Genomic DNA, 63,093 nt, shown 5'->3' with positions numbered 1-63,093 from the left:
ATTGTTCATGTGATTTGGTGTTTATGCAATGTACAGCAATAATTAGCTTTTTTTTTATGTTACTGTACTTTATGGAATATTTTCACAAGATTTTAGTTTCGTGTTGATCTTTGATTTACTGCAGAATTACAATAGTTATTTTTTAATGTAACTATTTTAAAACATCTAAAGTGTTTAAATAACAACAGGTAGGCTACAGATGATTCAGTTCATCATTTATGTGAAACGACTGGAGGAGTAATGTAGGTGAGAGAAAATACAAAGATATGAACAGATATGTAACAAAAAAAACAGCTGAATATTATAGTTCAGTCACAAAAAAACATCTTAACCCAAAGTACACTTACTAGCTTTTTCTAGAGCTTTCAACTGAATGCTACTGTATAGAATACATGACAATTTAACAAACATGATCTCTTGAGGCTCCAGAAAAAGCTAGTAAAAAAGCTAGTGAGTGGACCTTGAGTTAACAAAACTTCAGCACACAGTTACACCGACATCACCATCCCTTATTTCCTCTCCTCCCTACCTCCTCTCTCCCTCCCTGGTTGTCACTGTTTCCCTCGCTGCTCCCCTTTAAGTGGCTGTGATTGACAGGTGGGCTATATCCATGCAATATCACCCAGCGCACGTTCCTATTCCCTCCTGGAGCCTTCATCCGCCGGTCAAATTAACCTTCCGTGCCAACGGGAGGGGGCCCTGCGTGGGCCAATCAGCAGGTGATTAGGCCGGGGGTGGGAGGGGTGAGGGGGTCACCGCGATGGGGCCATCGCCAGCCTGATTGGTTTCAATCAGTGGCCAGCCGCAAGGACAGCTGGGAGCTGAGCCGCAGTGAGCGCTAATCAACGCGTCCCACAGTGAGGCATGAACAGTCACTACACACACACACACACACACACATACACACACACACACACACACACCTTCACACAAACAGATTGATGTCGGTGTACACCTACACACTGACAACACGGACATCACTGTGTGTACACATTCACACAGAGACAAGAAACACACAAATACACACAGCAAGACATGGGAAGCAGAAATGAACAGTCAAGACCACAACAGATAAACAGAAAACCCCATAATGGAAAACCAGAGAAAAAAAGAGAGAGAGAAAAAGAGAGAGGGAGGGAGAGAGACATACTCAGAGCAACTGCAGAATCTCATAGTAAATTGAATGACTAATTGCATTGGATTCGTTAATTTGACCACTGGCAGATCTGATAGGGGCCTGTGACATTGGTTAGCGATGCTCTGTCCTACAAACCACAACAACACATCTCCTGTGATGTCTCAAAATGTGGAACAATCCAGATTCTCTCCGCTATGTCTGATGTCATGCTAATTCTTGTTCAAATCTTGGTAAAGCACAGCATAGAGCAACCAGTGATCAGATGAGATGAGAGAAGTCACAAAGAGTATATTATTGCTCTTCTACAGTGGGTTGAAAGCGGAGGAGACACACTGATCTGCTCTGGTTTATATTTATGACAGTCAGTGTTACTGACTTCTTTGGTAGTGGGTGGGATCATTGAGAGGAATGTCTCTAGGGCGACCAGAGCAATAGGAGGAGGATGGTGTATGTGTTTTTTTTCCTTCAATGGACACATCTGGGACCAAACCCAACAATGAGACACACTTGAAGTCATTTTTCCTAAGGTTCTGTGTCCAGAAATATGAGTGCCACCAGCTTCCAACAAGGAGCACTAAAATAAAATATTCTTCCTTTATAATCAAATGTTGAAAAAAATCTAAGTGGGTGCAGAAAAGCAAGTACTTCCTTCATTATTCAGTATGACAAAACAAGGAAGAAAAAAAAAGTTTTATTTGGTTGTCTATCTCTGTGAGTCATCATTGTTTTCATTTTTACAGAGTGATAAGATAGCAAACAGACTCTTCTTTGGAACAGGTACTTCCTTCATTAGTCAGAATAGCAAAACAAGGAAGAAAATGATCTTTTAATTGGTTTTCCAGCACTGTGAGTCATCATCAGTTTAATTTTTACAGTGATACAAAGCCAAATAACAGACTCCAATTTTGAACACTAATGACAGGTAAGTCAGTCAACACTTTTTATTCACATTTTCCACCTTCATGAAGTATTACAGTCTGAAATGTGAGATCTCAGAGAGCCTGCAGTATATTAATCATTACATAGTTTACTTGAAGATGTAGAGAAGATTGTTAGACTTTAAGAGAAGTTTCTTTTCAAGATAATATTTGCCTTTCTCTGACTAAGGTTTGTGTGATATGATTTCAGTCCCTAGACACACATACGTCTAAATATATACATCACCATAAGAAACAGATAATTATATCCAAATCCATGATAATGCAAACTTGTACCAGAATGATTACAAAGTAAAGTACTGATTCTTGCCACAACGACCTTTGACATCGACTGTATATTTGATTGAGGTATTTTTGCAATAATATTTTGCTATGGTGTTTTGTCCTTAAATACCTCAAATGACATTAAGAGCTAACATGATTAGTCAATTAATCCATTAGTCACCATTAATCAGAAACAATTTTGAAAAGCAGTCATTTGTTCCAGTCATTTTTACGCAACAAGAGTTGATCAACAAAGTTTTGATCAGATGGTGCTTGATGAAGTCAGGAAATCACCAAAGTTATTACAATTCATCCTATGAGGAACATGAATGTCTGTTTAAAATTTCATGGCAATCCACCCAATAGTTGTTGAGACATTTCACTCCACAAACCCCAAAGTGAACGTCATGGTGGCGCTAGAGGAAAATGGCACTAGGATTAATCCTCTGGGGACCACGAATGTCTGTTTAAAATTTCATGGCAATGCATCCCATACTTGTTGAGATATTTCAGTCTGGACCAAAGCAGTGAACCGACCAACCAACACACTGACATCTCTGGAGCCGAGCTGCTAGCATTCTTAAAATTCCAAACGTTCTCTGGTTCATGGTCCTCAAATATGAGGATGTACTGCTTTTCTTGATTTGATAGTAAACTGAAAATCCAGGCATATGGACCATTGGTCAAGTTAGATTAAGCATGCAATTTGAATAAAGTCACATTAAACTCTGGTAAGATTCTAATACCTTATTTTTTTTACAATCTACTGACATTTTTAGGCACAATGATGAACCAATTAATCTATTAAATGATTAGCAGATTAATCACTAATAAAAATTATTGTTGCCCTAATAATATTTGAACCAATACATTTTATGCTTAAGATGTAAATATTGTAATGATTTTTTACTATTGTGAATCACTGTGGTATTGTGTTTGCAAGCTTAAATATTTCCTTAACTGCCTCTTATTGGAACTGTGGTCATTCTGCAACTTAGAGAACTGTGAATTTGAGACTGGACTACTAGAGACTGATGACAGACCAGAGCCCATGGATGAGTTCAGTGGATCTGATGACAGTGGATTTGACATTGGTAATTCCACATCTACAGCAGGGTTTTGGATCCCCTCAGAGCTAAATGAAGATGAGACCAAATTCCCACTACTACTATTTAGGTTATCACCCAAGGAATAGTTCCTGATTTCCTGGCGGAACGCACTCTCTGTGTTTGCTTCCTGTTTAAACAGAATAATGTAACACTTTGTGAGGAACTGACAAAACAGGATGCCATAGGCTGAGAGGAGGATGACGACCATCTCTACTGCTGGATGGTACTTACCTTCTACATTGACATACACCGGGCCAAAGATGATCCAGCTGATGAAATAAATCAGCATACTAAAGGTGATGAACCTTGCATCATTGTAACTATGAGGTAAATTTCTGCCCTTGAAAGCAACACCAAGACAGATGAAAGCTAATACGCCAATATAGCCTAACATGGCACCAAATGCAGGAAAGAATGTTTCATTGCAGAAGTGCAGACGCATCTTTTTGTCTTTCATTGGCTCCAATTGGGGCTTTGGTGGCTTGAGTGCAAGCCACACGGCACAGATGATTACTTGACCTGACAGGCACACTGCAATGATGATGTAGGGTTGGTAGAGCTTCTTCAGGATTCTCTTAGTGTTGGGGTCAAACTCAAAGGCCAAGATGATCTTAAAGGACTTGACCATGATGCAGGAGACACACAGGGTGAAGCTCAAGCCAAAGAGTACCTGTCGAGCTTGGCATTGCCAGTGGTTGGGTTTACCACCAAATAATATTACACTCACAAATGTGCTCAAGAGAGAGAGGAGGAGGAGGATGCAGATTGGGCCCACAGATGCACGCACAACAGGGGTATTCCAACGTGCAAGGAAGATGATCCCAACAATAAGGGTAAGCAGTGCCCCTAGAGCAGTAACTGTCAGCAGCACGATATGATACTCATCATTCCATTTCAGGAAAACAGGTTTCTTGGGGGTACAATTGTGACTTCCTTCAGCGGAGTAGTGAGTAACATTATTACACTCATGACATTGTGTGGAATCTGCAAACAGATGAAGAATGCTCATTATAATCTTCAAGTCGGATATACCTTTATCCCTCATAGTTGGCAAAGTCATATATTTGTTTGGCAGAGTTACCATTGTTTTGTTTTTTCTTGTATAATACAGGTCATCAATGTTATTGGAGTGTACTTAAGTCAGATACACACCGGTTGTGTTCGAAAAGGAGTCCTCAGGACAGGGATTGCATTCATAGCAGCAAACTGGCTGGTGATCAGATGACTTCTTCACGTAGCCTACTTTACAGGTGTCTGAGCACCTGGAAGTCACATTTCTCTGAGAAGAGAAAGAATCCTTATTATACACTTTCTTGATAGAGTTCATAAATATGCTACAGTCTTTGAGAAATAGAAGGACTATGATAGGTAATGCTTTGATGAAATGCTCATCTTTTGAAAACACAACTAAGGGTCAACAGCCATGCTAGTGGCTCTGTGAGGCTGTATTGTAATTAGGCAAAGTCAACCTAGTGGTGGCGCTAGAGTAAAAGTCAGGGGATTGCTAAATAATTAGGATTCATCCTCCAGGGACTATTAACGTCTACAGAATTTCAACCAATCTATCCAACAGTTGCTGAGGCATTTTAGTTTGGATTTAAGTGGTGGACTGACTGACCAGCACATGCATAGATTCACAAAACTAGCATGGCTAAACATTAACTGAGTGAATGTAAAGAAAAGGATACATAGAATAGAAATTAGAGTGATAAATACATGATAAAAGAGTCAATTAAGTCATTAAAGGAAGGTAAATCCTTACTGTGACATTCTGGAAATCTTGACGTGTTTTTGGTGAGATGAAAGTGAACGTCTTGTTTTCTATATCGTAAGTAGCCACAATGTAGCGCACATCCACAGAGGTTGATTGGTTCCTCCACAGGATGACTTCATATCCTGAGTTGAGGTCACCCCTTTCGTTGAATGCATAGTTTTGCCCGTCCATGTGGAACGTTGCTCTCTTTAAGGCTTCTCGTAACTGGAAGAGAAAAATGTTGAAAACGGAGTGAATTTGTGATCATGCTGAAAAAGAAATTCATTTTCACAACTTTCATTTTAAGTCATATTACTTCACATTTAGTCATATATGTGTGTGTGCTCATGTGTGTGCATTCACCTCCAAGGGTTTTAATCGCTTCGTCTTACAGTCCCTGTTGACGCATAAGTCTGCAACAGCCTGAGCAATAGCTCTAACTGCCAACTCAACACTGAACACAGCATGCGGATATATCATCTGCTTTAGTGCCTCAATGGCTCCCAGCTCTACATGTGAGGAACTAGCTTTTTGTCCTTGCTGTTGATTCTTAAGAAAGTCATACAAGAATGGGTTGTTCTTGTTGTGGTCAGGGTTCACATCAAGATTACTGAGATACTGCTCAAAATTGTTTGTTTTTCCAGATTTAAGTGTAGTCCCAAAGATTATTCCTACATCACTTAAAGTCCAGTTTCCCAGTACATTAGGTGATTCTGACCAATTATCACTGGCCACCCAAACTTTCTCCCTGCCTCGAGGATCCTTGAGAAGATTGTCAAAAAGATACATCATGTGGTCAGTTTTGGCAAAGGACACAATGACCTTGACTTTTTCATTTTTAGTAATGTCTTCAATTGTGGCATTGATGCTGTCCTCGAGTTCGCTGTCACTCAGAACCTCTGGGAGGACAGAGATGAAGGCAAAGCAGATGTCTTTGTCTTTTGCATAGTGCTGGAGTCGGTCCCGTGCATAGCGGCCAGCGTCACTATCAGTTATGACGACACCAACCCAAGTCCATTGGTTTTTTTCGACAATCTCCATGATGACGCGTGCTTGGTGATCGTCCTCTGGTACTGTCCTCATAAAGCTTGGAAAACGGATCTTATCACTCAGGATACCAGCGGTTGAACCATAACTTATCTGTGGAAATGTTACAAAACATATAAGAAATTGCCACATGACACATTTTTTTCTGCATTCATATACGTACTTGATATCTTAAAGGAATAGTTTGATATGTTGGGAAATAAGCTTAGTCACTTTCCTGCTGAGAATTAGATGAGAAGATTGATACCACTCTCAGCCAGTTAAGTTGCCTTCAGATGATAAAATATTTGTTCTATGCTCACCATGAGGAAGGGCGCAGAGCATAGTGCAGTTTTTCTTCTATCACTCTCTACCTCCCCTGCTTAAATGTGTTGCGTCTGGCTACGTCACATACAGCTGTTATCTCATTGGTTGGGCTTTGAAAGGTCAATGGCAACCAAGGTCAAAGCTGTAATAATTTGAACTTTGAGTGCAGCGTTCAGTGACAATTTTGAACACCAAGGGCAGAGCTTCCGCCTAGTTGGGCACCAATGCTCACCCCATAAAAAAACAATGGCACATCCAGCACAGAGCAGCTTCACTGCTCATCATGTGTGGGCACCTTTAGCTTTGCTTAGTTTAAAGACTAGAAGCAGCCCAGATAGCAAAATTGCTGTGGCCCAGATCCAACACACACTCGACACTTTCAGCACTTTGATCCGGCCCACATACCATGTGGAATGATGGCATTTGTGGGGTCCACTCCTGTTTCCCAGATCTGGGCCACAAGCAAGCTGTATGTCAACAAAGAACAAACCAGATAAACCAGAGCTGGCCCACATCCAGAATACACATACCTGAGAGGACCACATCTTTACCAAAAAAGGCCCACATTTGATTTGGGATATTTGGGCCATATTTGTTATTTTATATGTGTGCCATTTCAGGTTCACATCCATTTTGTGTTGGCCAGAAGAAGGCCAGCAATGCCGCATCATTGCCTGAAGTGGCCCACTTCCATATGCTATCTGGGAGGGGTAAACAGCTAGCCTGGCTCTGTCCAAAGGTCCCAATTCTTCCAACACCTCTAAAACTCACTAATTAACATGCTATATTTTGTTTGTTTAACCCAAACAAAAACTTAAGTGTAAAAACAATACATTTTGACTTTAATTTCTTGACTGGGCGAAGTCATTTCCTGGAGTCACTGCTGGTTGTCTGGCAAACTCATGATGACAAAAGACTCCAGGAAGTTACAGCATGTAGCACCCCTTAAAATTACAATGTGTTGTTTTTATACTTTTTTTTTGGATAGTCAGGCTAGCTGTTTCCCCCTGTTTTGAGTCTTTGTGCTAAGCTAACTAACTGTAACTATGTGCTAGCAGCAGCTTCATATTTAGCTGATAGATAAGCGAGTGGTATCAATCTCAGTCTGAGCAAAAAAGTGAATAAGCGTGTTTCCAAAATGTTGAACTATCGCACTGTTGACTTTCTGGTGAGATTTTTTTTGCAGTTCATTTTTGTTATGAGGTTTATGAATGCAGAAATCTTTCATTCAGAATTTAGCAGCTCATCAAGACATGGTCAAGACAGCTCAGTCTTACCTGAGGTATATACTCCAGGTTGAGTTGCCTAGTAACTGATATGGATATCTCTGAGTAGTATTCACCGACAACAGCCAACACAGGTGGGGAGGACCTGTCTGGACCATCCACTTTATGGGATTTAATGGATAGTAATAAATAATTTCAGAGGGCAGCCCTTGCATTCAATATTCATATTATTTTTTGACATTTTTTCTTCTCTTTTTGTAGTCATGAAATCGTTTTCATAATTAATGTGCTATGTATCACAGTAATCCCAAAAAGTCTTTAAAGTACAGTTATTGATGGATGTTTATCACGACAGATTCTTGAATTAATGCGTTACATTTCTAGTCCTGAGACTACTCACGGTTTCTCTTCATGAAGTATGGGATTTGGTTCAAGGCAGTGGTAACGTCCCCACAAGAGTCCAGTATTAATAATCCAAGGGTGAGGTTCCCCAACTCATGCCTCTTATTTACCTCCTCCACTGCGTGCACCATTATCAGAGACTGGACCAGTCGAGCATTACTGAACCTGTGGGATCCAATCACACATATTTTTAACACTTGCACCCAAATTTAACACACACATTCATACGTTTACTGCTCAATGTGCTTCAAATAAAAACACACATCAGGGTAAAACCTACCTGTCACAGGTCCATGTCTCCCTGCCATCTTCTCCAGGGGTCATTTCCACGCTTTCATGTATTGGGAACAATCCACCAATCATAATGTCACCTGGAACTGTGACATTTTTGGAACCTGTGGTACTAAAAATCTGGCCCAGAAAAACTAAGGCAAAGAAGTAGAAACTAAAGAAATGTTTTGTCTTCTTCATTTGTTCTTTTAGTTAGCAAAAATCTGCTTCAAAGTATGTCTGATTTCCAGATCTCCACTAAAATCTCAGTTGTGAATGCCCGTGGATTTGTCTCACCAGTGTATTTGTAGAAGTCAGAGCTGTCTGTGAATTTCTTGAACTGGAAATACAACTCATCCTGTTCCTCATCTTTTTATAAGGTATCATATGTAAGACATGAGGAATGTAGAAAATGTTGTCTGCAAGTCTTGTCACCATTACGTAAATAGAACTTATGCACTGATGACCATGTTGTGCAACAATGCCTGATGGTATCAGTGTCACCCAATTAAAGCTTCCTAGGAAGACAAAGGTTTTTCCCCAAGTGGTTGAAAATACATATTTGAAGAAGAGCTAAAGGAAGTAAAGACATCCACACCCATTCTCAAATCTTCTTTGGAGTTATCAAACCAGGAAATCTATTACCTTGTTTTTGTTCGCTCATTTCTTATGAATTTCTTGCCCTAGATCGAAATTTAGAGGGTGTGCTATTTTAAAATAACAGAGCAAAACTTATAAGAAAAACTGCTATATAATACATTGATTATAGATCCAGACTGACATCAAAGAAATGCAAAATTAAGAGCCTTCCATATTTAAAAAAAAATCCATAAAAACAGTAATAGGAAGTACCACTCAAGTATTGTACTTGCATACAACAAGAAGGAAATACTGCACTTTTTACTCCTAAAGTTACTAACTAAAGTAGTTAAAATTAGCTCTACCCCAATCCAATGCTGCAATTTTAAATTCTGCTGACACGTTAATGATACAAAGAAAAAAGAGGGGGACCCGCTGAATGCAGAAAAAGTGAGAAATGCCTCTCTCTGTGTTTTTCATGACATTAAATGCCTTTATTTGTGCACATATTTCGCATATCACATGTTTTCACTTGTCTGTATAAAAAGGCAGGTTTAGGGAACCTATTTCCAGTTTTTTTTTGTGAATACACATTAATGATACAGTAATAACAATTAAACCAATAATTTGATAGCCTATTATATAGCTTTAACAATATAATACTCTAATAGGTGTCTCTCTGTCTTCTACTTGGCTATATCTTGCTGATAATACTTTGTACTTGAATCCAGGACTTTTACATGTATGAGTATTATTTTAATAGGTCATAAATCCCATAATTGTTTACTCAATGTTTCTTTGTGCTTAAAGACAAGAAATCGCATTATTATTTATTGTTGAACTTAACACTTGAGGCAATAAGCATGAGACTACATGACTTCTAGAGTTGGGAGGCTCCTCCTGCGTTTCTCAGAAGCTGAAACAGCCGCCCATTCTGCTGCAGCGTCTGCGCATGCTCGGAACAGGAAGCGAAAGGGACCGGAGAGTGTTCATCATATTTTTGAGTATTTACAGTAAAAAAGAAGTTTCCTTTTCGACAGGATAAAAAGCAGACATACAGGTAGGACCGTCTACACACCGTCTATACACCACATACCAACTTAAGCAACTTGGAAACGCGATTTATGTAAAGTTTCAGACAAGAATATCAAGTTTTCTTGGCGGATGTTGACATAGCTGCACTTAAACTGTTGCTTATCTTATTATCATTAGCAAACTTTTACACTGCGAGTTTTGCGTACGTGTTGGTTCAACTTCCATAACCAGTTTGCCACGTATTGTTTAACTTTACGCTGAATCCAATAAAACACTAAATCAGCCGCTTGTCACTGTTTACAATTTTGTCATGAAGTGTCGACTGTGAACTGTCAAAACAGTGAACAGCTGTTGAGGTTCCACTTTGTATGTCGGAGACAAATGGCTGCAGTTAAACTACCAGCAGATACGTACCTGGCTACTCATTTTTATTTCTCATTAACTTTAATGTCTCGGTCAACTGACAAATGTGGTTATATCATAAACTTTATGCGTCCGCGTGACTCAAAGAGCGTGCTCCATCTATTTCAGGAAAGGTGGGGCGCGAGGGTCTTGTTAATGAGCTGTGACGTCTGAGATTTGACATGGACTCCAGTGCTGAAACCAGTGACAGTTGTTTTATCTTTGCCTCCGTCACAGTTCAGCATGACTTAAATCCACTAATTCTGTGTTCAATCTTAGAAAAATGAGAAAGGCGTAATTATGATGCAGCTGTCTGTCTGAGACATGATCAGTATAGGCTTTGACTGCAACTAGAGCTGCAATGATTAGTCGATGGAAAGGAGATTTGATAATCGATCAATTGTTTCAGTCATTTTTCAAGCAAAAGTGAATACAAATTCTGGTTCCAGCTTCTCAAATATCAGGTTTGGCTACTTTTCTTTGTCATACATGATAGAAAATGAAATATCTTTGGTTTCGGACTGTTGGTCAGGCAGAACAAGCAATGTCAAGCCGTCATGTGAGAAATTGTGACACTATTTACAGACATTTTACAGACTAAACCAGTAATAGAAAAAGTAATTGATACAATAGATTAACGGTCAATGAAAATAATTGTTAGTTGCACTCCAATAAATGAGTACCTAAAAGCTCTAAAATCTTGCAGGTTTTCATCCCCAACAAAACACAACACCCAAATGTTGAATGTGGTTATGAGTGAAATCACACCAAGCTGTCCTTGGCTGGATCAAAAGTCTGCATACATGCTGCCCTCCAGGGCACACGGTTAGAGACCCCTGATGTAGGAATTACCTTGTATTTCCAATTTGATTGATCAAGTCATTTGTCAAGCAAAAGGGTCAAATATGCAATGGTGCCAGCTTCTCAAATATCAGGATTTGCTGCTGTCTTTGTCTTATACAGTATGATCTTCTCTAATTTATATAAGGGTGCAACAACTAATCGATTAATCAAATAGTAGAACGGCAGAAAATTAATCTGCACCTATTTTGATGATTGATTAATTAATAAAAAGTATTTTTTTTAAGCAAAACCTCCAATCGTTCTTTGGTTCTAGCTTCCTCAATGTGAGGAACTTCTGCTTTTCTGTGTTTCTTATCATTATAAAGTACATATCTTAATGTTGGTCTGACAAAACAAGACATCGGAAGATGTCACCTCGGACGCTGTGAAACTGCACACAGCATTTCAGGCATTCAGGCATTTTATAGACAAAATGATTAATCAGGAAAATGACAGATCCATCAATAATTAAAATAATTGTTATGTGCAGCCCTAATCTTATATTATTTTTAATAGTTTAGTATTTTGGATGGTTGGTTGGACAAATTGAGCAATTTGAAGACAGCATCTTGGACTTTTAATCTGTGATCCACATTTTTCAATCATTTCAGCCATTTTATCAACTTAATAATTAATCAGTTAATCGGAAAAATAATCAACAGATTAATCGATAATGAAAATAATCATTAGTTGCAGCTCTACGATTTTTCAGAGCTGAGCTGTCAAACAAACTTGATGGACAGGGACTCTTAACAAATTCAGCTACCAAGTAAACTAGAAGATGATCTTATTGTAGTTGAATTGTTGTAGCAATAGGAGTCATGCTTGGAATAAGTTCCTGGTGTCAATGTCTGCAGACCAACTGCTGGATCCTCTCCAGCGATGCCTTCCGTGTTGTGGGAGCAGTGGTCCCTGCTGGTCACAAATGGTAGCTCTCTGTCTAGCAGCCTGGACAACAGCAGCTGCTTCAGCTCCACACAGAGCACCGTCCTGAAGGGAGTAAGCTTCGGAGGAGTGCCAGTTGTGCTACTGATCAACTTCTCCGTCTTTCTGGTATGTGTCATGTTGGTCTGCCTGTGATGTGATTCTGAGTAAAGTAAAGTTAAACTCTTGTGACCCTATTTATCTGTGTTTCTTGTCACAGGTGTTGCTGATCCTGTTCTCTATTATCAGGAGGAAGTTCTGGGACTATGGGCGTCTAGCGCTGGTCGCAGACAAAGAAGGGTCAGTTCTTGATCTGACACACTTACATTTTTTTTGGCTCTTAACACTTTCTCAGCGATGGTGGTATTACCTTAGTCTTGTGAAGGGAAGTAGACAAACTGACCAGAATAAATAAACCTAATGTAGTAGTTAATTGATTGATTATTCCTTGTTTTCTCAATTAATTGATGAATCATTTTGATTGAGTCTTTGACACTGACCTTTGTGTATCAGGTTCACTGAGTCAACACACCGTCGCTATGGACACATGTCATCTATCAAGTCTAGCGTGGATGACCTTGAGTATGAAATGGTATGTAAAAGAAAATCTTTGTCTTTTGGTTTTGGTGCTGAAACTGAAGTATCAGTAAACAAAGCAAAAAAGAAGCAGCACTGCACATTATACTGCATATATGAAATTACAACAATTGTTTTTAAATGTGCTCTATATTTAAAGTCCCCCTCAGGTCAAAAATGTTTATTTCATCTTGTTGCTTCAGTTGGATGTTTGAGTGTCACTGTGCAGGATGATGTACAGTACCGGTCAAAAGTTTTCCTATAAGCATGAGTTGTGACATCACAACTAGTTTGGAGCCGATCCTGGTCCAGTATTCAACTTACACAAGTGTGATGTGGAAGTGCACATACACTGACTTTGCAATGACGTAGGAGACATCTTGTGTCCAGCAGTTAAATTTGTAAAATGAACACTATTTGCATATTCATAGATTGTTTTGTTTAAAGAGGGAGAAGAAGTAGGTTTCACTTCAAGGATTTTGACAAGATAATTTAACTTTTTTTGTGAAAAAAAATCATAGACAAAAATTATTATGCAAATTAGAGTGTTTCATATACATCTTAAAATATGTCCAGAGGGGATCTTTAAATAAATTGACTTGACAACAACAAAGTGGCCTTATCAACACTGCTGCTTTAACATATCAATAAAAAACAGTCCAATTAATTATCGCGAACACTTAGTTGGGCTCTAAAATCACTTTTGTTTCACTGATTTGACAAACTATTGTACTAATGTGCCTAGTTTAAAGATGATTTTGGGAGACAAGCCATGGACCATCAAGAACTTACCAAAATATTTGTATGTCAGAGTACTCAAAATATGTCTTTTTGTGCAGGGTTTCTGTTCTTGGCTGCCGTACATCATCAGAATGGAGTAAGTGACTCAAGTGTAGTTTGTTTATGTCTGTTGTGGTTTTGTTATGGTGAAATATTTCTCAACTTGTGTCTCAACCAACTGTCTTTTGTCATTTTTGGTTTCTTCTAATCAGTGTGTGTGTGTGTGTGTGTGTGTGTGTGTGTGTGTGTGTGTGTGTTTCAGTGAGGAAAAAATAAAAACCAAATGTGGCATGGACGCCGTTCACTACCTGTCCTTCCAGCGTCATCTTATCATCCTGTTGTTGGTCATCACCATCACCTCCCTCTCAATCATACTGCCTGTCAACCTAACGGGAGACCTGCTGGGTGGGTTTTGCATTATTCTACAAGAAACTCTGCTTTACAGTGATTATAGTCCAGCATTGCACACATGTACAATGATAATGATGACCAGTTAATGGCTAAAATTACAGTTGAAAATCAGGAGCAGGACAGCACTCCAATTTGTTGATTTTTGCACTGACATTCTGGGAAGGGCTGCCCAGCTTCATATTGAGGATTCAGCACCAGTATGTATATAGTGGGGTTGAGCGTGTTGATTCATTGTGTAAAATTACAGTTACCCTACACATTTTCAAGGCTGTTTGACGTACAGATTATAGGTCAGGTGTGCATTTTATGACAGCTTCAAACATGAATCAAGCAATCAAAAACCGAGGAGCTGCACTGTCCACTTCATAATCAGTGACTTGTCTACAAAGTGTGTATTTTTTTTTTCATGGGTGATTTTGAGCGATTGGTCATTTAAACTGTTTCTGTTCATGTTCTTATCTCTACTTATTTTCTTTCAAAAAAAATGCTGCTTATTTCCATCAGACAATGATCCACTGAGTTTCGGAAGGACAACAGTTGGGAATCTTCAAAAGGGGTAACTACTGTTATATATATATGCTTAGACGTATAAACAAGAGTTTGTATTGCAGAGGACTATTGTGGTTTGACAAGACAAAATCCTTTCTGATGTCTATCATTTTTGCTTCTAGGAACAACCTGCTGTGGCTGCACACAGTGTTTGCAGTTGTTTACCTAACCCTGACAGTTGTTCTGCTGCGACGTCACACATCACAAATGAAAGGCATGCGTAGAGAGACAGTGAGTCAGTTACTATATAAGACTAGACCACTAGATAAATAGATTTATAAATAGATAGATACTTGATTTATCTCAAAGGGAAATTAAAAAGTTTGATTAGATTTTATGAAAGTTATGAGCGTCCATACTTGGTCTGAATGCCAGTTACCTTTCTTCCTGTCTTCAATGGCAGCATTAATTTAAACACATTACTATCTCTATTTTCCCCCACTGGATTGCACCTGTCTATTAAGAGCTAAACACATAACGAAAAATCAGATTACAGTGCTTGACAACATTAACTAGATGCTAAGTGGCTGTTATGCTGGAACCTGACTTTAATCTATCATTCTGGTTTTCTGTTTGTAGGCCAGAACCACTTTGTTTGTGTGTTCAGTCCCTAAAACGGCAACAGAGGAGGCTGTAAAGACCCATTTTACGTGAGTAGGCTGAATTGTTTTCAGATTTTGTGAAGCTGAATTTTGGTCTTCAAGCATTGTACTTGCATGCTACCAGTAATATTTCCATTCCTCAATGTCAAAACTGTTTTTTAAACAGAGAAGCATACCCTTCCTGCCAAGTGTGTGCCGTCACCCTCAGCTATGACGTGGCCAAGCTCATGCACCTTGATAAGGAAAGGTAAGAAATCAGATGTAACTGTAAATAAATATCATGTGATGGTTGCCCTCTGTGGCAGTGAGTACATACCAGCACGTACAAGAGGGCATCGGTCTCAAAGTCATATCTGCAGCTTATGTCCTACGGAGCCACCAGTTGAGCACAGTTCATATATGTTGATATTTGGTGTTTAATGTGAGCTATACAATATACAAATTCAGTTTCCGTTAAAGCTCCACTAAGTAGCTCCATGTCTGCTAGGCAGCTTGTTGTGAAGGGATTTTACCCACAAAAAAATAGAACTGCATTGTTTTATCACAGTTTAATCACTTTGTAAAATACTTGGAACTGCTTTTGTATGAGATTGTGCTCTACAAATACATTTAAACTTTAAAATGAAGCAGCATGGCAAAACACAAGTGTTTGCACTGAATTAATTTAAGCTAAGTTTAAGCATCTTGTGTGTTTTTTCACCCCAGGATGCGAGCTGGTAAAAACCTGCGCTACTATGAGCGTGTCTTTGAGAAAACGGGGCAACGTGAAATGATTAACCTCCAACTGTGTGGTCACCTCTGTTGTTGCGCCAACTGTGAGAAGGTGAGATGGAGCAGATGATTTGACAGGTTCATGCAAGGTGTCTGTATGTCTGTAGTTTTCATCTTTAATGTTGAAATCTATGTCAAGAAAAGTAAAAACATGTAGTATTTTTATACCAGTGTTTTAAATGTTTTTTTTATCAGTCCTGGATTATGGTGACATTTTATACATGCATGCTTCAGCTGCAACTCTGAAGCCCTTAGATGCTGTCTATCACTCTGCACTAAGATTTATTACTGTCGATAATGATGATACTCATCATTGTGAGCTGTATGCTAAGGTTGGGTGGCCCTTCCTCTCTGTAAGGTGTGATAGACACTGGGTTTTATTTATTTATAAAGCCCTTACTGGTTTTTACATCACGTCATTGCCCTTATTGAATACACTCAAATGATTGGATCAAATTTCAGGTGCCAGCTGTGTTTACAGAGCTTGGAAAAACCAGTTTTTCTTCCTGTGCACCTACAACCTGGAATAATATGCAGAACAATCTAAAGCTTATCTCATTTTTATCATTCATTCATTTGTTTTATAATTTTAACTGTTTTTATTTGCTCTTAGGTTTCATTATTTTACTAATTTGGCTTTTTTTAAATGGTAACTTTTTATTGCGGTTTTTATCACATGTACCTTATCTGTGTCTCTTGTTGCCTTGGATCTTTTATTTATTTTTTTTACTCGGCTGTATTGTAAATGAGGTTCTACCTTAATGTATTTCCAAGTTGAAATAAAGGTTAGTTAATTCAAGATTGCTTCAAATGAAGTATTCAATCTGTGTGTGTATGTGTGTTTCCGCAGGTTGATGCCATAGAGCACTACAGCACCAAAGAAAAAGACCTGCTGGAAGAGGTGAGGAAGCAGGTAGACTTGGTGCCACAGCGCCCCCTGGGGATTGCCTTCGTCACCTTGCAGACAGAGGCTATGGCTAAGTAGTGAGTACTAATTTGAAGACATATGATAATACAATATAGTCCAATATCAATGCAACCAGTACCTTATGACAGTTTTAGCTGTGCCTTATTGATGTTTTTTTTAATGGGGAAATGTGCTCATACTATCAACAAGAAGTTATTGTTTTGCATTCAGTACGTGCCAGTGTTCCCTGCCATGAGAAGTTGTGTGGGAGGTGTCTGGCAGCCTAGAAGCAGCATTATGTATGCTGACTATGCTTGTCTCAGTGAACAGTGATCTCTTGAGTTTATAGTCATTACATTACTTTTTACAGGAAGCTGAAATTTGGGCAGCTGTTATTGTAGAAGCTGGTTAATGTGCATCACTGACAGCATTTTTTTTTTTTTTTTTTTTTTTTTTACTCCTGTCAGCATTTTGAAAGACTTCAATGCAATCCAGTGTGGCGGCAGAAGCTGCTGCTGTGGGAGGGAGCCCCAGCCTTCATCCAACAGTGGAAGTCTGAAGGTGAAGAAGTGGACGGTCAGCTTTGCACCACATCCCAAAAATGTGTACTGGTAAGGATATTCATCATTGAGGAATCATATGTGTTCCATGCAGATCATATAACTGGGTATTTATAATACTGGTGCCAAAAGGACTGGGTAATAATTCAATATCATCATTAACTGACTATTAGTGGAATCACATGATGTTTTTGTTTTTACTAAATGCTTTCGTCCAAATGAATGATTCTAATTAAATTGTTATTGAACTAATTGAGTTATTGAAGTTTTTTGTGTCTGATGTAATACATAACAGTTGACACATTTCATTGCATTGAATGCCAGTTTGATGATTTTATGTGATGTTGTATACATTTTTGATAATGTGATATAGATTTAAACCATGAAAGTATTCTTTGTTATATTGTGCCACTGATTTCAAAGATATGACTCAAAGTATCGACGAGGTATCTCAACAGACCATACTTCAATACATATAGCACAATTGTCCTTGAAAAAGACAACACATTCCATATAATGTATATAATGTTTAAACTTAAAAAATACAAAATTGTTGTTTAGATTTACTTAATTGAGTGTAACTTTTTGTGTGTAACTGCCCTGTTGCTTCTTTTTCTTCTATTTTCCCCATCCTACAGGGACAATCTCTCAGTGCAGGGTTTTCCCTGGTTCATGCGCTATGTGATGCTCAACTTCCTTCTTTTCTTCCTGCTCACCTTCCTCACGACTCCCACCATCATTATCAGCACCATTGACAAGTTCAACGTCACGAAGCCCATCTACTATCTCAATGTAAGACTTACACATGCAGACGTGTCACAGTTTTATTTTCAGTGCTACACATCTACTGATTGTATGTATTTTTCACCCTAGAGCCCTATCATCAGTCAGTTCTTCCCCACTCTCCTGCTGTGGGTCTTCTCTGCATTGCTGCCCACCATAGTCTACTATTCTACACTAGGAGAGGCACACTGGACCAGGTATGAGACACACACACACACATACACATTATGTATTGGTGGTGCAGTGATTGGTTTCTGTTAGCAGAGGAAAATGTTTGTGATCCAGTGCCATCTGTGTCTCAGGTCTAGCGAGCAGCTGAGCATGATGCGTAAGCTTTACTTCTTCCTGCTCTTCATGGTACTCATCCTCCCCTCACTAGGACTCACCAGGTAATTTGTGTAACCATCTGTTTTATTTTTCTGCAGTTTACCCAGTATTAAGATTCATTGTTTATTTGCAGTAATAATTAAGCTGTAAATGCACACACATTAAAAAAATGAGGAGGCATAAGATTACAATCATTTCACCTTTGATTCAGTGACAAACTACCCTGCTACCATCACCTCAGCCAAGTGTCGATGTTCCAAAAACAAATCCTTTGAGTCCCTAATAGTATGCACTGTATACACAGTAAAATATTAAATTAAAAAGTAAATGTCAGTTAGCTGTTTCCTCTCAGGATGATTCAGAAGGAACCATGCCTAACTTTTAGCAATTTTTTTTTTTTGTTTGTTTGTTTCTCCTCATTAGTCTTGCAGTGTTTTTCCGCTGGCTATTTGATAAAGAGTTCCTCTCAGATGGGAAACTCAGGTTTGAGTAAGTAACCCTTCCCTTTTGCTTCTCGCTTTTCTTTAATTCTATTTGCTTCTCATCAAAAATGTACAAATTAATTTTAATTGAGGCTTTCAGACTAATGTTTTAGTCATACAGTTAGTCAGTTAGCAGTCAGTCAGTTCTGGTCGTAAGTTATTTGCAACAGTTTCTCTAAAGTTATGACTGAAAATATGTGAGAAACACAAGATAAGAAAAGGAGAATGTTCTCTTATGCAGCCTGTTAGTTTTGTATCAAATTGGACTGGATTCTATTGTCCTCAAATTTCCACATTGGTTTCACTTTATTGTCCATTTCTTTTATCTTTTTGTTTTCCTTTCCCTCCTTACACCAGGTGTGTGTTCTTACCTGACCAAGGTGCATTTTTTGTCAATTATGTGATTGCGGCGGGCCTGGTGGGTTCTGGGATGGAGTTGTTGCGGTTGCCAGGTTTGCTGCTCTACACCGTTCGTATGGCACTTGCTCGATCTGCTGCTGAAAGAAAATATGTTAAACAGGTTTGTGCATTATAGGAGTGCTGCACCTGGGCACCATGGCCTAATCTTTGTTCATTGGCCAGGAGACCTACTCAGTCATAAAGGGTTTATTTAGCAATGTTTTAGTGGAAATAAATGATGTGGACATATTCACTTTTAAATGTATTTTGTGATTTTGATACAGTTTTTCTGATTTTATGGGTCTTTTCTCAACATTATTATATAATAAGTGTATTCCACTTTTATAATGTCCTCTCTCACGAAGGTAGGTGTGGAAAGTCTTTGGTTAGGTGTTCCATGATATGCGGAATATGTAAACAATCGTAAATGAGTGTGTAAACAGAAGTGTTCTGGCCAAAGAATGATCAATGTTTATTAGACTATACAGATTTATAATGTATTGTACTTCCAGTAAACACAAGTCCATGAAAAGTTCGAGAAAAATAAAATATTTTGTTTTTTAACTTTTTAATTCTCAGCCTCACCTGACTTTTTTTTAAACTTTTATTTACAGAACCAGGCCTATGAGTTTGAATATGGAGCCATGTATGGCTGGACCTTATGTGTGTTTACTGTCATTATGGCATACAGCATCATTTGTCCTATTATTGTGCCTTTTGGTGAGTAATTAGCAGGGCTTTACACAAGCATTAACACACTCACACACTATACTGTGTTTGTCTGAAATTAATTTCTATACCACAGCATAGTCCCAAATGTCACTTCCATGGTGGTGATTGCTGCGTTGTGTGTGTCTGACTCCGTCAGGTCTCTTATACATGTTGCTGAAGCACCTGGTGGACAAACACAACCTGTACTTTGCCTACCTGCCTGCCCGCCTAGACCGTCAAGTTCATCTGGGAGCTGTCAATCAAGCTCTGGCTGCGCCCATCATCTGCCTGATATGGCTTTATTTCTTTTCTGTCCTCAGAACAGGTTAGATACATGCATACGCTAAACCTGGAAAAAGTTATTATCCATGAATTGACCTGAGATTCACTAATTAGTAGTCCTTAACCACAGCAAGTGAAAAAAAACTATGTGTCTGGGTGCATATGTGGTGTTTCAGGTTTCTGGACTGCCACTTCACTGTTCACCCTGGTGGTCCTGAACATCACTGTCTTCATCTGTGTCAGCTACACCTGCTTTGGCCATTTTAAGTACCTCAGTCCACACAACTATGAGGTGAGCGTTTGCTTGTGTGTGCAAATACAGGTACCCATCTTTGTCATCGTGCACACTGAACATTCATATTTCCCATGTGTTTTTGCAGTCGAAAGAAGATGATGAGGATACAACTGAGGGATGTGATGAAAACACCACGGTACTGTACTTGTACTTGTTCCATAACAAATTACATATTTATATTGATTATGTTTATCAGGCCAGTTCTTAATACTTCTGATCTTAATTTATTAGATCAGATATATTTAGAACTGGCCTCATAAATTGACTTAACTCATCTTAACTATGCTGAAGTCTTGATTGATCATGATGCCAAGTTTATATCTGATGCATCCTAATTTGCCTCATAAGTTTTCAGGAGCTTTATCCATCCCTAATCCTGAATTTTCTTTTTTTTTATCAAAGTCATACTTTGGTCGTTACATGCAGTATTGCATCCAACACATCAGCAAGGATAAAATAATGCATAAAAATGAATACTGAGAATCACTTTTATAGCACTTTTGTTTGTTGTGAGTACTCATCTCTCTCCTCTGTGATATTTACAGGTCTACCTTCCCAGGGTGCTTAATCCCAAATCACCTGCCAGCACCACACAGGCATCTAAACTCCAGCAGTCTTATGGCTCTACGGAGGAGAGCCCAGGCTACAGCTCCAGCCCAGTGGAGGGCAGCATGTCAGATAGCTGAATCAGTGTATTTCAACACTGAGTCAAAGTTTCAAGTCAGGATGCCCTCGACTCCTGATTGTAAATCTGCTTATTTAACAAATGATTTCAGCATTGAAGTCAGAGTCTGAATTCAGCTCTACTCTACTGCTTAGTCAGACACGGCCTGTCCCGATGAGAGGAAATCTCCAGATGGGATGAGAGAAGAAAGTGCAATAGATTCCAAAGCATACGTCCCCTCTACTTTTTGAGAGATAGGAGTTTAAAGTACCATGTGAGACACTGGGTCAAAGATGAATTGCACTCTACAGGAAACAAGGCAAATAGGAATTTTAATTTAAATTTGGATCAGTATTTGCACTGGACCAGAGTAGCACATCTTCTCTCTCAGTCTTGTGTATTATAAAGCACAGTTACTGTACATGCTGTATTTTTCTGTGTTTAGCCTTTTTGATAAGGACCAATCTACCAAAGAATGCCTTGCCATTTCAAAGAAGCCATAATGTTTGTAAAACAAATACTGGATTTAATTTCTTGCACATAGTGAAGCTAATTATGCAAATATGAAGAACAAAATAATCTGATGCCACTGATGTGGACAAGAAGAGCTTTTTATTTGTTAATACTTATGTAGATTTTGTCTAGTTCAGACGTCTCTCATGTGCCTTTATTGATTCCAAAAGACAACACCTGCCAAGGGAATAGCTCACTGCTCAATATTAATATTGCAGTTTTTGTATTAAGAGAGGACTGTCATGTGTACTAACAAGAGTTTACTGTTAATACTTTTGTAATTAGACAAAAGAACCAACATTTCTATCAGTATTGCAGGAATTTTGCAACTCAAAGGTTTTGTTAATATTTTGTTTGACTCATGTATTATAATGGTTAGAACCATCATTTTCATTATTATTACAGGTAAAACAATAGTATTCAACCATCACTGTAGATATTCTTTAATAAGGTCAAAGTTTATTTGTATTTACAATACTTTTAATTTCTGTTTTTGCAGCTTTTTAAAATGTGCATTTTTAATAAGGAACTGAATCCTTAAAGCAAACTTGAAACTGCTCAGTGGTTAGTAAATGGAGAGTTTATTCTCCAAAGTTAAATTGATAGAATTGTCAGTTCCAGATGTCGACGAAAAACTCAGCCTTGATATTGTAAATGGTTGTACAAATTTCAATATTAAACAGTCTGTCATGCAGTTTTAAATTACAAAAAATGGTAACAACTTTACAGTTGTGAGCGTGGTTTGTCATCGGGGGGCACTGTTGAGCCGTGGTGGGGTAGCTTAACCTCTGAAATATTCATAAAGCAGTGAAAAAAGGATAAATGCACAGTGTTTCATTGAGGATTTCTAACATATTCTGACATTGGTATGAGCCAGTTTACTGACAATTCCAGTAGCTCCACCTCCTCACCTGATCTTTCACTATTGTCTCCCTTTCAGTTCTCGTTCCCTTTGCGTCCACTTTTCCCTGCCCTTTTCCCCTTTCTCACCACGGTACCTGCCTCAGCTGAGAACGACCTCTGTTGTCATTTAAGGGTTTTTAGTGGGCTGCAGTTGTTAAATATGGGTAATGAAGTGCTAAGCTAACAACATATCTAGGTAATTAGCAGTGATGAAAAGAAGGGGAGGCTATTGGCAAGGATCAGTGTGCTCTAATGGAACCTCACAATACTTCTTGAAATGTATAACATAAATAAGGAACTGAAGTGTCTCCAAAACAACAATAATTATAGAATCTATAGATACAGATCCATATGCACATATTAACCTACTGGTCTTACACCACCTACATACATAAAAATGAACATGTAGTAAAGAAAACCCAGCTTCACCTTTCATCACACATTAGCTACCACAAATAACTGAATATTCAGCAGTGACTGTATGCAAAGTTTAAAGACTGTTACAAAGAGACTTTGAAAAACGCTTTTTCAAACATTTTTTCAGAGTGATATAAATTTGGATCCGAGTGCACAAGGGTTATTGACTGTGTTTCGCCCCTAATGTTGGACAAAGATTAAGTATTACAAAACAAACTTTCACTTGTTTACTCTTTCTCAAGTATTATTACATTGTGTGTGTGTGTGATTAAGCAATAAAGATACTGTTCTCAGTAAATGATCCCCAGTATGCTGAAACTGATAATATAACCAAAACTATAGCCTGTTTTCTAATGAAAATCTAATAATCACACAAACGTACGCTGCATGACTTCTATACAAAAAAAGGCCTGGAGACAGATTTGAACAGACTCAACAAAGTCACATGAGAAAGCTGTGCAAGGTCAGGATGTGGGGGCACTAATAACTTGCAGATATTCTCATGTGGCTCCAAGGATGAGCTCAGAAAGAGATGTTTGGTATCAGACACCTGATATATCGTCCATGACTTGTGTGTATGTGATGTGTCTTTAATGCGTGCTCACTGCTTGGGAGAACTTCTGCTGGCTCACTGGAGCAGGAGTAATGTGGACGGCAGTATGGCTGTAGGAGCCTGGGAAGCTGATCTGTCCAGCGGCGGCCAGAACTACAGTGTACAGCTTTCCAAAACCACACACCAAACTTTGACCCAATGTTAAACACACCACTAATTCACTGGCTCAGTTTCGGGCCACATGGTTCTGGGCCTCTAGTAATGAGTGTGTGAAAGTCTGAGCTCAAGTTTGGTCCAGTTACATGCAAACTGGGTGTGGTTTATAGCAACAACAATGTTCAAACTGCTCGCTCAGATGTTCACATGGATTCATATTATTCGTGTTTAGCTTTGCACCAAGGTGCTGTGCCTCACATTTGACCACCTAACTCTTCCAATTCACTTGTGAGAGACATATGAAAAAAATAATGGTTAAAGGGGACATATCATGCACATTTCTTACAGTTCTATATTTATATTCTGGGGCTTTACTGGAGTATTTTTGCATAATTTACAGTTTAAAAACTCATCCTCATGAACCCACTCTGTTCTGATTGGCCATCTTCCAGGAGCTGCCTATCGGCAGGCTTGTGGCGGTTCCGGAGGTTACATAAACAGTAGTAGTTCACTTCTCTACTACTACTACTCAAATGTCAACTTCTCAAACACATCCGTACATGTTAGAGCCCAAATCCGATCTGAAATATGCGAGTGGACAACGTAAACAACCCATGGAACAATCTTAGCAACAAAGGCTACCAATAGCAGGCCGTTTGTGGGCGTGTGCGAACAATCTGACATCATCACAAGGAGGAAGTAGAGGTAACTTTGCAGACAGAGTGTGCAGGCTGAAACGTCTGACTTTCAGGGAGGATTTTTACACGTTCACCACAAGTTTCCGAACTTGTTTAACATGGACATCTGACATAATAACAGTATAAAGATAACAGAAAATCACAAAAAGCATGTTATGTCCCCTTTAAAATAGAAGCATCAGAGGTCCTGACTCTTTGTCCCTAGTGCGGGTCAAGTATCCATTATTAGACCCTCACTGCATGTAAATGCTCATGTCTTTCAAATGCTATGCCCCCAGTTTGTTACACAGACTCTCTGTTGAAAATTTACATAGAAAACTCTCAGAAAGCCACAGAAGACATTATACAACTGTTTCCAAGGGCTGAGTAAGATACTATAAACTACCGCTTTCATTCTCCTTACAGTATAAAGTATGATTTTCCATTCTTAGTTTCCGCCTCAATTATTTATCTTGTCTAGAGCCTGACCAATAATGGGTCTGCAATGATATATTCATTTTCCCGCATAAATACATAACTTTAAAACATTTTTGATAAGGGTCCTTTAAATTCATTTGGAAACTATATTTTATGGGTCTATAATTTAATAATAAGTTTCAAACCATTTCCAAGACGTATCCTGGAAATAAACTGTGCAATTTGGTACAAATTATAGGGAAAGAAAAGCTTCATTTAATCCCAAGAGAATATTCGTTCAATGTTCATTTATTATTGAACACTTTATTCTCCATATATGTCGAATTTGAAGAATATGAAGAATGCATTTCAATTTTGCACATTCAGCTGATCTACTGTGCACTGACTACAGATCATTTTAATGAATTCATTTGAAAAGCACCAACTGGCTTTAGTTTTCAATAATTAGTCCCAAATGACATCATTCTGTCCGGGAAATATCTTGGACATTGATAATATCCGGAAATTCCAGATCCACAAAATGAGGCATTACCATTTGTTTTGTTTTATCGTGACCAGGATATGCAGTAACCAGGACATTTTACAAGTTCAGAAATAAACTTGTCGGTGCTCTGTGGTGGACAAACTACAATGGAGGTACTGTTTCTGAATTATCGAAAACACATCTTTGGTGGAAAAGTAATGAAACGCAGAAACAGAAATGGAGAAAGTGATACTAAACACATTTAGAAAATACAAAGAGAAGAAGGATTAAGGAGTAAAAGTACAAAGTTTGAAATTTGAGGAAAACAGACTAAATCTATTGATTACAATAATTACTGGTTTAAGCAGTTGGTTGGCACCCCAGGTTAAATGAAACAGCACTGATTTAGCCTGTATGGTATTACTTGTTTAAACAGCACACCCTTCTCCAGATCAAAATATTCACTCAATGTTAATCCAAAACCTCTGTGACTGTGTTTGTGTGTAGGTGTGCAACCCACTGAACCCAGTGCCCTCAATGCATTCTTGGTATTGTTGTTGTCTGTGCTTTTGTATACCACAGACGTGTATTCATTTAATTCTGCACTCCCAGGCCAATGAACTTAAGAAAGAGCCGCTGTGTTTGTGTGAGTGTGTGTGTGTCAAATAGGAATTAAACCCATTTAGAGTTCTGAGGTTTTGGGGTCAGGCTTCCTTCATGTCACCACCAAGATCGATGGATGTGACCTCTGACTGCTCCAATTTGTATATAAACATGGCACTGGCCAATCAGGGCATCGCGTGGGATTGTGCCAACCAATGAGAGCCTCTGGCAGCATCGTGCTCTGTGGCACTCCCATCTTTTGTCCGTCAGGATTAGTGCCGTGGCAACGCTGGTCGCCCGGGAGGTGAGTTTCCCAGAGCAGTGGGACCAGGACAGAAACAGACCGCTGATGGTAACATTCCAAGTCTCACTTCCTTCTCGAGCCAATTGGGAAACAGAACTGGAGCAGGGCGTGTGTATGTGTGTGTGTCACTCTGTTATAACTACTGCTTCCAGACCCAAAACTTCCACCTAGACTGCCAACTCTAATGAGGTGCCATCCTGAGCAACAAGCTCAAAGTGTGTTTGTCTGTGTGTGTGAGTGAGTGGGCCGTCCTTGTGTGTTCTCCTCTTTATGGGGTACGCTGTAGAAAAGTCACCCCACTTTCCCTCCCTTTTCTGTTGGTGGACTACATTAGCCAGGAGAGTGGAGATTTGTAACTTTAAGTTATAACCCTTAGGATTTTCATGAAATCAAACCCCATTTCTGATACTGTTAATGGTCAGCAATTTGTCTGCCACTGCCATCCAATGTATTTTTATTCTGTATTTATCACCACTCTATATTGTAGTTTTCACTGTTAGCGACAGAGTCCGCTTATTCCCGCGCAGGATTCAAATTGCCTTCACACGTACAATGGATCCACAGGAACCGATGCATGCATGTAATCCAAATGTCCTACTCCTGCTGCTTTACATCACATTGGCTGAACGCAGCAGTAGCAGGAAATGTTCAGTTTGTATCAGCATCTGTGATGCAGCTGTGGCAGTGTGAACAGTACTTTATAGAGACGTAACTACAGAATGTAAATACATTCAATGGCTGTATGTAAAGATTCTCAGTCATCCAGTCATGGTAAATCCAGAAGGGCTGAAGCAAGTGGACTTGTTTTAGATTTAATCTAAATTCTTCTATCTGAAACAAGTCCAGTTGTCCCTGCCTTAGCCCTTCCGGATATACTGTACATTGAATGGCTATTGCAGAATATGAGATACCAACCATAAATAGTATCGAATATGTGAAAAAACATGAAAATTAACATCTTTAAATGCTATTGACATGAGGGTAAGAATGAAGACAAGGGTGATAAAACAGTCAGAGACCTAAATAGGATCACCGAGTACAAGATCAGCCCAGCACTATAAGACCTGTCAAAAATCATTTGTTGGACAGAAGCCAATCATGTTTTTCCAAGTGTAACTTAAGCCAACTTCACACTGCTTATACTGGCTGAGACCGCTGGATCTGAGCCAGGATAAACCTAACAACCGATGCTCGTTTAGTGTTTTAAACTTGATTTGGCTCATATGCTGCTAAGAAGAGCCAGACTGATTCCAGCACTACTCATTCTGTTTGTTTACAGACTGCTGCATGCAATGAGTTCAGGATATGTCACCATTATGAAAAAATCCACTGGCAGCAACAAAATTCATTCAGAGTTGAGTTGGCAACGGAGAAAGGTCTTTGCGACTACACCTTTCATGAATTAGACACCATTAAAGCATCTTAATCAAATGCAGGTTCGTGGAGGAAGAAGAGGAGTTTACCTTGGTTTGGATCAGGTGGAAGATGAACATATGGTTAAATGTCACTTGACAGTTGGATGATCACGATGGTGATGGGTGAGGTAGAGGGTTGCCAAGTGCTCATTCTGAAAAACACAAGCAGTAAAGGTATTTATAGATCAGATTGGAAAACAGCTGATTGATCAATTTGTGGATAAGTGGAACTTTTGACAGTACAGAAAAGAGGAAATTAGGTCAATACTAGAAATGTATTGAAATTAATTTAGATTTGAGCAAAAGGATTGACTCACCAGTAGAAGATTGAAGTTTCCCAAATGAAGTTTAGCAAAAGCTTCACATCTTAGTATAATAAAGCTTAGAATCTCCAAAGTCACTAAAAGGTGATTAAATCACATCATGTCACAAGCGGTTCAGAGGCGTTCAACTATCTAAAAAGAAAGTTTCTGCTACATGACTCTTGAAAAGCAAACGTATTCCACTTCTATGCTTTTCTGATAAAGCAACGGACTGCACAAATACTCAACACAATGACAAAATCACACAGCGCACAATGACATCTCTCCTCCACTTCCTCTCCTCCCTGATAGTTTATGTTTAAGCTATTTCAGATGTGGCCAAATCACCTCTATAGGTTCAGCCCTTAAACATACACACACACATACACTGGCTGCTCCCTCATTTTCCGGCCTTAAATCCTATTCATGAAATTGCAGTAAGCCCAAAGGAAGAACGACTGCCATGTGCTGCGAGTTCATGTCATGAGCCATTAAATTACCTTAAATTATGGCCATGGAAGGACTTAAATCGACCTCTATCTCATCTTTAATTACACAGGTATTTGTTTGTTACTCACTCAGGTGAACACTCCCTCATGCTGTTTCTATTCCCTGACACACAAACACACACAATGATTGTGTGTACATAGGAAGTGGACCCAAGATGACTTTATAGCAGAGTTCACTCCTATAGCAGAGAAACTTTTCCATGCATATATCTCTTCAAGACTGGACTACTGCGGTGCGCTCTTCACAGGGACCCCTGGCAGGAGCATCCAGGAGCTCCAGTACATTTAGAAAAGCACTGCCAGGATCCTGAAGAGAGCGCAAAAACACGAACGTATAACATCAATTCTGTTTTCATTGCACTGGCTCTCTGCCTCCTTCAGGGTTGACTACAAGGTCCCTGCTACGCACATATAAATCCATCAACGAACATGTGCCTCCTAATCTACATGATCACACCACAATCCCCACCTGCACCCTTAGATCTGCCAACAGCGTGCTCCTCCGGGCTCCCAGTGCTAACCATACCGTACTAACCATGGGGGGGGGGGGATTGAGCCTTCTGCTCTGCTGCACCATGCTTGTGGAACAGCCTTCCTAACCATCTGAGGGCAGCACAGACCCTAGACTCTTTTAAAAAAGACCTAAAAACCTCTCTATTCAGGAGGGCTTTTTCATCTTAACTCTTATTATTATTATTTTCTTTATGTTATGTGTTCTATGCTATTAAAGATCCCCTCCAGACATGTTTTAAGATGTACATAAAGTATTCTACTTTTGTAATTTGTCTGATATAGTTTTTCCACAAAGTTCAATTATGTTGTTAAAATCTTTAAAATGACATCTACTCCTTCTCCCTCGTTAAAAAGTTTATGAATATGCAAATATTTCTCATTTCAGAAGTTTAACTGGTGGACACAAGATATCTCCTACTTCACTGTAAAGTTCATTCTCAGTTTATGTATACTGAAGGCTTCAAGTCTCTGCATCACACTTGTGTAAGGTGAATATTACCATTATAATACCAGGATTGACTTTTAAACTATTTGTAATGTCACAAATCATGCTTGTGGGCCCGCCCCTTAAAATTGGATTTCCAATGAAGGCAGAGAAACTTAACATTTTCAGCAGATGAAAGTGAAAACAGCCTTCTCAAAATCTGCACATACATCATTCTGCACAGTGAAACTCAAACATTCAACTGTAGAAGCATAAACAACCCATTTTTGAGAGGAGGGGGACTTTAATACTGTTAAGTTTCACTATGAATGAAAAGTGGGGCACAAATTACATGTATTATTCCCATGTGCCATGCGGTCATGGTAATGATATCTAATCATGCATCCTGTCAGCTGTCTATGGGAATTAACCAAATCTGCCTTCCAGTAAGTATGAGTGTTAATACAAGAATTCAGTGAGTTTATTTATTTTTCTCTCCTATCAGCACATGAAACTAATTACACATTAGGCCTAATAGAGCCTATGCCCGTTTACTACACCACGGATGTATTATAGAAACACAGACACGCACACGCTTGAGAAGCTGTCGTCTGACGCCAGACCTGAGTCGTGCGTGCTCCAATCAAATAGTTTATATAAACGCCACACGCAAACACACCCAAAATGAGATGTTACCAATTTAGTTTTGCGTTTCACTGGGATATCTTGTTGCAGTACAGCACACTCCATAAATTCTCCCCCAAAAAAGAGAAAAAAAAAAAAAAAATTTAAAAGCTCGAGCGTTGCTATGACAACCAGCACAACAAGGTTTGTTGTCATTGGTAACCAAACTAGCGTCCGGAGCGACCCAAATGTGTGTTAGCTGTTACGTTAGCAAGCAAACTGTATAAAAACACCTGGTAACGTTAACAGAAATATTCATATCTACACTATAACGACGATAATTACACAAACGATGGACTCAAATTCGTTATATTATTCTTTGGACCTCGTTGCGGGTAACGGATGTACTTTAAACGTTGAGCAAAGAACCGCCCTGCAAACTTCTTTGGTGATCCTGAAGAAAAACTACAAGTTCCAGCGAGTCTTGTTTTGGGGCAAAATTTTCGGATTAAAGGAGGATTATTTTATCGCCCAAGGGAGGGGAGAAGATGAGATGAAGGATAAAAAGAATCTGTACAGGTAAGGTAGCCTCACCTGTAATTTCATTTAATTGTTCCGAGTGTATGACTCTCTTTGACTGTGTGAAATCTGTCTGCTTGTTTGTTATCTCCAGCTTCAACTGCATGGACTGGTTCCTCCTCCCTCCTGCCACACAGTCTATGATCGAGGAAGTGTCCAGAGCCGCAAAGGGTCGCTTCATAGGTGACCCCTCATATGTGTATGAGCATCTTGAGATCCAGAGGCAAGGAGAGGGGGATGAGGCTGTAGAGGAGGAGGTATTGGTAAGTATGATGAGCAACAGACAGTGTTAAATTATCCTTAGCTAGATTATTATAAATCTGTCCACTGTCATGCAAAGAAAAATATTTCAGCACAGCATTTATGTGCTAGAGCAGTAATGACAGCCAAAAAGTACAGATGTTGGACCAAAATTAAATATACAGTTGTTAGAAAAAGAAGAAACTGCTGAGGAGAGTGTCCCACCTTTTCCAACAGGTAAAGCTCTATTTTTGCTATGAAACAAACAAGTTACTGTTGTATTCATGAAGAATAACCGCAAAAGAGAATTGCAGATTAGATAAGATTAAAACTGGGTTCTTACGTTGTTAATTTTTCCTGACTGATATGAACGCCATCTGTACATTAATGAAATTCCAGCATAGTGATGGACTGTTCTTGGTTTCAGATCAAAGTGAACGAGGAAAAGAGGCTGTCAGCGACAGTTCATCAGATCGATGAGGAAGTGTCTGTGGTACCACGCAGCGCCTTCATCAGAAATCCACATGGTCTTGTCCAGATCAACCGCAGCTTTGGCGGTAAATATATATTACTCTGCCACATGTTATGTGTCTCATTGTGTTAACATTCGCTGCTGCATGTAACTGACCCTCAAGTGTTTCATTAATAATGGTTACAATGTGGTATTATTTTAATAAAAATAGACATATGCATGCCTATGTATATTTTTTACATCAATCCACTGTACAACTGCATCATCACTGCTGCTGTTCAAGTTTGAATTCCACGTCAATGTGAATTGTTCCTCAGGTCTCTCTCACTCAGACGCAGGAAAGCTCGACAATTTCTTTCACTTCACTGAATCAAAGAATCTGAAGAAGAAATCCATCCTGGAGATGGCTGATTTGAACCCAGCCATTGACTTCCTGGATGTACTGAGTGATGACATTCCTAAAGGTGAAACAACAGAATTCAGTAACATGTCACCATACAACCAAATATCACATCTTACAGGTTTTGTCTCAAGTATTCTATAATCGTTGAGCTCTACGAGGTTTCATAAGGAGTCAGACCAGTAGAGAAAAGGTTATGATAACACACAGCTATATTGAGCATTATCAAATGTCAATGAGGCCTTCACCACTTTGTCAATGGTGCAAAATGAGCTTCTATTCTTAAGTGTTTTCCAACTGTCATGCTACATTATAATCAAATGAGCTGTGATCCTGCGCAAAAAAATTTCAGTGATTTGACTAACAGAAAGTCAAAAGGAATTTCTTCTGAGCAATTTAATCATTTAAACAGTAAAATGGTCAGTTAAGCAGCCAGCTAAACTGATAAAAATAAATTCCTAATTTTTGTAGTGTAAACCAACCCTCCAGATGGAATAGGTTTTCTGGGAATATATTATTTTCTCATCCAGCTTTGTGTGCAGGCGTCTCATAGTCCAACGACGCACCCACATACGGAGTTTGGCCTTTAGGTCTTTATTGGGAAATTACAGAAAACTGTGCTATTATTTACTCTATCATTTCTTTAGGGAACTGATTACAACAGAACTACCAGGACCAGCTCTATCAGAGGGCAAACTAACACCAAATGATTTACGGGATTGCTCAGTTTCGTAGGAAATCAAGCTGAAACAGCTGAAGTAAACATATCAGTGATTTTGCAAGTTAAAGCCAGTTTACAACAAATCACATGGAACTTACATGATTGCCAACTATTTCCCAGAGTACACCACTGTTGTAGGTGGTTGTTAAAAAAAATCCCTACAGTGTGTATTTTACTTTTTAATTTTTTTTATTGAAAGAATGATATGACTAATCTTTCAGGTTTGTGTGTTCAAATGCTGTTGGGAAGCTCCGACATCCAAGCTGCTGCACAGTATTGCATAAGTGGAAAAGGACGCTGAAAACAATAATGTGAATTTAGTTTGTGTTCCATTTGTGAGGTTGGCTGCTTAGCTGGATGTACTCAAGGCCACAGTGAATGTAGATAAAGCAAAATGCTGGATCTACAAGTGTATGTGCGAAAGAAAGAGAAAGTATTAGCGTCCGTGACCTTCCATGCAACAAACGTCTAATTTAAAAGGGCTTACACGTGCATACTGTTTGTTTGTGTGTGTTTTTCTGAGTTGATACGGATGTCATCACTGCAGCAGACATCACATAGCTGTCTCAATGCCACACTCACCGCAGCCCTTTCAACAGCAGGACCGCTTGCTTTTGCTGAAAGGAGAAAGAGTTAACATTTTTCCACAAGAAGACAGGTGTTTTCCTCTGAGACTCCAAGTTGGGCTCCCCCTCGTTTCCACAATAATCCTGGAAACAGTTGCAGCTCGAGAATTACGGCTTTAGATTTCCCCTCCTGCAGTTATAACCTGGACATTATGTATTACATTATACATACTGTGCCTAAATTCAGAGTTGTTTTTACTTCAATCATACTTTGCCGATAACTTCAAAGGTGTGAAAGTGGTGACACAACGATCTAATCTATTGAAATTGCCTCCCTTTTGTGTAAAGGAATCAATCAAATGGCTTTTATGTCTTCATAGTAGCAGATCCAGTTCTTGTTCTTGATTCTCTGGGTCTTGGGTTTATAGTCACACCCAAACATATTAAGAAACAGGTTTAGACTGACTGTAGATATAAAAGCACAAAGGGTTGATTTATTGGAGTGTCCCTTGGCTGCCTCTAGCATGAGAATAGTATAATCTTATTGGAATGATTTCCAAAGATTACTGTTGTCTCTGTTTCAATTCAGTGCAGTCAGTGAACATGATGTGGCAGCATCCTGCAATAAACATCCTAGTTCTCAGCAGGCAGCTGTTTATAAAAAGGTCACAATAATACAGACACAGTAAAAACCGGTCTATGAATTACAAGTCGGCTTTTAACTTTGATACACAGAGCTGAGAATTTCATGTAATTGTTTATAAAAACAATCTTTAGTCTTGTGTGTTTTTTCTCTATAGGGTCATGGAGTCTTCAGTTAGAATGTGCCAGCAAAGTGTGTGTGATTCGCAGCCTGCTGTGGCTCGGCCTGACCTTCTACCACGTGCCAATGACGCCACAGCATGGATACATCTACATTGGTGATGGGACCAAGAATTTGGACCTTCCCTTCATGCTATAAAGACATCTTATTTCAAGCAACTAATTTCTCATTTTTCTCTATTGTTCTCATCAACAACATATTGCAGAATTAATTTGTCTCATCCTAAAACAAATAAAAGCGGTACAGTCATACAATACGCAACTGCAAGCTTTTTGTTCCATTTAGCTCTCATGCACAAAAGCTAATCCTATACAGTAAACACATGTCAGGAGGTGGAGTAAACAGATGGATTTTATTTGCACATCTGTGTTGCTTTGAGTATACACAGTCAACATACCACCTACTTTGAAAACGTAACACTGACCCAGTTGTTGCCCTCTTTAAGTTGTCACTTCAAGGGCTTTTTGAAAACGAACAGAGACAGAATAGATGGTTCTGGGTGGGGCTGAGCATGATTCATTGAAACTGTGACGCAGCTTAATAAACAAAAGGTACAATAAATACAGATGGATAAAGGTTTTCCCATGGTAGTATGACAAAAGTCACTGTAAATTGCAGATGTAGTTGAAAGACTTGGTTGAATGGAAATCCACTGGAATCTGCGTCCTTGCATCACAGGCCCACCCACTTTCTTCCAGTTGCTGTACTGATTTGTCTGGATTTCTATCCTTCAGTGTTTTGTGTAAACAGGTTTGACGCCGTAACGCACATTGTCCTTGAGTACTGGGTGGCCAACAGGCATGCGCTTCTTACACCACTTCAGTCCTGTTTTATAGATGGGTTTCACCGAGTCAATGGACCAGCGGGTCAGGTATCTGTACAATAAACAGCAGATGTGGCAGATACAATTTTTAGTTTGAGTTGCAATGGAACCTTCCCCGCCTGACCACTAATAGATAATGATGAGAAACACATACACACACACAGACACATACACACATGCATACATCACCTGTTGAGTTGTGGCTTGGGCTTCTTTGAGACATGGCCCTCTGGAAGTTTGGGTTTGTGGTCAGGAAGCAGACCTTGAACACACAGGAAAACAAAAGTCACTTTTATTAAGGTTATTTAAATGTGTGAGAAACTCTGCTGTCAAAAGACAACCATCATTCAGCAAAGCTGGTCCAAAAAGGGAACAAAAGAATAATTTCTGTTGGGTTCTATTGATGCCACTTATGTTAATTATATTAGCATTTTAGGAAGTACTTCTATTTGTTTTCTCGCTGAGATGATGAGAAGATCGATACCACAAGTATTAACTTAAGCCAGGAGACAATTATCTTGACTTAGCATAAAGATTAAGAGCAGGGGAAACAGCTAGCCTGGCTCTGACCGATGTGAAAGGGTGGGGGAAGTCTCCCGACCATTCCCAACAACAAATGTAAACAAAATCAACATAAAAACAAGTTGTGGTTTTATTTGGAGTTACATGCTGGAACCATTTTTTTCTCCTGAGTGAAAGAAAAGCTGAGTGTTTCCCAAAATGCTGAACTACTCTTTTAAGCCTTCATTTAATTACCATTCTTTGTTTTTACCAATTTGACAGCTGAGTGTTTAAAATCAATGTAACTGATATCATGACAGGCAGAAAAAGCCAGCTTAAATGCTTTAATTTGCAATAAATATGTGGTTTCCAGATAAATCTCCAAGCAGACAACAAGAAACTTTTTAATGTCTTGGCCCAGCTGCCTCAACTTCTTGCTGTCTTGACAGTGCCAGATTCACTCCCTTTAAGTCTGTATATGCCCTTTAATCAACACTGAACTGCATTTGAATCATTTTCAATTTGTAATTTAATGTGTCAGAAAAGACAAAGAAGGTAAGGGAGATTTGAGTTTGGAGAGAACAGGAATACAAAGAAATGGAGCAGGCAGTAATACAGACCTGCTCTTTGAGCCATCTGCACACAGATGGCAATCTTGTGATGTTCCTCTGGACAGAGACCAGTTATTCTCCTAGGCAACATCCCTCCATCTGACCTGATGAACTGACTGAGCAGCAAGACATCCTGGAGGCGTAAAACAAAAACGAAAAAAGAATATTAGGCACTTTAAACAGCTGACACACTTAACATTATGTCTCATTTGGTCATTACAAGCGGTGAGATGCATTTACCGTGTAGTTGTATTTGTGCTGCAGGTTCCATCTGTAGATGGGGCACTTGGCTGCGGGGTTTGGAGGCTGTGGTCCTGCTGGTATGTCCAATATTTGTCCTTCAATCTGACAGGTTAAATTACTACGGTTAGTCCATAATAAGCTATGGTAGACTCCCGATAAAGGTTCAGTGTAGTGTTCTTCACTACTAATATGAAAATTTATGATTGCAGTAAGTGAAAGCGTATTTGAATCATAAGTCCTTCACCACCACTATACTACATAGCTGTTATTTGTAGAGGCGTGCCAGTTCAGGTCAAATTGCTCTCGTTGCATCTCCTCACATTTGACAAAGTATCTCCTTATGGAAACAAAGTGCTTCTATGCTCTGTGTTGCTCTTGCAACTTTAATGATGTAAATCTTAACCCGAAGCCGAGACTTTTAAAATGTAATTGATCTGTAAAGTTGCACAACATTTGGATATATGATCAACATGATTGCATTTTTCCAACCTGACAGGCCCTACTGTCAAAGTACAATTAAGATACATCGTGCAAACAGTGCAAAGCATGTTTTTGTTGCATAATGTGTTTCAAACTGGCGGGAATGTTACTGGAGTTTACATCCTCTACTTTTGTCCTTAAACATCAAAGGATAGTTGTCCCTTGAACAGTTATGTCTACTGTAATCATTCAATACCAACTGCATAGGCATCTGCAACTACCTTTTATTTATTTTATATGAACAGCATATACAACAACTGAGCCATTCATTCTTTTCTTTAGAAATTACCTTGTTACTACTGCAAAGTAATGATCTTCAGTCAAAGCTTTAGATCACTACCTGATGCACAGTTTCATAATGCTTATAAAAAATACTGCTTGTCTATTAGACAACATCAGAACAAAATATTGGGTACTTATAACTAATAAAATTGACAAAGAGTTAAATATCTAATAACCAAAACACTTGTACTTACAGTCGTTGTTTTCCCCTCTTGATTCTCCACAACTGTAAAATGGATGTTGTATAACATTAGGCCTTAATCATAAACACAAATACTGAAGTAACTATTTTTTATACTGCATTCCTAACCTTTGAAACTGCCACCACAATTTTTAAAAACATGTCCTGAGGTGGTGGTGGCAGTTAACACAATCAGTAGTAATGCTTTGACAGAAACTATCTCTTCTCCAGCTCAAGCTAAATCATAATTCACAATAAACAGGGCTTACATACATGTGGTTATGTGATGTTAGAATTGCTACCAATTTTTTTTTTAAGTGTCCCTCCACTCAAAAATGTGTTTTTCTTCTTGTTACTTCAGTTGGTTGTTTGAGCTACACTGTGCAGAATGATGTTTGTGCAGAGTTTGACACTAGAAGGCTGTTTTCACATTCATCTGCTGAAAGTGCAAAGTTTCTCTGTGATCCAGCATTCAATTTACATGCAAGTGTGATGTGGAAACTTGAAACTTTAAGCGCACATACACTGAGAAGTAAGATGTCTCCTGCTTCACTTTACATTGAAGCAGGAGACATCTTGTGTTTAGCAGATTAACTTTTGAAACAAAAAATATTTGCATATTAGATTCTGGATTTTTAATGAGGGAGAAGAAGTAGATGTCATTTTCAGGATTTTGATGAGATAACTGAACTTTTTTCATGGAAAAACCACATCAGACACAAATTGTAAAAGTATTGTGTTTTTTTTTTTTTTACATACATCTTAAACATGTCTGGAGGGGACTTTTAAGCATTATTGACTTATGAAATGTCATATGTATACATTTTGTTTGACAAGAAATAGAATTTAAAAGGCACATTGTGTACACAAGTGTATAAATACCAACATGCATATATGACAAATTTAAGGATGAGTGGGACTGATAAAGCAAAACACGACACACATTTGGACAAAAATGAATTTACAAGAGTTGAAGTTATGCAATATTTGAATTAAGAATCTCACTGTACTACACTGTACTAACTTATTGAAATTGTATTTGGTTTTTGTAATGTTTATATTGTGTATTTGTATGCATGTATGTGAAAGCATGTGTATACATTTATGTTCTTAATGTGGACCCCAGGAGGAGTAGCTGTTGCCTTGGTAACAACTAATGGCTGCAAGGGCGGAAGTTTTAAAATATTTGAAAGTTAATCGCTCTGACCTCCTTCAGAAAATACATGTTTTTGTTCAGGCAACATTTTTTGAACAAATGTAACGTTACATTGAGAAGGACTAGCTCGCCTCCATTGAAAATGTACTTCCCCGCCCCCCTTTTTCCACGTTCATGCATTTCCGATTAGGTAAGACGCTGCAGTGCTTCCTTTATTAGTAAATATTGTATACAAGTCTTAATAAGATAAAACATTTGAGCTGAGACGCCTCAATCACTGTAGTACGTTATAATAGCATGCTGAAGTTAGCCAGTTAGCTCTGCTGGGCTAATATCGCAACGTTTGAAGAGAAGTCTCACCTTGGCGGATTCCTCTGCTCTGAATGGCAAAAGCCGACAGCTGGGGGGCGTTTATCCTCTGTAGAGCACTCGCGTTATTGCCAGTAACACCTAATTTTAAGCCCGCAAAGGAGGTCCATAGAGACCTCAACACACTGCGAGTTGCCATGTTTACTCCTTGACCTTCGTCTTCGTCTCTTCCTGTCTGATAATCTCGCGAGAATGAAAACAGCGACACCCTCAGTGAAAACCTCTTATTACATCCACGGTGAAGACTCCGAGGACAAATCCTGACAGAAAGTAGGTTATACGAGTACACAAATCCATTTAAATTGCAGGCGTGTCTTTGGATGAACTTTGTGTTTTATGGATCTATCTATTATGGCTTTGAAAAACAAAAACAGCCGCATGGCAAATTCCTAGACCAAGACCAGATGAGTTTATTTATAGCTATACAATCTTCATCAAAAGCTTTCCCTCAAAGGACACATGCAGCCAGTATCTAAATCTGATTAATCTACAATCACCAACATAAAAGCGTTAAAGCACAATACCTAACAAAATTAAACACAAGGGGGAAAAACTATGTGCAAGTCCTATCTAAGGGAGAACATCTGAGAAAAAAGTGACAGTGACATGCAGATAGAGCTAGAGCTAGATTTTTTTAAGGCCAGAAGATTCAGTATAAAACAGCAATCAAGTACATGTCCATCTATTTGTCTGCAAGGAGGATGTAAACATAATGTACCAGGGGAAAATAAATCCTGTTATATATATGATAAACTCCAGCATGTACCTTTGGGTGCTAGAGGTATTTTCATTCCCCTGTTGCTTTTGCTTAGATGCTCAAAGTTCATAAAAGAGATGGGGTCACAGATGTCAGTCCTCTCTATTCATGCTGAGAGGCATCAAGCGCAGCGGTGTAGGAACATGCAGAACTTTTTTGTTGCAGAAACCAGAGGATACAGGTAGATTCTCCATGCACAGATAAAGAGACTCGGAGAAGATAAAGAAGAGTTTGATGTTTGATAGTGTTATCATAAAGAACACTATGCCATTGTCCCAATTGCTATGTTTTTGTTTGTTGTTTTTCAGGATTTATCTCATGGCTTCATCTGCTTGCATAAAGAAAGCAAAGCAGGCTATAGTGTGCTTACAGTAGCCCTTTCTTGGCTACTGAGTAAACTTGCTGAACTTAGTCTTGTGCACATTTGAGCTTTATGATAAATCCAGGCATTGAATTCATGAAACATAACCTTCTTTTGCAGGATCCCCCAAAATTGCACAACTTTATAGTGAAGATTATTGCCCCCTTGTGTGGTTTGGTAAGTTATAATTTTTTTTTTTTGGCAAACAAGTTTCCTTTTTTTTCACAGGGTAGGTCTCCGTTTCCCAGAGAAAAAAAAGTAAAAGTAGCATCTGAAAGTTACAACATTCATTTGGCCTTGAGCAATTTCTCTGTTGGTATATTTCATTGTTTTCATGGACATGTGAGTTCCTCTTCTTAGAGTAGTGAACATAAAACAACAATAGACAAATTAATGAGAGAAAGCTGGTTATGAATTGCCTTGAAAAATCAAGTATTTTTGAAAAAAAAGCATTTTTAATAGAGAATACTGCACATTGTAGACAGTGGACATCTTAGACATTTATTTTAAGATATTGGACAAATTAAGTAAGATAAGGGAGATTCTGATTTCTCAGATCTATATAATTCATAATAAAGATGAAGTGAAGTTAATATGTCACACAATAGATAATGAAGTTGCTCTCGTAACCTTGAAAATGGTCTTCAAGTTCTGCCAGAACGCTGTATCATTGACTATTACTTCTTAGACTGTCTTTTGTCTCTGTTCAACAGATGGTTCAGCATTGTGAATGCATCATGGTAAATACAAATACATCACCACAGGGGCATGTTCACCATCATGGTTCCTTGGGTTCATGGCCAAAAATGTGAACAATCTCTCAAATGCCATCTTAACTGTGGAGCCTAAAAGAGCTGCACACTGAGATGCAAATGGCCTTCTTCTGTGATCGTCTCATCCATGGAGCAGAGAGTAGATAGAGATTACCGTCACCCTACCACCACAAAGGAAGCATTGTCTCGGTGATCAGGTCCCTTCGTCAAGGACACTTAAGCAGTCACATTCCTTGAGATGAGCCCAAAAAATGGCATTTAAAGTGTCTGTCCTCCTCACAGGCTTTGATATTTAAATGAAACATGGCCCTGTACAAACAGGCGCCTCAGCTGAGGAAGAGGGGGGTGAGTAAATCAGATAGGATTTCCCTCAGATGAAAAGAGCTTGTCTGACATTTTCACAGCGAGCGCTGAGGGACGCTGAGGCAATGTTGGTTCGATGTCATGGTGGGAAGTTATTGCTGTGTGGAAAAGGTTACCGTTTTCACCCCGCTTCCCTGGACAAACTACTAAAACACAGCATGGAACCACCAGATGAGCTGAGACTGGGGCGAAGATGTAGCGGGCATGATCACATCACACAAAAACAAATCCATCCCACCCTGCTGCATTCCCCTCTTTATTGTCACACTAGTTTGTTTTGCCTTTAATGTTTTGGGGAACACTGACGGGCCCCTGGTGATAGCTTCTGCTGAAGAGCCTAAACACAAAAGGACTTGCAAGGGGGTCATAATAGCAAAACCGTGGGACCTGAATAGTTGAATTTGGGGTGGTACCTTTAATCAAAATCACTGAATTACACATCTGACTGTTGTGGCGTAGCTTTCATACTTCCTTAGATCAAGATTTCTCCCATTGAGAACGTTTTCGACAGAATATCTCATTCCCATGCAGATGGAATGTGTGGATTTGCTGCCATCCAGATTGATGGGCACAGTCTGGTATGCAATTAAGGCATAGCTGTCACTAAGAGGCTTTCCTGGGTGATTAACTTGTAAGGGCTGTTGCATCCAAGGAAGTCAACTGAACACAATTAGCCTATTTTGAGGGAATAGAGTTTGGTTAAAGGCCACTGCTTGTAAAATGAGGTGAGAGGAAAGAAGCTTCCCAAAGCAGACAACTGGAAACAGAAACGCTGGTTTCATTGACCAGGGAGCGGAGATCAAGGTCCACGGTGACGATCAATGTCAATGTGCGTTCATCGTTGCCTCTTCTTATTTGATGTTGGGTAAAGCTTCTGTGCAAGTGACAGGAATCTTTATTTATCTGAGTATCAACAAACCCCCCCCCCCCCCTTGCCTTTTGTGTCTCTCTACCCTCTTACTCACTACCCTTCCCTTACTCATTCGGGTGTACGTGCTAAACGGCACTGGCTTCTTCAACAAATTCGCTGTTCTTTGAAGAGGCTCTTATCCCTGTTTTTCCTCCCCTCGGTCCTCTATGAGTGCCGGCTTCTATCCTCTCTCTCACACATACACACATTCATTCAGCCATCTCCGTAAACACGCACACCAACACAAACACATGCTCCCCTGAATGTCTCTCATATACACACTTAATGTATGACAGGGAGGCCTCTGAATCAATTTTTCACACAGGTTGCATTTCCTGTGATACAATAGCTCCTTGGCCCCTGAGTGGTCCTCTTCAAATGTTTGAGAACATTTTTTTTACTCTCTTTGCAATTTTCTTCCCGCCAGGATGCGGTTTTTTGTTTTAGTTTGAAACGGGTGATGAGGTCCAGTCTCCTTCGGTTGAGTTGTGTTTGTCTGACCTTTTAAAGGGTCACTCCCAGTGGCTGGCAACAAGTAAGTCAATTAAAGCAGAGTGGAGAGTCTGAGGAGAATGAGGAGACAGCTGACTTGTTTTCATCGGGATCACTGCTCAGCATTAAAATCAATCCTCTGACTGAATTCTTGCCACTCCATCTGTTTTAAATGAAAGAATCCTGTTTCACCTGCAGGAGCAACAACACAAAACGCAACAGATGACTCATATAGGCTCTGAGGGATGTTTTTATGTGGCACAGGGGTAACTCATGCTGTGCTGATTTGTGCAGCGGTGCCCACATTAGTTTCCCACCATGGCTGCCCCTGCTCTTAACTTCCTCCTTGTACACGTTGCCATGACACCTGTGGCGGCATTCTCACGGCCACATGGTTTCCAGTCAACTGCAGTCCTCTTTTACTAAAAGGCTGTCTTCAGGTGGTCATGTGACTTATGAGGTGACCATGAGGTGTATTAAAGGGGCTGCCACATTTTTCTGATATTGTTCAAATTACTATCGCTTTCATCATTTTTTTTATACCTGGCTTACAATACATGTATGAATTTTACTCTTTGGGTTGATCTATTGAATTCAGACTTGAATTAATGTATTTTTTGTCCACTTGAGGGCAGCACAACAAGCTGTAAACACAACTCTGACATATCATCACATTTTAAGTTGATATGGCAAACATGTTAGTAAACTGTTCATTTACACATCTAACAGTAGTCCAAGATAAGTCAAATATTCACTCTCCTTTTAGCTCAGTTTTTGGTCTACTAACTCTTGAGACATATCTGGCTCTTTAGCTGCAAAATGCTCCACTTTGTTCGCCAGCCTGTCACCAACTTTGCCTGTTTGCTGTTTGGTGTTAGCCAGGTAGGTTTATCAGTGGTTTAACAGCTGCCTATCATGACTGAAAATGATGCTGATGAGAGTGATGAGACTAAACCAAAACACAAAAGTATGGGCTATAAAACCAAAACATTGAGTGAAAAGACCCTAAAATGCTATGTAGAGCTGAGGGGAGTTGAGTGATAATTATCTGTTGGTTCTTCACTACAGGCTACACCTTTCACATTGCAAGTATTTCATCCATTGTCAATATGAAAAATATTATTTAGAGCAGCTTTAATATAGTTCTATAATTTCTGTGGTAAAGACCTGCTCTGAAAGGCAGTTTTACCAAAACATATGATGTTTTATCTGTATGCAGATAACTGAGTTATCAACATTCTTTCATTATAAATCAAAGACAGCAAGACACTTTTATCTGAAAATTAGTTCATGTTTGGTCTTGTTCATGATTTAGCTATTATCAATAAACTTGCACTTTTTCAGGTTTAAGTTTAAAGACCTGTTGCTCTGACAACAGTTCCTGATTAATTTTAAACCAGCTTCGAAGAACAAAAAGATCCAGACTCATGTCAAATCGGCAATATTCTAATCTGGATAACTTTATCTACATATAACAAACAAGGCCCTGGTGTTATTTTTGCCTATCGATCTCCATGGAGAATCAGTTGTTGACAAGTCCATCTCACATCACTTTACTTGGTTGCTCTTGTGCATATTTCATTCCAGTCATGCTTACCTCATTGTGGCTCGATGTGTGCTTTTCTTTCCCTCTTTGAAAGGGATAAAAATTCATGTCACACTACCATAAAGTTGACTTGCTTATCAGCAAACATTCCCACGTAACATCATCTAACATTGCCACTTATTTGAGCAAATTATGAAATGAACTTTAATTAAGTTTTGATGCTGACTTAACCTGTAGATAGTAACACTTGTGAAGACAAAAGGTTATAACTCATGTTTTTATTTTTGCTGAGAAGTGAGGCAACATTCAAGTTAAACATACAACAACGTTTTCTCCCACAGAAGCAAATAAGAACACCAGATATAAGGACAGCCTGTGCCCCTCCTTTATGTGAACCACATCTGGCTGGTAAAGAAACCTGGTGTCACACAAGGTCACAACAACATTTTCTTCACTCTCATTAGTCTGTCCGCTTTTCTCTGACTGAAACAGGGTGAAATGTATTGAATGGTATAGAATGCACAGAAAGCAAGCTGGTGGAACCCAGCAGGGGGCAGCGGTGATTGTCAGGTGCAGCTTTACTCCACTAATAATGTTTGACTGCCTCCCTGTCTTCTATAGTCTGTCGCCCTGCAGCAGTGAGTCAGTCAGCAAGACGTTGAGGATTAAATAATAAAACACATTCAATTGGAAGATAACGCAGACACTTAGACATATATTTCACTCCCTATAGGCCTAGTAGGTTCATTTATTAATTTAATAGGACAGGAAAGGCACTAGTCATTTATATAATTCTTTAATAGACTGATTAATGTTTAACAGATTTAAAACAAGCATGCTTTATGGCAGGATGAAGGAATGAAACTGCAAACTACTACTTGAATAAAAACAGAAAGTAAATAACTTTTGCTGCAGAGTGATGTGAACCCCCTATTCTACCATCAAGACATGTTACGTGGGCTCCCTGATGGGGAACATTATCTTTGTCTCTTGTTCTCTTCCTTTCCCAGTTGGGGGTCATTCATGGTAACAACTTGAGACCGTCTTTTTTTCTCATTTTTACTACCTCCTTTTTTGTTGTATTTTTAACACCATGTCCAATCCATCTTGTGAATGTAAAAAGTGTACTTAGTGTGTCTGTGTGTGTGTGTCTGTATGTGTGTAAAGTCCGTCTTGCCATGGTGAGAAGAGGTAGTAGTACAGTGAACGGCAATCAGTCAAGAGTTTCTCCGGGTCTTTATGCATCAGGCTTAATTAAGAGACTTTCACTTGTACAAAGAGACATGATGCAACAAAAGAGTGGACGCTGAAAAAAAGCAAACCTGAAGTCCTTCCATCTCCCATTCACTCGTATGTATAAGGACTGGGCAGTCAAACACAAGGCAAACTCTTCAGTAAAATTCCATCGCTGGCAAACACAGAACTAGGAACAGTAATGAAGGAAGAGCTACTTTTTTCCCCCAAGAACTGCTTTGTCATCAAGTGGAAGCACACTCACATGTTTAATTCTTTCCATTCACACCAAATAATAACATTTAAAGATAAACTACATGCTTCCATGCACCTCGTTTATGCACATTGGTCCATTAACCAGCATGGTTTATGGACAAATGTTACAAGTCAACAGGTGCCATGTTTCAGCTTTCAGGAAACTTTCACTTACTGTGTGTTCAGACAGAACATGAAGTGAATTTTAGAGGCAGCGAAATTGCATCTGAAGGAAAGATATGAGAAGACACGAATTCTAAAACTTGAGCAAAAAATTCATGCAATCTACTTCATAAATGTACAGACGTTTATGAAGTAGATTGGAAGTAGATTGGGAAAAGGAGAAAGATTGGAGGGAGATGTTGAATATTCATTATGCATATAATTTCATATAGTTGAGGGAGGATAGCTTACTACAAGTCTTAAGTTTGTTTCTACATTTGAACATTTTTGCATTGTTAATCACAATTTTAGAGGAGCAGTTTTCCTTTTTTCGGTTTTACTTGGAAAGTTGTATGAAGTGCTTCTTCACTTGTTACCTTCCTCTAGAGTAGCCTAGCTAACAAGGATACCAAAAATGTTGTCAACTGATTCCTGTGGCTAAGATAGCTAACATTAGCCATCATGAGCTACCATACCAAGTGAGGCTGTAGCATCGAATCAGCTGAGTTTAGGCTATTAAATTGGATTAGGGTTACATAGTTACATAAGCTCGCTTCTCGCTTTCATGTTCAAAAAATGTCTGCTTTGATAAAACACTATACTCAGATACTTGCATTGGCAATGTAATCTGTGTATAAACAAACTCTCTATGTGTCTTATTTGAATAATACTGTGTGCAGTAAACAAATATTCTGCTCTAAATATTAGACAAAGTTTTGTTGATCATTCAGGATTACTCATCTCTGACTTTCAAACACAATACTCAAATTTTCGTAGGTGTCGTAGATGAGCTTTGGATGGAGGCGTTTGGCTTAAAAGTTTCCAAACTCTCCACCAGATGTTTCAGATTATTGAAATAAATCTGTACATAGTGTATATTTGGTCTAAGTGTTGAATAGTTCTGTGGGTTTTTCTACTGGCACTGGTTCCGCAGACCAAATCGTCCTCAACACCTCGGCGTGTTGCCACCTTGGCTCTTCTTTTGCCAGCATAATATAACATTAATCCATTTGAGACATAGCAGATTTGTCAAAGATGGATCTGCTATAGGTTTGACTTTCACAACATTTCTATACAGTATTTTATGATTGATCATCTTCCACTTCCTGGAGAAATGAAAGACAAACCAAAGACATAAACACATTTTCATTTTTCTCACCTTTATTTTTTGTGGTAGTTGGATTTATTTAATTGTACAAAAAAGGCTCAACATTAAACATCTGGCAGACTGAGTAATTAATTCCCATAAAGGAAAGGCAAGCAAGAAATACTGTCCAAGGAAAAACTTGGAGAGGAAACAAGTCAATGTTATTATTAATAAATCCCCAACAGCTCACAAGAATTGCGGTGATGATAAAAGAAATCTTCAGGATCTCACTCGCTCCGGATTTGTAAATATACACAGAGGACTTGCATCAGAGAGCTTAAAGGACGGTGTCAACTGTGTAAAATATTGTAAAACCCTAATTAGATTTGATTGGATCACACATTTTGCCCTCAACCCACACTCTTGGCTGATGGGACTCAGAAGAGCAGACTTCCTTTCCCCCTGCTGAAATACTTGTTTAAAAAACCTGTCCAACTGGCAGGAGCCCACTTACAAATGTGGGACGTTTTCTCTTTGTTGTGGTGAGCATAATGATCTCAAGCACCGGGCGTTCACAAGGGACCTTCATGGGCTGTGATGGCGGAAAAAAAGAAAAGGATTAAAGAGGACAGTGAACAGCAAGGAAACACAGAATCACAGTGAAGTACCGGGAAGAATAAAAAATACAAAGTCCTCTCAGCTGATTTAAGTCCCTTTATGCCTGATAAACACCCTGTTGTTAGAGTCTCCCCATATGCTTGTACAGGGGGGAAAATAACCACAAAAGCATCAAAGACCCTGGTCCCTCATGTCCCTTACATTTGATCAATGTGTCGTGTCCTCTTTCATGTTTTTGACCTCACAGCTGTTTTAGAGATGGGAAACCTTCTACCTGGGGTTTTTTTCAGCATGGATAACCAGGGTAACCTTTTCAAAACTTTTTTAAAAACCAGCGTAATAACAAATAGAGATGACTAAATAATATATAATTTGCACTGTAGAAATAGTCATTATTGCTCTCATCATTGTGATCATTGTGGAATGGAATCAGTGTTTCTGGTTCAGATGATGTCTGACAGGCCTCATCTAATCTTAGTCTGACTTCATGCTCTGTGTTTAAGGCTTTTCCTAAAAAATCGCTTTTCAAATGCATCTGGATCATGTCATTGCTTCACTCCCTACGCAGACAAAGAAGAGTGTTTCCATTTTTAAAAGGAGATAACTCTTTGGAGGATCTTACACCCATCTCCAGAGAGAAAGTTATTTTGACAGATTCATATATCTCAACCAAAAGCTTATTCTACAGTATAAAAACGTTTTGTCATTGATATTTTCCTGCAGGAAATAATGGTCTGCCATTGTGCGCAACTTGTTTTCATCCTCCCGCACCACATGCTAATAGTTTGTCAGGACATAATATAGAAAGTATAGTATGTTTTCCATGACACTGATTGAGGAACTGTTTTTGCATCAATGACTCCACCTGTTAGATGTTAAGGAGATCTATCTATTGTTTGTATAAGTGTTCTGTAGGATTCAATCACTACTGGAGCTCATCGACTTACTGATCCTCAGGAAATCAGCAGATATTCGATCTGAGGAAGATCTCTTTGAAAGTTCAAAAAGATCTTAGGTCTCGGCTCCATGCAGAGCCAAAAATTAAATGAAAGCTGCACAAAAGCATTGCCTCTAATGGCAATTAGTGACAGTTACTGCACACTGTTGTTATTTGTGGTTATATGAACATAAAAGCTTTGATTTCTGAAGTGCATCGTTGATATGATGGGTCTATTTTCTACAGTTTGTCAAAAATGTCAGAATAAGTCGGTTAAATGATTCAATTATGTATGTATGAATTACCTAACCTAAGCTCTGAAGGGACTTGAGCATAACCCTGCTTATTGCATATGCTCAGTCCAGGAGACTCTTTGACCAGCACAGAATAATCATCCACCTCAAATTGACAGTATGATCACTACCTGGTCCTCACATGTCCCAGTCCAAAAAGCTCCATCCCTGCAGCAGAAATGTGGCTCTGATTACTGGAGATGTATGTTGAATGAGTTGCAGGGTAAACCTTGGGAGGCACAGTAATGTGAAACAGATATACTATATCTATAACACAATAGGCCACACTTACAAGGAAGACATACCTTTGTCATCATCCAGAAAATCATGTTAAACTCTCTGCTCTGGGCGGCGAACACCGCTGTTCAAATCCAGATAGCAGACAACAGTCTCTGAGGACACAGACAGTATTACCTGCTGCCTACTGAATGAGATTCTTTTCCCTGAAGTAATATCAGCTTAGCCCGAGGCAGCAGAGCATTCACTGACAGGAGGTATAGAGTTTGCATGCCACTAGTAATAGGATAGTCCAACATCATTAAACTCATGCACTGTCAAAATATTTGCAACTCTACAACAAGTAAGTGAAAGGCTCTACAGTAACTTTGGTGGGCTTTACTGTTTTTAACTGCAAATATTTGGTCAGTTTGGGCACTTGATCCTGTGTGAAAAACAGTTTTACTTTCCAAAAGTTTTCCTATGGAATAGAAAAGCAGCTAAACTATTATATATTTATAGTGCATACTTCATCGTGCATATCAGTAATTTTTATCATACTGAGCATTTATTTCATAATTATAAATCTGAACTGATCTGGGGGGAATTAACTCCTCAAGCTTGTATTTTATATATTAATATTTTAATTAAAGACTGGATATACTGTGATTTCAAATAGATAGAGTTGATTGTGTTTTTTATTGATTTTGTTTGTACTCACTGACAAATATGACCGCTCTTTAATCTTTTTTTCATTTTTATGAAGCCCTTTGATGCAGGCATTGTCATATCGGTCCATAAATGAATAACACTTATAATGACCTGACTTGTCCTCCTACTCTGAGCAATGTTAATAAATATGCGCTCGGATGTAAAACATCTGCCACAGTCGCTCTGTTTTAGGTCACATTAAGTCCCACTCCAATATCTGACAGGCCATGTTCGATGTCTTAATGTGTTTCTGCAGAGAATTCAACAGAAAGCTGTCTATCTGGGCGCTAATTCTGTTGAACAAGACACAGACAACCTCTAACCTCACCATATACAGTATATGAAACTGGTCCCTGTACATTTCCCTGGGACGTTTGCCAGATTGCAATCACATTGACTGCCAATCAAACCAACGACCCCAGGGGTCTGCATTTTAAAAGGAGTGTTTGTGTTATCTTCACATACATTTTCTTTAGACACACTGAAACAGAACAGCTTGTTTTATCAGTCTGAAGTTTTATAATGGCCAAAATCCCTGTAATATGTTTATATAGCGTATACAATGGCCTTTTTGAAGCACAACAGCCACAGTTATCTTTTGTCCCACACAGGGGTATAATTTTCTTACCTCATTCTCGAGATATGGCTGAATCCCAGCAGTGAACTAAAGGATAATGAAAATCACAATAACCTATATCCCAATTGACTTATTAAGATGTGCACGCAAGAATGTTTATGTTGTATCCTTATTAAATAGGTTTGGGACCTAGTAAAAGTTTAGAGGGACCTTAGGGCCCATATCCAGGGACACACTTTCAAAACCAGCTTTTAATCATGGAAGTAAAATGATCTTTGTCATCCTCTACAGGTACAGTAAAGACATAAATGGCATTATTTAAGACGTGCATGCAGAGCAAGAGCCTTGCTGCTCTCCTGACAGAGAACCAGTGTTGGTCTGTGATCTTTACATCCTGGCAGGGGATTCTGGTGAATCCGCTCCAAGCAAAGTTCGCCTCTCTGGACTGGGGCCCTGCTGGAAATTAAATTACCTCTTTTTCATAGTGACAAGGTGGTCACATTTTAAAAAACCCAGAAAGAATAATATTAATTTTGAGATAGCTAAAGATAATGTTGATGAATAGACACGCGCCCCCTTTGGCTGTTGTAGTTGTGTGTTTTGTTGAACACCAGTTCGCATTACATGCTCACTGAAACGTACAGAAGGGATATTTTGTCTGTGTGGCATGGAACGGAAAATAAAATTTTCACGGATGTTGCTGTAACTTCATGCCTGTTGCACATGTAGCCATGAGTGCTTGACCTCTTTAAATTGTACCACTTTCCCCAAAACACATGTACTATGAATTAAATGTGCAGTTCAGCCTCAAGTTTTGTATCTTAATTTGCATTGTCAAAATAGATTTTTGTTTTTTTAACCTAAATTGATGTTTGTTGAGGAACCAGCACACGTTTTCAGTCACACTAGTGGCATACGTGGTTCTAGGGATGGCAATGTCGGTCTGTAAGTCTATCGGTCCAACACTTTGGTCCAGACTAAAAAATCTCAACAACTACTGGATAGATTGTCATTATATTTGGTACAGACATTCATGGTCCCCAGAGGATGAATCGTAACAACTTTGGTGATACCCTTGTGTGTTCCTCTAGCACCATAATGAGTTTGTCATTTGTGATTCAGAGTTAAATATTTTGATATTTAAGGGATGAATTGACTGTGAAAATACAGTACTTGGACGTTATTATAAATACAATAAAAAACAATACAATATAAAATACAATTATATCAAGTTTTCACTTATTCAGTCAAATACTCAAAGGATTGGCTCAAATTTTGTACAGACATTCATGATTTCCAGATTTTGGTGACACTGACTTTCTCTCTAGCGCCACAATAAGATTGACCTCACTAGCTTTTAATTAATTATCTTCACAACTGTGTTTTGCTGTGATAGTCAAGCTCCCAAGAGGATACATTCTGATTATTTTTAATCCAGCTATCATCAGGTCAAAAATTTTATTTGCCCAGTACTTTGGTTATATTAAATAACTAATCACATTTCCATCACTCTCAGCTGTACTTTGGGTTTAGTGTTAATTAACAACTGTACCACGCTAATACATTAAACTGAGATGGGGAAGATGGTAAACATTATACCTGCTAAACATCAGCATGTTAGCATTGTCACTGTGAACATGTTTGCATGCTGATGTTAACATTTAGCTCAAATCACAGCTGTTCCTAAGTAGTCTCACAGAGTTGCTAGCATGGCTCTTGTTTCTCAGCAGTTGGCACAATAAGTCAAGCCATCCAACCACTTTTATGTGAAGAAGGCTTTGGGTAGCCTGATAATCAGACTGAATTTCCATTAAGTCATCATTCAGTCTGACATGGTGTTCATGGTAGCCGTTTTCTGTTTGGGAAGTGTGAGCTCACATCTCCACGCCACCATTTTCAGTCAACAGTTGTCGCTGCCAGCAGTCAAGGGTTGTTTCACATTACAAAAATAAGCATCTAGCAGTGAGGTTGCAGATTACAACAAACTCCCCTCCCCTTCCCCTTCCAAGCGTGTAGAAGAACCTACAGTGGCCACGAAACTTGCAAAAAACGCGAAATACCCTCGCTAGAGTCAGTGTTTGGTTTGTCTGTTGTGGGCTACTGTAGAAACATGGCAGAGCAACATGGCAGGCTCCGTGAAAGAGGTCCCACTCCCTATGTAGATATAAAGGGCTCATTCTAAGATAACAGAAACTCAATGATTCTTATTTTCAGGTGATTATACACTAATTAAAACATACTTATGAATATTATATTCCATTTCTGCCAAGTCTGTTCTGCTAGATGCCACTAAATTCTACACACTACACCTTTAAGTATTTAAGTTGTAATTCTTATTCATGCTTGCCACCGGTGCGGTAGTTTTCCTGCCACCATTTCTCTGTCTCCAGCTGGCACAGAAAGATGATGTGCTCACTCTCACACTTGCCCACACACTTCTCATCGCTCGTTTTTTTTCCCCAAATTGGGAAACAGCCATCGATGAGCAACAACTGACCTATTTGAATTACTGAAAATCTGAGGTGTGGGGTCTAGAACCAGGCTAACATTTGGATAAACAGTGAAACACCTTCAATAAAAACAACAGTCAAGTCACTGGATCTTTCTCCATAAATCCAACCACTCCACTGATACCTTCTAGGATTGACCAAAAAAAACCACTGGAGACTTACTTCAATAAACTTGATTTGTCTCATTAATCCAACACACAACCAAAGTGCAATAGTGTTAAAACTGACTCATAACTTGACTCAACTTAAAAGGATTCTCTCTAACATCCATGCCATTCTATTTACCGTCCATACACAGTTCTTAGAAGACCTCTCCTGTCTGAGTGTTTAGTGTGCAGGAAGCATTACAAATTGTATGAGTGATATCCTGATTTCCTGGCCAGGAAGCATTAGCAAAGTCATTTGCTTTCATTATAGCGGAGTCATTTGGTGATGTTGAAACCACATCAAGGGAACACCCTGAAGCTTCATAGAGTTTTCAGTTTTCATGTCTAGACACTGAAGTCAGTTAAAGACCAATTAAATCACTTAATGTCTCAGATTCCCTGTCAGAGTCTAATTTTTCTGTAATTTTTGCTGTAATTTTCCTAGCTTTCCATTGAAATTACTAACTGTTACACTTGGAACTGTTGGAAATCAAACTAACACTGTGTCTGAAAGAAGGAAGACCTAAAAGAGTCATGTCTTCGGCAGAATGAGAAAAATGTTCTTTCATGTCGTTCCTTGACTGTGTCAGAAGCGGTGCTATTGAGTGTTTCAGCTGTTTGTTTGTGTTGCTCAGGGGTCCAGAGTCCACTTTGGCTGAAAACCCTTGACAATGACATATACGAAGAGGATTCTTCAAAGTCAACGCTCTCCTCTCTCTTTGTACTCTCCATGCCATTCATTCTTTTCAGAGAGGATGGATGACCCTTAACCAGAGGAGCTACTGAGGTATCCAGTTGTCTTCCTGCTCCATCTGTTAATCAACACACCACGACAAATCCAGCCACAACCGGACGGAACGTAACCCACACACTAACATCCCAACAACTCTAACAAACAAGACCAGAACAAGAGTAATGACGTTCGTTTTTATAAACAGACTAAACATGTCCTGGTACTCAATTTAGTTTAGTAGACCAAATTTTAATGAATAGTTTGATTACACTTGATTGAGTCAACAGTTCATAAATAAACTCAAATGTCTATTACGGTATTTGTAGAGTGCCCTCTGGAAGTAATAAATAATTTACTTTTAGTCTTGGGAGCAAAGGGCAGAAAACTATGAAAAGTTTTCTTAACCCATGTAGCACACAGTTTATTGTAATTTCCAACAATGTCTAGCTGCCTGCCTCTTGGCAATTCTGCTCACACTGTATTTATTTCCTGTCAGATGCTCGTCTTAATAATTCTGTCATTCCCCGTGGTCCCACCACCCAGACAGCAGAGACCCCCATCTCTCTCACCTCTGGCCCCCCGCTTCACCCCTGGAGGCAGTGACAGCCTCTTTCCCCTCCTCTCTCACCCCACTATATTCTCCTTTTCCCACTGCTCCACTCATTCTCCCTTTTCCCATCTTGTTGCTACACCTACTTCGTCCACACCCTCTTCTCTCTGTTGACTCGCACATCTGGGAAAGGTTAAGAGCAAAGAAATGCTGCAAGAACTCCATTCTCATCCTTGTTCATGAGATATAGGAGGATTTACTAATCTGTAAAATATTACCCCCCCAAAAATGTCACTCGTTCCAGAGTAGCCGCAACTCCACTGGTGATCATATTTCAGTGATCTTGTAGTGGTGTGGGGGTCAAATTGTCAAATAATCCCCACCATTAACCCTCTTAAACTAAAGTATTTGTGTTTCTCAATACTCAATGAAGTGTGACCATCAGGTTAGGAATATGGATGAAATTGTGGTTAGAACCAAGTCAAAGATACAGAAGACCATTCAGTTATAGAGGTTTCTGTGTGCTTGAAACAAGCTTGCTCATATTACGTGTTGTCTGAAAATGTCCAAAGGCAAAAGTGTTAATGCAGCTACTGTTGAAGGTGAGACAAAAAGCCAGCCATCATAGCCTCCTCCTTTCCCTTTTGGAAAGTTACAAGAGTTTATTGAAAGCAGCCCCTCCAAGTCTGACGTAGGAAAGGTGTTCAATGACGATGTTTGATGATCCAACAAGCAATTACTTTTACTGATGACTCTTAAATAGACATTTTGGGAAATACACTTATTAGATTTCTTACAGAGAATTAGATTAAAAGATTGATGCTACTCTTCTGTCTGTGTTAAATATGAAGCTACAGCAAGGACATGGTTAGCTTAGCTTAGCTTAGCACTAAGACTGGAGAGAAGCTAGACTGGGTTTGTACCAAGCTGAAAAAAATCTGAAACCACAACTTGCTTTTGCCTTTTGTATGGATTAAACAAACAAAATATAACAACAATTATTGAGAGTTACTGGTGCTAGTAGGCAGACTTTTGTTAACATTTGGATAGCGCTTGGCTAGCTGTTTCCAGTCTTTGTGCTAAGCTAAGCTAACCAGTTGCTGGCTGTAGCTTTATATTTAACAGACAGATAAGAGAGTAGTATTGATCTTCTCATCTGACTTCCATCAGGAAAAAAATTTCCTAACATGTCAAATTATTCCTTTCAGACAGGCATCTTAAGGTGGAATATACAGTGAATCCCTGAAAACTTGAAGTCATTGATTTTAGTTGTAAAGAAGGTTTTTTTGTTATAGGAATGAGGAATGTAAGGTATTTGAAAACAAGGTAATCAGCACATCGGTTTTCAGGGTGAGTGAGCTGTGAAGAAAAGAGGTAGGAGAGGATGAGAGGTGAGGTGTGAGGCTATACTACCATGCAGCACACAAGGGTGGGATAAGAACTCTCAGGTGAGGTTTATGACGGGAAAGTTAAGGTTAACGAAGAGGCGTGGCGAGGACCTCCAGGTGAGTCTTACCGGGTTGAAAGTGGAAGACCACCTTAGACGAAATCAAGATGTGTTACTTAGCAGTCTGTCCCGAGGCTGCTGAGCACATCTGGTCAGTCTTGTTAAAAGGAACCTGTTAAATCCATTATCATCGCAGAGTAGCTTAAATTACAGCCATAGAACAAGAAAAAACAGCTGCGAGAGCGATAACCTGTGAGAAAACTCCCACTAACGCACATTGACACAGGCCAGCAGGTTTACAGGGTGAGAGATTAACTACCAGTTGTAAAATACAATCAGAGAGGGTGTGTTGCTCTGTCAGCCAGAGTGTAATGTAATCCTAATGTCACAAGGCATGAGGGGGAAAACGGGCATTGTCCTTCTGAAGGCACCTTTCAACGAAGGGGAACTTTCTCTGTGAGAATCTGGTAATGACAGCAAAATCAGCAGAATATGCTCATTTCCATCCAACAGAATGTTTGAGAATATATCCTGGATGTAAGACTGCTTACAGGAAACTTAGTGAGAAGAAAATCTCTGAGCTTGCATTGAGTAAAAGTTCCCTCCTTGGGGACATGCTTTCCAGGAGAAATCATGGGGCCTGACTAGAGGCCAACGCTGAGACCATACTCTTAAGGGGGCCCTTTGGTATTTGAAGGATGGAGTGATGACAGTGGGACGTTGTTTGTGTATAAAAAGGAAACAAAGTGAAACAGCTCTGAACATGTCAGCCCCACTGCTTGTCACTTCAGAAAGAAATGTGTGTTGACCCGGCACAACTACAAGCTTGGTAGCCCGAAAACAACACTGTTGTAGTGTGCTAAGGTTTGTGTGTGCACTGGTGGGGTGACTTTGCAGCCTTCAGTCTAGGGTTTATTTGCTTAAATGTGTTTCAATTTTGCACAGTTAGATTTATTGCAGGCAGAGTTCAAAATAAATTTAAAAACCTATATTCGCTTAAATCAAATGGATAAATAACTTATTTTAAATGTTTTTTTATAATAATAATTTATCAACTTAATATACTAATTGATTTTTTTTTTCTACAACTTACTGCTTTGTTTTGTTTTCTGTATTTGCACATGCTGTTTTAAAGGTAATGTTATTTTTTGGTGTTTGTGATAACATCATTTTATCTTATTGTACTTTGCAACACTTTGCAAGTCTGATAAAGGAATAGTTCGACATTTTGGGGAATACTTGTATTCATTTTCTTGCTGAGAGTTAGATGAGAAGATCAATATGAAGCTAAAGCCAGTAGCCAACTTCTGGCTGAGCTAGGGGAAAAAGCTAGCCTGGCTCTATTGAAAATGTAAAAAAATTGCCTAATTGACATGTTACGTCTCATTTGTTTGATCTATACAAATTAAAAAGTAAAAAAATTTAGTCTTTTTGTCATCATGAGGTTACCAAGGCAAACAGCAAATACCAGCCAAGAATTCGCCCGGCATGTACTCTTCGGTATTTGTTTTTGTGCAAATTAAAGACCAATGTTGTTGAATCATTGCAGCTAAATGTTAGCAACCCGAATAACGTCGCAGGGATACACTCACTTACTGAGTGAGTGATTCATGTCATATGTTCACAAGAGGAATGGGGTGTGTTCAAGACAGCAAACACACAGCTGATTCATATTGAATTCATAAACTTCCAGTGAACTCAGTTTTTAAAAAATGCATAGAAATTGTATTCATGGTATATGCACATGAACATATTTGTTTCCTTAGGAGAGAAATCAATCTGCGTGTATAATCTACTGTACTGGTTTATGGCGCCTTGGTCTGCATGCAGGTAGTGTGAATATTTGTGCTTTCAATTCATCGTTTACGTAGGATACTTTGTGCTTGTAAAGGCCAACCTGTGTACGTTGCCCATCTCCATGCAGTTACCCTCAACAATCACAGTATAATGGTTTAATGTGCGGTTGACATTTAACCTTTTGCATAAACCTGAATGCCATACCTGCCAACATTTAGGTTTCCAAAAACCACCGGTATGTTTTATACAACCACAGCACGTTTGTTAAGGTACCACAACACATATCCCACACAGAAACTGAGAAACCATGCTGATAAAATCAAATCACCCAGTTCTTCTGTATGTTCCTGTGTAATCTTACAGTATGTATGCACTCAGTTTATCAGTTTATCTGTGTCAGTGCCTGCAATATTCCCTGCAGTGTGTTTTACCACGTCCTGAATCAAACAGCCTCTGCCCCAGTTACCTCATGGTGCCATAAATGCATAAACATTTAGTCGTCTTGGCACCAGTGGGAATCACCCCATAACCCTGCGGTATCAGTCACATGACACATATTTGGACCGTGCATCCAGTGTTTATTACGATGATTGTCAGTGTGGTGGCGTGTTTGCCTGGTCAGACAAGGTTAGGACTCTGTGACTATGTAGGTTTTTGTGGATACATTGCGTTGAGAGGCACAGGGCACAGAAATGTCACAGTGCCTGAACAGCCCTATTAATGAAAACTACTTCTGGCATCCACCAGCCATTCCTGCCCCTCATGTTTCACAGGTCCGCATTGTGCACACACACACTCATAGAAATACTGTGCAGAAGCCGTCCTCTGTTACAGTTTGTGTTCTGGTGTTGATGGGAGAGTCACCTGTGTGGTGAGGGTGCTGCCAGGTGGGGGGGACAGCTGCATGGCTCTATTTTAGTTCGATATCAAGTAGGATGACCTAATATAGGCATGAAGACAGTGTTTGCCACTGCCACCATATGTGTGTCTCTGTGTGTATGTCTTCATCATAATGAAATACTTTGCTGGTATTTATCCAATGAATTTAATAAAGGGAGAAGATTTATTATTATTGGTCAAAGGGAGGGGTACAAGTGTTGACAATTGCAAATTAACATTAACTGAGATACTGGGCAAGAAGAAGCATACACACATGCTCTACGCAGGGTGGTCACAGTGTACTTGTTCAACTCTCTAGTGTTTCATCTTGTACCTGATGGGTTATCTGTCTGACAGAAGGGAGTCGAGCTTGGCTGAACAAGGGCTTCCCCCAACATATTGGCCCATCACAGCATCAAAAGGATGGTTTGTGTGTGTGTGTGTGAGAGAGAGAGAGATTGTGTGGGGGATATCATGATCGTACGTGCAGTGCTTTTTAAAATACTTTACAGGATATTTTCCAAATGAGGTGTCATTTAGCTTCCTTGTGCTTGTAAGCCTCCCACCTGTGCTGGCATGGGAACGCACCCCTCCTCCTTCTGACTTCAGTGGGAGACAGCGAGGCCGGGTCGGAGCTGCGTTCGCTTCTTACAAATCCTCCTTATGAGAGAGACAGCCCTTATAGCAGGAGCCAGCTTTGATCCCCAACAGATGAAGACAAAAAACACTTAAGCTACTTAGACAGCCTCCTTTTTCTTTCACTTCCTTCTTCGTCTCTCAGCTCATCCCTCGCCTCACTGCCCCGAAGATCTGTAATGTTGGATGGTGAGGTCAGTGAGGTTGTGGAGGGCAGTGGTCCCACATGGTAGCACGTTGCAGAAGTCAGATTTAACATACTTGTGCTAACATTGTTGGCAGTTCAACCTTATTTATGAATTTATTATAATATCTAATGAACATACATACAGTACATGCATATATCTATATACATACACATAAACACAGACGTACACAGACTTTTTTGGATCTTTTGCAGTGGTCAAACACTTAATGTGTTTGAGGCTTTTGTGTACCAAATGAAGCTTAACACTAAATAAAAACCAGCTGTGTTGAAACTAGTGTCAACAGACGTATCTCTGTGACGGGTTTGATGTGTGTGGTCAGGCGAGTTGTTTCATTCAAACATGTTTTCTGTGATAAATAGCAAAGGCTTAATGTTAAGTGTGTTATTACTGTGGTTATTAGTGTGAATTCTTGTTTGAATTTGTGTCTACTACGTGGGTTAGGCAGAGTCCATGTCATCATTTAACTTGTATGTCATATCTGCCACGTGATAATTAATGTAATCTGGTGACCAGTGCCAGAGCCTGCTGACAAGAAAATGATCGTGTGCGTCTGTTGATGTGTTTGTTTTCCAACTGTGGTGACATGAGGGACCTTTGCAGCGACCCTTGAACTGAAAAGTATACAGATACAGACATCCTAAACACTCTATTCAAGCTCCAGGTGTTCAACACACACACAAACACACAGAGCGAGAGAGACAAATTTTGCAGTCAACTGGGCAATGATGTACATCCATTAAGGTCTGAGAATACTCTGCCCTTGCTTTTTTAACCATTTATTATGCACGTACACTCTCAATGTCCATTTTGCAGCCTCACTTTCTCTCACAAACACAAACTCACACACACGCACACACAAATACTGTTTGAAGGTTAAGGAGTACAGCTGGGAGCTGCTGCCAGACCCCCCTCCTCTGTCACTCTCAGTAATCAATCTGTCAGTATGGTAATTAACCTACAGAGTAAAGTAAGCATGACTACTGAACTGCCCCTCCATCTAACATTCCTCTCCTCCTCCCTCTGCCTCTCGCTCCTACTCCCCCTCACTCGGTGGCAGGATGAGGTCGCTCATTTTGCTCATTGTGAGGGGCCGGGATGTCTTCAAGTGTGAGTGTATAACGAGGCCTCTTGTTTTACACTGTTGCACTGAGAAGAACACAGTGTCACACGAAACATTATTTCATAATGTTTAACTTAGCTTTGGTTACAGCTAATTTCACAACTAACCTCATAAAAGATAATTACAGTTTGTTATGACTTTAATTTTAGTTTTTGGCCTGAGAACACTGACCTCACTACTACAAAGTCCACCAGAGCAAGAATGAGCTGGAAGACAGTCACAGTCTACAAATCTCCAGGTTAGCCAAACTTATTTAGAAGAGGATATAAACAAAAGCTACAATATGTACATGTTAGCAATGATGGCTAAAGCTGCTATAAATACTCATTTTACATTAACAATGGATCAAACGTGTAAGTGAAAGGCATCACCCTTAGTGACTATAGCCCACAGATCTGACTCTCCCCAGTTATGCTCAGATTACATTTTAGCATCTTCCATTTCTTTATTTTAGTGTTAGGGTTAGCAATTTAACTGTTTGGTTCTGTTTTGCCGCTCTCATCAGCCTCATTTCGAGCCACAGCATCCAGCCATTCTTAGCTAAACCATCCTGATAAACATCATGCTAACTGCTCACCACCAAACAACAGACAGACATAGTGACTAGCTACTGAAAATAGTGGAGCATTTAGCAGCTAAAGAAACACATATTTCCCTCAGGAAGTTGGTAGAGACCAACGCAAACATAAAAATAGAAGTGACTAGATGTAAGATTTGCCACATGGCCAAGAAACACAACTTTAAATCAATGTCTGCTCCATGTCTGCTGGTGTGTTAATAGGCAAATGTTTGCTAACAAGTTGGCCATATCAACTTCAAAGGTGATATTCTGTCAGTGTTATGTTGCTAGCTTGTTTCCAGCGCTACAAGTAGCAAAAACAAACAAACAAACAAATAAAAAGTTAATGCAGGTTTAAAGGCTGTTTAAAGATTTAAAGGATTTCTGATGTTTTAAAGGGCGTTGGAGCTTTGGATATAATTTCTACTACATTACTCTCCAAAGTAATTGCTGAGATTTGGGAACATGGTAACATCACTACAACAAAGAAAAAGAAAGAAGTGGTGCAACATGTTTAAAACAAGCCCTCAGCATAGCAAAACTTAGAAGAGGATAGAAACAATAGCCAAAACTACAAAAAATAGCACAGTACAGTATGGTACTTACATACACTGAGGAGTACTTTATCTTATCAATTAGACATTAAAAGACATAATGGTGACAGTGAGCAGATGGTTCAAAGATGTCTCTGTTTTTGACCAGAGAATGATTGACATTAGCGGTAGTTATGTTCAGAAGACAGAATACAAAAATGAGGGCTCAAACCTCAAAGGTTGCTGGCCTCTTACAGGATTTATTTCAAATACCTAGACAAGACTGGCAAAGCTGGCCAGGGAGCATTTAATAAGAAACACTCTTTCTCAAAAACTACTACTAAGTTGTCCTTGAACAAGGATCTGGATGCATCACACCAGCACAGCTGTTTCCTAGAAGCTACTGCCCTCTAAAAATGAGTAATACCCTTAATATGAGGCTGTGCATTGCTGATAATGAGCATGTATCAGTTACTTCCTTGGATGAATGAAGGTAAGAAAAAGCACATACAGAGACACTGTGGGCAGCCTGCCTTTGGAAAATACAGTCCAAAGTGGAAAATATACTCTCTTCATGGAGTAGTGGGATTGTTCTTGGACTTGAGCATGAGGCTCAGCTACACTAACATCAGGAAATTTTAGCAACTGTCAGTGCTACATGAGTGATGTTTCAGCTGAGTGTTACAAAATCTATTGCCAGATCTTTTCTTCTTATGCTCAATAAGAGTAATTTGACCCCTATGTTGTAATACATCCCATTGAATGTCATTCTTTTTTTTTTTTTAGCCATGCTAGCAGTGTAGCGCCAATGCTGGTGGGCCCATCCAGAATGCATATTATTTTGGATGGATTGCCATGAAATTTGGAACAAAAACTGAGAAATGTCTCTACAATTGCCAGATAGATTGGTACAGACATTCATAGTATTTTCATGGCATTTTTGCCTTTATTAGATAATAGAGCTGACAGTAAAACAAGGGGACGTGCAACAAAGGTCCCTGGTTGGATGCGAACTAGGGACATTAAGATTATATGGTCAGAGTCTTAGGCCTCGGCCACCAGGTTGCTCAGAAGTGCATATAAACAGAAGTCTATATACTCCAGTTACGACCCATAACACAGGATTTCTCCCAGCAGTTTAAGTTTGGATCATTTCATTTCAGTGCTAGAAATACAGTTTAAATGAAGAAATTATACCTCTGTGGCTAAAATAAAGGTCACACTCCACAATGAATTCTATTCCAGGCTAATAAGTATTTAGTCTGACTCTCTAACAGCTTTGTCCATATAAATAACTGTATCCTCAAATACCAAGACAGGCCCAAAATTCCATTCTGTCTTTCTGTGGTTGACTTCGATCCAAGATACAGAGGTGGCTTAGCTGGTGCCACATGGGTACTTGAGAAGAGTGATGACAAGACTTACTGTGATTGGAAAATGGCTTTTGCCGGTGTTTCCTGAGGACCTGCCAGTAACTGCAGCCAGTCGAGTATTTCCTTCTGCAGGGACTGTGTTTGTAAGTTTACCATGGAAACTGATCAAAAATCCTTAATCTGATACCTTTTCTTGTTTAACTTTTGGCTTTTGGTAATTCTGCCACCTAACACAGAGGATGGTGATCCAAAGAGGAGCAGGAAGTTCACATGTAGATCTAAGAGGAAGGGTGAAGAGGCAGATTCTTCAATAAACAGTCACTTTCATTTTTTTGTGTGTGTGCGTGTGTATGTGTGCAGTCTTCAACTTGTTCTGTGTTTAGGTTCATTTCGCCCACCCCCACACCCTACTACTGTTTATAAGCCATTTTTTGTATTGCCTCCTGCTGACTATTGGAGCAGGGGGTGTCTTTGAACTGCCTTTAGTGATCCCCACTGACCTGGGTTTCACAAGTTACACTCCTCAGATCCTCAGCCAGGCTAAAACAGGCAAGAAGATTGTGCAAAAACTCACATTACACCATGGTGGAAAAGGTTTCCAAATGCCATAAAAGTAAACCTAAAAAAAAATGTTTAAATAATTCTTATCTGATTTAAATGGACTTAAACATCAAGCTCATACTTGGAGAAACAATATTGCTGGAGTGAAGGGGG

General features: G+C 39.2%; 4 protein-coding genes across 4 annotated transcripts; 2 read left to right on the top strand and 2 right to left on the bottom strand.

Annotated features, from left to right (window-relative positions):
• Nucleotides 1-2,761: 2,761 nt before the first annotated feature.
• Nucleotides 2,762-8,857, bottom strand: LOC123000030 (G-protein coupled receptor family C group 6 member A-like). The gene is made up of 7 exons (XM_044377464.1): nucleotides 8,464-8,857; nucleotides 8,182-8,348; nucleotides 7,833-7,942; nucleotides 5,566-6,342; nucleotides 5,261-5,427; nucleotides 4,602-4,783; nucleotides 2,762-4,433 (listed from the first exon to the last, which is right to left on the bottom strand). Exons 1-7 carry the CDS (start codon nucleotides 8,652-8,654, stop codon nucleotides 3,250-3,252), a joined length of 2,778 nt encoding a protein of 925 aa, XP_044233399.1. The 5' UTR covers nucleotides 8,655-8,857; the 3' UTR covers nucleotides 2,762-3,249.
• A 1,106-nt stretch (nucleotides 8,858-9,963) lies between these two features.
• tmem63a (transmembrane protein 63A) lies at nucleotides 9,964-22,570 on the top strand. The gene is made up of 23 exons (XM_044329570.1): nucleotides 9,964-10,092; nucleotides 12,170-12,365; nucleotides 12,457-12,536; nucleotides 12,750-12,828; nucleotides 13,652-13,689; nucleotides 13,855-13,997; nucleotides 14,508-14,559; nucleotides 14,675-14,783; nucleotides 15,132-15,202; nucleotides 15,321-15,401; nucleotides 15,860-15,977; nucleotides 16,776-16,909; nucleotides 17,300-17,443; nucleotides 18,031-18,184; nucleotides 18,266-18,372; nucleotides 18,478-18,564; nucleotides 18,926-18,991; nucleotides 19,342-19,504; nucleotides 19,998-20,103; nucleotides 20,252-20,419; nucleotides 20,553-20,668; nucleotides 20,757-20,807; nucleotides 21,217-22,570. Exons 2-23 carry the CDS (start codon nucleotides 12,195-12,197, stop codon nucleotides 21,355-21,357), a joined length of 2,379 nt encoding a protein of 792 aa, XP_044185505.1. The 5' UTR covers nucleotides 9,964-10,092; nucleotides 12,170-12,194; the 3' UTR covers nucleotides 21,358-22,570.
• Nucleotides 22,571-30,349: 7,779 nt separating this feature from the next.
• Nucleotides 30,350-34,206, top strand: rsph9 (radial spoke head component 9). The gene is made up of 5 exons (XM_044329753.1): nucleotides 30,350-30,728; nucleotides 30,823-30,991; nucleotides 31,396-31,525; nucleotides 31,758-31,904; nucleotides 33,928-34,206. Exons 1-5 carry the CDS (start codon nucleotides 30,502-30,504, stop codon nucleotides 34,086-34,088), a joined length of 834 nt encoding a protein of 277 aa, XP_044185688.1. The 5' UTR covers nucleotides 30,350-30,501; the 3' UTR covers nucleotides 34,089-34,206.
• A 77-nt stretch (nucleotides 34,207-34,283) lies between these two features.
• Nucleotides 34,284-38,805, bottom strand: mrps18a (mitochondrial ribosomal protein S18A). Its single transcript, XM_044329754.1, has 6 exons — nucleotides 38,588-38,805; nucleotides 37,085-37,116; nucleotides 36,126-36,230; nucleotides 35,895-36,018; nucleotides 34,963-35,035; nucleotides 34,284-34,825 (listed from the first exon to the last, which is right to left on the bottom strand). The coding sequence occupies exons 1-6, from the start codon at nucleotides 38,733-38,735 to the stop codon at nucleotides 34,681-34,683; spliced, it is 627 nt and encodes a 208-aa protein (XP_044185689.1). The 5' UTR covers nucleotides 38,736-38,805; the 3' UTR covers nucleotides 34,284-34,680.
• Nucleotides 38,806-63,093: the final 24,288 nt, after the last annotated feature.

This window comes from Thunnus albacares, chromosome 16 (genome assembly GCF_914725855.1).
Source record: "Thunnus albacares chromosome 16, fThuAlb1.1, whole genome shotgun sequence".
Taxonomy (NCBI): Eukaryota; Metazoa; Chordata; class Actinopteri; order Scombriformes; family Scombridae; genus Thunnus; species Thunnus albacares.
The sequence above is the reverse complement of the archived record's forward strand: the minus strand, read 5'-3'. Positions and strand labels throughout refer to the sequence as shown.

What these genes read in the sequence shown, in the direction of transcription:
- LOC123000030 (XM_044377464.1), bottom strand. Translation starts at nt 8,654, where the DNA reads ATGAAGAAGACAAAACATTTCTTTAGTTTCTACTTCTTTGCCTTAGTT. An exon ending in GAGACATGGACCTGTGACAG is followed by an intron (nt 8,349 to 8,463) that starts GTAGGTTTTACC and finishes TGGATCCCACAG; the next exon opens with GTTCAGTAATGCTCGACTGG. An exon ending in CTCCTTTTCGAACACAACCG is followed by an intron (nt 4,434 to 4,601) that starts GTGTGTATCTGA and finishes ATCTGTTTGCAG; the next exon opens with ATTCCACACAATGTCATGAG.
- tmem63a (XM_044329570.1), top strand. Translation starts at nt 12,195, where the DNA reads ATGCCTTCCGTGTTGTGGGAGCAGTGGTCCCTGCTGGTCACAAATGGT. An exon ending in GCTGTAAAGACCCATTTTAC is followed by an intron (nt 15,203 to 15,320) that starts GTGAGTAGGCTG and finishes TTTTTTAAACAG; the next exon opens with AGAAGCATACCCTTCCTGCC. An exon ending in ACAGAGGCTATGGCTAAGTA is followed by an intron (nt 16,910 to 17,299) that starts GTGAGTACTAAT and finishes TACTCCTGTCAG; the next exon opens with CATTTTGAAAGACTTCAATG.
- rsph9 (XM_044329753.1), top strand. Translation starts at nt 30,502, where the DNA reads ATGGACTCAAATTCGTTATATTATTCTTTGGACCTCGTTGCGGGTAAC. An exon ending in GATAAAAAGAATCTGTACAG is followed by an intron (nt 30,729 to 30,822) that starts GTAAGGTAGCCT and finishes TGTTATCTCCAG; the next exon opens with CTTCAACTGCATGGACTGGT. An exon ending in GATCAACCGCAGCTTTGGCG is followed by an intron (nt 31,526 to 31,757) that starts GTAAATATATAT and finishes ATTGTTCCTCAG; the next exon opens with GTCTCTCTCACTCAGACGCA.
- mrps18a (XM_044329754.1), bottom strand. Translation starts at nt 38,735, where the DNA reads ATGGCAACTCGCAGTGTGTTGAGGTCTCTATGGACCTCCTTTGCGGGC. An exon ending in AGCACAAATACAACTACACG is followed by an intron (nt 36,019 to 36,125) that starts GTAAATGCATCT and finishes TTACGCCTCCAG; the next exon opens with GATGTCTTGCTGCTCAGTCA. An exon ending in CCCAAGCCACAACTCAACAG is followed by an intron (nt 34,826 to 34,962) that starts GTGATGTATGCA and finishes TTTATTGTACAG; the next exon opens with ATACCTGACCCGCTGGTCCA.